Source organism: Galendromus occidentalis, unplaced genomic scaffold (genome assembly GCF_000255335.2).
Source record: "Galendromus occidentalis unplaced genomic scaffold, Mocc_1.1 scf7180000075583, whole genome shotgun sequence".
Classification (NCBI taxonomy): domain Eukaryota; kingdom Metazoa; phylum Arthropoda; class Arachnida; order Mesostigmata; family Phytoseiidae; genus Galendromus; species Galendromus occidentalis.
Window position 1 is genome coordinate 1 of NW_003803573.1, and position 71,323 is coordinate 71,323.

The 71,323-nt window shown below is 53.2% G+C and overlaps 1 protein-coding gene across 1 annotated transcript; it reads left to right on the forward strand.

The window, feature by feature from the left end:
• The first annotated feature begins 1,296 nt into the window (after positions 1-1,296).
• LOC100901803 (Down syndrome cell adhesion molecule-like protein Dscam2) lies at positions 1,297-32,224 on the forward strand. Its single transcript, XM_029111567.1, has 27 exons — positions 1,297-1,339; positions 5,814-6,081; positions 8,607-8,773; positions 9,589-9,879; positions 10,191-10,601; positions 10,776-10,937; positions 12,987-13,268; positions 14,033-14,152; positions 15,942-16,109; positions 16,222-16,530; positions 16,639-16,770; positions 17,189-17,365; positions 20,716-20,786; positions 22,292-22,523; positions 22,834-22,983; positions 23,157-23,324; positions 23,551-23,696; positions 24,377-24,530; positions 25,080-25,352; positions 27,156-27,257; positions 28,552-28,737; positions 28,919-29,115; positions 29,335-29,857; positions 30,046-30,286; positions 30,911-30,963; positions 31,098-31,401; positions 32,077-32,224. The coding sequence occupies exons 1-27, from the start codon at positions 1,297-1,299 to the stop codon at positions 32,222-32,224; spliced, it is 5,478 nt and encodes a 1,825-aa protein (XP_028967400.1).
• The last annotated feature ends 39,099 nt before the right edge of the window (positions 32,225-71,323 follow it).

A 71,323-nucleotide genomic window follows, 5' to 3' on the forward strand; every position in this document is an offset into this window, starting at 1 on the left:
CAGGATATGAGCATGTGGGCTCCCTCGATGCTGGAACTCTATGCGCAAAAGTAATCGACAACACGGTGCTTCCCGAAAGGATTGTGTGACTGTTTGGTGGAGAGTATACCCATCACGACGCGAACCAATTTGTGAAAATAAATGCAGCAAGTGACGGGATCCTCCGAAACCAGGAAAGCACGCTTGTATCCATCAAGTGTTTCAAAAATCTCGGTGAGCTCAATGTTGTCGCCGAGAGATTTGAACTCATCAGACAATCGGAACAAAATTTGAAGCAAATGTGGCCATCGGATCTCATTCGCACTGAGAGTCAAGAATGCTGTAGGTTTTCCGAGCTGACGAATCATCGCGAACAGATCCTTTTTCCTCGATGACCAATACTGCATCGAGTTGGGAATAGTTTTCATGAAGGCTTGATTTGTCTCCACCAAATGTTCCACGAATTGTCGATCTTCTATCATGGATCTAGTCAGCTGTGCTGTAGTCCGTAGGCAACGATACATATTCTGAATGCCATCACGAATCCGGAAACGGAGGATTTTCATTGCCATGAACAGCACATGCTGGGGGGTAACACCTCGTCGATCAGATCTTCTTATTTCTGACGTACACATAGTGTAAGATGTTGCTCGAACCCCGTCCTTGATTTTCCGTCCAACACCGAAGTATATCGCAGGGAACGAAAGCTCCTCTGCGAATGTGTCAAAAAGAATGCACTCGGGTGTTTTGTGCTGGCCTGGAGCGATATCTAAACAGAGATCCTCATTCCACAACATTGTTTGCTGTCGTAAATTGATCAGCTCTGATTCCGGAGCATCATCGGTGCGGATAGACTCAACATGATCGGATCCGTCATCCCGTGTTCCGCAATTCGGCAACGACTCATCAACAACTTCAGACCAATTTACCCTGATACCATAGTATTTGTACAAAGGCTGCTCAACTAGATATTCCAGCCAGGCCTTCACGGTGGACTTTTTGACGAAGCCACTCAGATAAGAGGATTTATGGATGATGCTTTTTTTAAATTGACGTTGAAAGAGTGATCGTCTTCCAATGATCGCGGTAAACTCTGTACCATCGTGTTGACATCAACTGGGACATTGATGACTTGACCGACAATACCGTAACAACCGTCACGACGCAAACGGCGTATTTGCATGTAAGGAATTCTCGGGGAGACAAGTCGCTCGCTTATGGGGTCTAGCTGAGGCAAGCCTGATGGTTTTGGTGGATACCTATAGCCATTCGTCACGCTCATCGGCGGAACTTTGTCGCGCCGAGATGTGCTGTAACATGAGGAACAGAGCCGAAATCGCGTGGTATCGTCCTCCGGGAAGTGAGTCGATAGGAAGGTCGCCATCGAAGAGGTGACCGTTTTCAGATCACGGAGGAACCAGAGGCGATCACAGACGTCGCATTTATGGCCGAATTCATTCTCCATAAAGATTTGCTTAAAACGGCCAGTCGCTCGAGACCACCCGATTTCGTACTCTGCACCTCGTGTAAAATCAGTAGCCTCGACGAGGTCCGTCTCACATACCTCTGGATCGAATGACATTGCGTCACTTTCTGTGATCGCCTCTGACTCGACATGATCCGTCCCCGTATGACTCGATCCTGGTGCGTGACGTTGTCGCGCCCGACATGACGCCGATCTCTCTGAGGAGGTTCGGGGTCTCTTACGGGAAGATTCTCCTCTTTCTGCGCGACGCTTCCGTTGCTGTAAACTACGAGTCTTCGGCCTCATGATGAGCATCCGATCGACATCGTTATTCGTAATCGCTCGAAATCGCACTCCGTTAGGTGTGGAAATCCTGCCCCGATCCCCATAGCCTCACCCCTTGAAACGCTTCTGCAGCCCTCATATTTTGGTACAAGCCTGATGCTCAAAGCGGTGCATTTGCGAGTTGCGATTGTGAGGAGAGAAGCGATAGGAACAGAGAGCCCGTCAGTGATCGCGATAGTCAATTCTTCTCTGACTACGCTTGTGTCGATCGGTCAGTACTCAGTACTTGAGTCGAAATCATCGATGCAACTGATGCGATTCATGCTTATCTACCGACGTTCATCGTACCAGCGTACTGCATCCACTGAATTTTATGGAAAACGGAAATTCATGCTCTCTTCCACACAGTTTCAAGGGGTGTTTTGATCGTGACGGGAATATATTAAGGAGCATTCTGATTTCCATGATTTCTAGCCACGATCGTCTCCCGTAAATTTGCGATCATTAGACATCAATTCCGTGGAAATCCGTCGAGTACTTGATGAGTTTTAGCCCCGTGAAATGTTACAAAAAACGCTGCATGATGACGAAGTTTTTCTCGAAATACCCCCAGCCTTTTGAAAGACGTTTTCACGTCAAAAGAGAAAAAAGCCCATCCTCACGTTGCTCCCGACCGCCGTCCGGGAAATCGGAACTCCGATCGCTCTGATTCGTAGGCTTTGCGGTATGATGACAGAGGTGCCCGGTTGTTGGCGGGCGCGACGGTGCATTCCTCGCTCGTTCGGAGAAGTCGCATTCCCCGATGACAACAAGCGGGCGAGGCTCTGTTGCGGAACGGCTCCTACCGCCAAACTATGAATCCGGCTCCGTCGCTCCGAGCCGTCAGGGTCCCGTCGTATCATTTCGACTCATTGGTCTTGACGTTAAAATTTTCTGCGTCACTTGTCCCTTGTGCGGGAGGAGAACGGAGCCGACAGTGGGGTGCTACGACGAAACGGAGGGAGGTAGGTAGGAAGGGAGCGGAGCCAGTCAAGTCAGCCGGCAGGAAACAGGAAGACGGCCTCGTCGCCGGAGGGGGGGGGGGGGCGAGCAGGAGGCGATCCGATTGAAGGTATTCTGCGGAGTTTGGAAAACTATCCTGGATCTCGCTTAGAATATGCAAATCGATCGTCGTCCCAGGAAAATCCTACGGTCTCGCATTCTCAAAAGGCTTCGATGATTCAAAGCACGACGTTTATGTTCGAGGTCCCATGATCAGTAGTCATCATCACGCTCATTATTATCAAGATCTTCTGTGGAGGCTTCCGGAGACTTTCACACGCGAAATGTCAAGATTTCCTTATGCCTTGACTGCCCCGATTGCTTTCTACGAAGGGTTTTCGTCGATTTTCTGCTCCTTTCTCCATGGTTGGCATCGGTCGATGGAGAGAGTCATCGGACTCGATCGGAATTGGGCGAATCGAAAATATATTGATCGTGCGATACCAATGCGGGAAAAACACCGTCGCTCGCGCAGCGGCGCGGCGGAGGTAGTTTTGAGAAATCTCTTAATTCGGTTAAATGAAATGGAACATCCCGAATGAGTGAGTCCCTCGCCCTAGGGACGTCCCTCCCCCCACCGCGTTTCGCTCCGGCTCGAACACACGTCTTTGCTATGGAGACGGGAAAGGAAAAGAGAAACGAGCGCAGCTAGGAACCAACTCGAATGGTGGGAACTCCTCTCTCGCTGACTCCGCGCACTGTGCCGCCGAAGAAAAAAGGGATTAATCACCCGAAACACATGGATGTTTGATTTTTATTAACAGCGGCGCCACCCACAAAAACCTGCACCGCCAAAGCCCAGGGCGCTAGCTCCCATTCTCCGGCGAATACATACATCTGGACGATTGCGAACGAATCTCAGTCAGTCAGCCAGCGAGTCGGTCGAAAGACAGCGGATGCCGCCGGATCGATTCGAGACGTACGATTCATTTGTCGAGTATTTCTCTTCCATTCACCATTGATCTCGACTATCATTTTGCTCGATATGCTGCCTTTCAGAACTGCTGCAGTTCTCCGAGAGAGCTGGAGCCACTCGTGGGAAGTTTCTACTGAGGGAGAAAGAATGGTCTGACGTTTCCGTCGGTGCGTCTGCGAATGCCATTCGCAGGACCGAGTTGGTTTCCTGTGGATTTTCTCGTCATTTCACCGAATATTAATGGCGTGCCACGGCGACTGGAATTTGTCACGGCGCAGAGAACAGCGACGGAAACATATTCTCGGGTCTTTAAAAGTTGCCTTGTAGTGAAATATATGTACGTATCCTTTCCTTTCGCTTCGACGCCGAGGCTCGTAGTTCTCGTCTTTCTTCACGCCAGTGTAGACTTCCCGGGGTCCGAGCGCAATTTCTCACGTGGCTCGTTCGACGCTTTATCTTATAATACTGTGCTTCCTATGGAGCGATCATTCCACGGGAGAGTGTGAGGTACAACTTCCAGCAAGAGTTTGATACGCTCTCATTTTCCCAGTAAGGCATGGCCGGATGAAAACGATGGCTATTTGAAGCGCAAGACCGATTCCTTTGCTCGACAGTCGATTGACGCAATCAATATCTCGATTCCTTTGCGTAACTGTTCGCACTGTAGGAACCCGGTGCGTGTGCATGGCCGTCTCGGGTGTTCGGTTTGTGTATTCGAAAGCGGGTCGTTGCAGGATACGTGTTCGACCCGAGGCGACGTGAGCACGGTTCACTGAGTGATAAGGTGTGCGTATGAAGATTGGCTTTCATCCTCCGGGGACCACTGTCCATCGACAGATGGATACGAACGCCAGAGTGGGATACGCCGCCGCCAGCACAAGCATCGTGTTTGTCAGTGGCCCATGTTACATATGAGCTAGCTGCTTAATCCGCAACTTTCTTGTTCCTCTCATGCACCGAAAAGCAACACAAGGAATTCCTGTCCCGCGACCAAAAAGTCGTCTCGCTTCCAAGCGGACGTAAATGTAATTAGAGCGTTTCCCGGATTCTGCGTCGCACGGACTGCTTGCGCCTGGTTAGTTTCTTCCTGAATGAGAGCCGCGGAAGCAACACAGTGTTCCGAAAGGTCATCCGACGGAACGGAGCACGACATATCCTCCTTCAAAATGACATGAGCCGGCGTCCTTTCTGAGGATCGGGTTTCGCCGCCGTGACGGTTACTGAGTTCAAAGTTTGTCGCCGGCACTCCACCCATGATGTGTGAGGGAAGGTTTTGCGAGAGTCTAGCAGAAGAGCGCCGCGCCGTCGAACGCTGTGGTGCGGGCAACCAGCCCGGGGGAGTCAGGGCTAGGGGCGAGCTCCGTCGACGGCGGCGCTCTGGGGGCAGGAGGGGGCGGGGATATGACTTCATTCAGGGACATTCATTGATTCGCATGTTTTATGGCTTTCCATTGAAAGATGTTGGCGGCCGCAAAAGTTATAAAATGAAAAGAAGGACTTTTGCATCACGCACGGAGCGGAGGACAAGCCTCGCCCCGTTTTGTGTAGCAGGCTTACTCTGTCGTCGTCGACACCCCACTTTCTCCACCGTACGCTTGCGCGCCCGCTTCCCTAGGCAAGGTTTTTTTTCCCGCGCGCCCTTGTATCCCACCCGTTCCTTCCCCGGAAGGAAGGGCGTTTACGCTCGTGCTAAAACATCCATATGACGCACGCCGGCAGGAGCCATGGGGACGACCCCGCCTCGCGCAGTTATTGCTTCGGCAGAGCAGCGAAAGCGAGCGGCCGCGTACGCAGGAAGACGCGAGCGAACGTCTTCTTTTCGGCGAGAAAGAAAAGAGCTTCCTCAGGCTTTTCCCGCCATTCAATCGCCGTTGACAACGCCGATCCGACTCGACTACGCCCCATCATCTAAGAGCGAGAGCCTTGGGCGAGCGCTATTCCATCATTGATTCATGGTAGCTCTGATGCGAGACTATAACCCCAGCGATTGTTCGGAGCTCCGACACAAAAGTTTCAGAGCGCCTCTTCCCCTATCCCGTCTGGAGCTTTCGGAGTCGAGGGGTACTGTCGACATTCTTCCGGATGCCTGCCATGACGGAAATCCTAACCCTCCCGGTCTCTTTCCAGGTGGTCGATACAGCGTCCTGCCCCACGGGGAACTGCATATCCGGCAGGCGACGATAGCCGACGGTTTCAAGAGTTATCGTTGTCGAACTCGCCATGCGTTAAGCGGAGAGACTCAATTGAGTGCCACCGCGGGCCGTCTCATAATCACTGACGCCCAGGGAGCTCATCCTCCTCGACTCTCCGACACCCTCACGTCGGTCCGAGCGGATGAGGGCTCAGCCGCAGAACTCACATGCGTCGCTCAGGCGTTTCCTACACCGGTATATCGGTAAGTCGAATAATTTGTAACTCCGGACCGAATTAACTTCGAACGTGTCAGGCTGCGTCGAGACGATTTCATGGGGCATGATGCTCATTGTCAGACCTCGGATCGGACGGTCTTCCCCGAGCCGTCGATTCAAACGTCTCTGATTTACGTTCTATCGACTTTCCCCTCAATTATTCAGCGGCCACGGGAGCCGTGGCGTCGAGCACGGTAGATTCCGAAGATATATGCTGCGAACGAGGCGTTCGCAGGCCCCGTAGGAGTGACTGTCTTTCAGATTAGAAAAGATGATGTCGTTAGCGACACGGAGCGTGACACAGCATGCGGGGTGACCAGGTGTTGGCGTTCTTTCATTGTAATAGACGCGAACAAGTCGAACGTTGTCACGCGATTCGGTCGCTCCCTCAGTCGACCTTACCCGCTGCTGAGCCGGCTGCTCTCCGAGCACCTCCGCATGAACGGGGGAGAGAGCTGTCCCGACTACACGAGGCCACGGCCGCAGCCGGAGCATTCTTTCTGGAATGAGGGATCTGTATCGGGAGGCAGGTCGCGAGCTCATGGGCCCGACGGATGCGAGGACGGCTGTCGGTCTTAGGGGCTCTCGGTCGAGTTCAGATGCACTGTTAGCGATGATCTATGGTGCGTCGTCATCAATGGCCTCTGAGCTGACTGAGTTCATAAAAAACCTTTTCGGTCCCATCAGCGGCTCGTTGTTAGCGCGCCAGCAACGTTGTCCCGGTTGCGTCGTGCTATGCCACCCACCGTTTCCGACGCCCTCGGCGATCTTCCTGTCTTGCCTTCATGTCTTGCCGTCCTCGGTGTTGCCACTGCCATCCTCGTTTGGATAACCCCTCGTACTTAACGTACGCGATGAGTATCTTAAGCTTGCTCGCCCAACGACCGACCAACCGAGCGAACGACCGGCGGGTCGGTCAGCCCGTCGGCAGAGCGGACAAGCCGAGTCGCTCGGGTCGGGCTCGCTGGCAGGCCAACCATTTTAAAATTCTGTATCCCTGAAACAAACTCACCCGACGACGTTCGACGAAGGAACATCCCTTCCGAGACCATTAGTCTGCCCTCTGTGGCACCCGGACAGCAGCATCGCCGCAACGACGCACGAGAACGAGAGGAGAGACGATTTCTCGCTTGGTTCTTTAACAACGACAGCTCTCTGAAATATTTTACGTTACGTCAGCTCACTTAGCTCCGATTGTTATCGATCCACGTCTTTCGGAGCCGAATGTGGAGTGAAGAGGAGATCGCTGCAGGATGTGAGAGCCGAGTCATTTGGTGAATGGGAGGGAATTCGATGAATAGTCGAAGTGCGCACCCAGAACGATGTTTTCGCGGGGCTACGGTCGCTGACGAGTGTCGAGAATCGGATTGGAACGAGACCCGGACGGGAAAACTACGACGTTTTTGGAAGTTACGTAGCGGCTGAGGGTGATTTCGCCATCTGAAACTCATGCATGTCGCTTCGAGGTCTTCCAATTGCGTTCGTTGTTGCTCTGCGGATCTCAACGCGAACAGGGACCTCAGAAGAAATATCAGAGATCCACACACGCAGGAGGAAGCCGGAAAGAACAAGACTAGAATCACGTAATTTGCGTAATTGCCGTAGCAAGAGGGAAGACGCGTCAAACCGAGTGTATATGCGCGTGTCTGCGAGTGTGTCTGTGCGAGTGAACGAACGAGCAAGCGACTGAGGATGTGTACGCGAGTAAGCTGGGCATCAATCCTGACAAGGCGGCGGCAGCGCTGGTGGTGGTCGCAAGGACGGCGCAAGAGGAAGCAGCACCACCAGCGTCGGCGATATTCGTGCTCCTTTCTTCTCCAGTGATCCGTCACCCCTTGAACGAATTACACCAAACGAACGCCCATTGCAATCATAGCCAGACCGAAGCGATGTTTCTCCTATTCTCCCTTATTCTCTCTCTTTTTTTTCGTAGCGCTGCCATCTTACTTTGTTTCTTACCCGCGACAATCAACGGTACGACTACTGTCCTCGTCTTCGGGTCTTACTACTATTAGGTCAGACACAAAACCCTCTCCGGGCGGTGGGATGCTCCCGCTACGGAGTTTTATTACTTCGTGTCACTCTGCTACCGAGCGTCATTCATTAGGAGTTCCTCAGTGCTCAGAATATCGTCCGACTCCGTCTGATTCCCTACAAGCGACCAATAGATGAGCACTGAATCGGCGAATTCAAGTCCCCGTGGCTTCTAGTTCCAAGTTCTGATTTTCACGGGAATCGATCTCTTGCACGCGGGGGGGGGGGGTAAGTGCCCGCTGCCAGCAAGCGGCTCGCCGCGGGGACTGTTCCGTATACGTAGCTCCGAGTGAAACCTTTCCCTCCCGGGAGGTGTTTTTCATTTCCGGTTTCTGAATCGCTGGCGACCAGTCCAGACCTTTCAGCCGGGGCCGCGAGTTCGCAGGCCGCCGCTCGTATCGTGACGGCCGTCTCGATGTCCCTCTACATGTGCTGCTTATCGTTGTAGCCCCTCTACTACTTCCTATTCGCATTTCAGTTGGTTTCGCAAAGACAACTTCCACCCGCTGACTGAGCAGCGAGTTCTCCAGGCTGACGGTTCGCTGTACTTTGTCAAGACCAAGATCCAGGACAGCGGGGTGTACGTGTGCGTCGTCAACAACACAGCGGGCGAACAGATTCTCGAGAGTACTCTCACCGTAACAGGTAGGTTGGATGGTTGCTCGCTTTCGTTCGTTTCCTCGCTCCGCTCATTCTGCGTGCTCGCCCTTGCGATCCTTCATTTGTCAACGGAAGCTGTCGACATTCTTCACAGCTTCGCCATGCTAGTATTTGCCGAAGCCTCTCTGATTTCTTCTCGCGAGCGACGCGGGAGGTGTCACCACGCGACACTTCAATCGAGGCAGCCAGGAAACGACTCACAACGAAAAGAAGAGGAAACATCCAGACGAAAGACCGAGAGAGAAGGGGGTGGGGGCTTCCCGAATCAATGAGAAAATCTCTGCGGAAAGCGAGTCGCACATTTAGTGAATGGGGTGGAAGGTAGAGCCGAGCGACTGAGCTGCTGTTTTTGGATCCCTTCACAATGACGGTCCAAGAAGCCCCTCAATGGGTCGCCGCGCCGGGGAAAGGGCAAGGCGGCAACGCTCCTATACCGAAAGTGTTCTGAGAATAAGTGGGAATAGGGCAGCTCCAAGAGAAGGGGATTTTTGTCGGAGTAGAAAAACGTAGCGGAACGCGCGAATGGGCGAGCAGGCGATTGGGGAACTGGATCAATAGATTTCGGAGGGGAAGTCACATACTCTGCACGCGCTAGTCTTTTCTCGTCGCGAGGGCCGTTCGCTTGCTTGCTTGCTCCCTCGCTCACCGCGACGTCATTCCGCCACGGCAGAGAACGTGACGAAACGCAGGCCCGATCGCTAGATCCGGTCGATAGGTGTTCACGAACTCGGAGCCTTGTTCGAGCGCAGGAAATTATCATAAATTTCATATCTGAGCGCTAAAGCAATTCCGTTCCACAGCGCCTCTACAAGCCCACATGACCCCGGAGCGAGTGCAGGTGGAGGCCGGTCGGAGCGCTACGCTCACTTGCAACGTTTCGGGATGGCCTGTTGATTCCATCGTTTGGCTGAGGGACCAGAGGCCGCTGCATCCACTGCAGGGCATGGAATCATCATCGTCCAAGTACCAACTGATATCTCCTCACGTTCTCCATATCCCATCGCTGAGTCGGAACGAGCGAGGCGTCTACCAATGCTACGCCAAGAATCAAAGAGATTCAGCTCAGGCCACCAGCGAAATCGTCCTCGGAGGTGAGCAACGAGCTCCAAACCACGAGAGCTCCACAATTATTCTCCGAAACGGAGGCCCGAGAACTCTACTCGGGATCGTTCATTATCGTCGAGAGAAGATCTCGATCGCCACCGAGTCGTCGATACCCTGAGCGTCGCGTTAATTTTTTCGACTGCGATCCAGATCTCGGGAGGATGAATCCTCAATGAATTCCTCCCTCGGTCCGTGGGCCCCAGGGAGCTCCATCCTGCCTCTGTTCCCGAAACGCGGACCGGGCCGCTGTCTGACCGAAAGTTCGCTGAACGCATGCCCGACTGGGTTTTCATTACAGAGATCCCACCGATGATCACGGACGCTTTCAAGGAACGCATCATAGATCCCGGTTCAAGTAGCCTCAGTCTGCACTGCATTGCGTCAGGGACTCCGCTTCCTCAGGTTACTTGGACCCTCGATGGCCTGCCCGTCCACGACAATGAACGTGTGCGGACAGGAGATTACGTTCGGCGGGGCGGCGACGTAGTTTCTCATGTAAACATCACAGATGTTCGCGTCTCTGATGGAGGCTACTATGCATGCATAGCACGCAGCGACGTCGGTGAAAAGGTGCACGAAGCTCGTATCAACATCAGAGGTCCTCCCACCGTGCGCAGGATGGAGGACAGGTACATCATAGCCGGAGAAACGGTGCGCATCCAGTGTCCGTATTCGGGATATCCCATCTCGGATATCTTCTGGGAGAAGGGTAAGCAGACGAAGTAAACAAGAGTTCCGTACCCTCTCACGATCGGCATCGAATCGGGCTCGATACAATAATTATTATTGCCGAGGGAGAGACGGTTATGTATGTGGGAGAACGCGCAGGAGGACCACGCTCCATTGAATTGACCGGAGCGGAACTCCTCTCTGTATCTTGCAGACGGGCGCAGACTTCCCACGAATCGCCGACAACACGTCTTCCCCAACGGAACGTTGGTGTTGACGACTTCTGTCAAAAACGAAGATGAAGGACTGTACCGGTGCACGGCTCGCAACAAAGACGGCACTGCAGACTCGGGAACTCTTCGAGTCAAAGTTCAAGGTGAGAACGTTCTCGACGAGCCTGCTCGGCGACCTCGATGATGTGAACGCGTCATCGAGGGAATCAGAAGTTCTGGAGGTTGAGAAAAAATAGATCGTCGCCGAGAGAGGCGGATAAGGATAAAGGAGTCCAGGACAAGCGAATCGGTATTGATAAAGCACGTGGAGAGGGTGTGGCTCATTCGTTTCTCGGCGAGGACGACGGCCCGCCGACGCCGGAACGACGTAAAATAGAGAGGAATCGGCAGAGAGATAAGGCCAAAAGGTTCTCGGTGCAGTGTCGCCGCACCGGCGCATAGTAGACGGTGGAACATGAGATGTGAAAGTTGTCGAACGAGAAAGAATAACGCCTGACAGGGAAATTGCACTCGGGCCGCCTCGGTCGTCGTCTGCTCTTCTCGACCGTGCGTGATTTACGGCAGTTCATTTCTTTTTCTACTAGACATTCCCTTCTAGCGCTCAACGGGTTCGTGTTTCAATTTTCCTACTTCTCCCCCGTCTGAAAACGCAGCGAGCGGAGTATCGTGCTGTTCTCGTCATGCTTGTTTTTGCCGGTCAGAGAAGTTTCGCTGTTTTTCCCAATGCATTGTTCTCTCACACGCAGCTAGCACGGGCTCGATTATTGCCCGGCTCGCCGGGACTCATTCGAGATTCGAGTCGGGGTTACTTTTTCTTCTGGGAGGAAAATAAGGTTTCTCCTTGAATAATCTATCATCTCTCAGCTCATAGTATTTGCCTTCATCAAAACCCGACAAATGTTTGATGCGAGTATTGAAAAGAGTAACAAGACAAGATGGGGAAGAACTTGTACTGGAGAGATGGAGGAAACTCGGAAGCACTACTTTGGAAAATTATTAGGCTTGCTCGCTCGCCGGTCCCCGCTCGGATGACTGCCCCAGGCGTCTCGTAATAAGGGAAGGAAGGAGAGCAAAGCAAACTTTGAAGCCGCTAGCACGACCGACAAGCAGCCGGATAGATCGACAGACAGACGGACGGACCGTCTCGGCGAGCGAGCGGGCGGAGGACGAACGCTCGAGCCTCGCCCTTGAGTCGCAATCGCCAAGGAGCGCGTGATGAGAACGGCTCCCAATCCCGAACGTCGCGAGGAGAAAACCAAGATGGATAGGAAGCATGGTGGCGACTTGGAAGTTTTTTCCACGCCTGCTCAGGGAAGAAATGCGGAATTAGTCTTGCTCTTATCTTATGGGGAGCTACTCGCCATCACCGGCTGAAGGGTCTGGAGTCCCGGATAACCGGAAGGAACGAGAAACCTTCGAACCCCAGGCGTAGGAATAGAGAGAAAACCCAGGGCAGGGATTTCTTACTTAGACGGGAGGACGACGCCTCGCCGAGAGAATTTTAGCCTGACTTACTCGGCGAAATTCGATCCGATGATTCGTCCAGTCGAGGAGGAAATTCGAATCGAGGATAAGATTTCAGTCAATCATTCAGACAAGCAGTCAAGTCAGTCGGTCGGTCGGTCCGTCTCCTTCGCAGTCGAACAGACTGAAATACCATTTTGCTTCCGATGTACTCGCTCGTCCGAGGATCAGGGGAACGCTGCTATCAGCTTCCCAAATGTTCCGTTTGCTTCATCTGTTTCAAATCTGCTGTTTCCAAATCCCCTCGCGGTTTATCTCGTTCCTCCCGGGCTCCTCGGTCGCGGCAGCAGCCGCCGTCGCGGCTGTGTGCCTCCGGCGCCCGTGTCTCCTCTCACCCTAGACAAGCGCCCACCCACTCACTGCTTCACCCACCTCAGTCAACACGATTCCATCGGTCGGCCCCGAAATACCGGGTTCCATCGTTTCGGGTTTTTTGCCTCATTCTCCACCCATTTTCCCTTGTTCTCCTCCGTGAAATAGATTCGCCGTTTTGTTCTACTCCGGTGAACACCAGTCAGGGTGCGGAGATACGCCGGGAATCTATGCACAGATTCGATTCCTCTCTTGTGTCGTCGATTCTCGCAACGACGAAAAATTATACGTCCGGTCCGAGTGGCTCTGACCTCGCTCGCTGCGACCTCAATTTTTTTTCCGTGTCCTCTTTTCAGTGAAACCGGTTCTACAGCCGTTTGCCTTCCCCAAGGTCATTCAGGAAGGTATGAAAGTGGTTGTTACGTGTTCGGTGGCGGACGGAGATGCCCCATTCGAAGTTACATGGCTTAGGAACGGAAGGGCCCTACCAGAAGACTCGGTGCGAGTGCAGAAGTACACTGATGACTTTGCCACGCTGACCATCGAGAAAGCTTCGCCAAGGCACAATGGCGATTACACGTGCACTGCACGTAACGCCTTCGCTCAGGTCAACTACACATCCACGTTAACGGTCCACGGTGAGTATATCCGTACGCTCCATGTATACAGACTCTTTCAGAAGGGCATGCGACCGTGCGACAACGGCTGGCTACGGTTGGTCGAGTAATCGCATGGATTCGTTTGATTAAATTCGAGGCTCGACCACGATTAGGTGGTACTGCGCCGAGATGAGAGGCTGCAGCCATTGGCGATTCCAAAGGAACTCTTGATCGTGAGCGTATAAATTCGTTGGCTGAGAATCAGACGTGGCCAGCGGTGCATCCCTTTCTGAGTGAGCGAGCGAGGACCGCCGCGCGGTCATAGAGGACGCGGTCTTTGAAAAGCGGAGATGAAAAAGAATTATATGGGTCAAGTCCTTCGAAGGAGTCGAAGGGAGACGGTCTCCCGAAAAGTCACGTTTGGATTCGGCAAACGGGAAAGAGACGCTCTCCCGACAGAGTTTTCCACCAAGGCCGGATAGGGAAGGCGACCGATCATTCGGCTCTCTGCCTATTTCTTTTCCGGAGCCACGAACGAGGGTCGCGGGGCCCGCGACGTTCCAGGGCGGTCTCGGTCCATACCTCGCAGCGCAGAGAATCATCCGATGCGGGAGCCGGCGAATCGCCTCGCCGATCTGGAATATATGTACTACATCGACTTTATTTGCTCTATTCCGAGGCTTGCGAGAACCCCGAATGAACGGATAATAACCCAGTCGACCCCGATTGCGGGAATCCTCGTATGTCAGGAGAGTTTTTGACACCTCTGGCAAAAAACTGATATCTCTCCATTTTCCCGCTAGTTCCACCGCGCTGGTCAATCGAGCCCAAGGATACAGATGTTGTCGTGGGTCGTTCAGCGACGCTCGACTGCCAAGCTGAAGGATATCCCCACCCGCAGCTGCGATGGGAAAAAGGCTCAGGTGAGTGTCTGTGATTCTGACGCATTCAACAATATTCCCATTGATGGTCATCTCTCGGAGGAGCGATTCCGAATCGTCCAGTCCCGATGTATTCCGAACGATACAAGTTCGTCTTTCTGGACCAATCCGAGCTGAGGATGAAATTATCATACCCACTATCCAGGCGCGTGCCCAGGATTTTTTTGCGGGGGGCAGGGCCATCGTCTCGGTAGGGGCAAACCACCGATGATGATGAGCCTCAACATGGAACTCTTTTGGCCAGAAAGAGATCTTGAGGGGGGCCATGACCCCTTCCCCCTCCCCTCTGGGCACACCACTGCCACTATCCCGAACGATCGATGGCGAACGTCTTTGGGCGTCGATCGATTCTAGGGGTTCCCCCACTCCGCAACAAGGCTCGAAATTCATGCGATGACACGGTGATACGCTCGGCGGAGGAACAAATGGATGGAATAATGAAGTGGAGGAGCAACGACGCAAGTTAGCCTGATAAGAGACCATTACTCACCAGCATAGTCTTTTCTTTTTCCTTTCTGAAGACCGCCAACGGTCGCACGTCAACTGGTGGTCGATTGGGTCGACTGTTTTGAGATTGATCGGTATTATGACTTTTATAGCGTCCGGAGGTTCGTTTGTCCCGTCGGGAACCTGTTTCTCTCGTCGCCGAAACATCTTTCGGATGCGCATGGTCTCGCGTTTCGACTGCCCGGTTCCCGTTTTGGCGCGGAATGTTCCAACTGTCATGCTAGTGACGATCGGATATCGAGCACGAGACTCGTTCAAAACCTCCGTTCCAAACTCTCGACCCGATCTCCGGGGGCCTGTAGGACGGCCCTGACTCGAGCGCTCGTTAGGGAAAACTAGACTCTCCAACAGGACTCCATTCCGAACTGCATGCTCACGTCCGCACAATTATTGTAGCTCAGTCGGAGAAGCTAAACGGCGATTTAATCGATCTGACAAAGCGAACGGTGTCCGCGTGAACAGGTCGGCCGTGCCGCACGCGTCCGTGCTTCAGTTTCCGAAGCAGACCGCTTATCTCGAATATTCCGCGATTATCGCTGCTAACAGTCCAACAGAAGGGAGGCAGCTCTCGGACCATCGAAGTCCCCGATAAGCTCGGACGGGATTTTCGACCTATAAACGTCGCTCCGTGAGATTCGAAGCCCAGATCCGATCATCACATTCCACGATTAAGTGTGCGTGACGCCCGAAAAGTTCATATCGTCCATGAGTTCTGTGTCATTGATCCACACGAATACTGAATCCCGCATCGCACGCGGTTCTTAGCTTCTCCGATACAAGGTTGACGTCTGAAAGCTGCAGAATGCCGAAAGAGTTGCAAAATTCGTATATGAAAAGTCGACCGACAGACTCAATATTCTCAGACGAGGATCCTCGGAGGCGTCGGGCAGGCAGGCGAACGAGCTGCGAAGGAATGAGAAGCGAAGGCGGACGGGCTCAGGCGTGCGAGCCTAGCGGCCGAGCCACTCTCTGGAATTCGTGGCGTCAGCATGTTCGATCGTAAGGGGAGATCGATCTGGCCGGCTCTGTGTTCACCTTATATTTATCCGAGTTGGGCGAGAAGCCTTTTCGGTCGCTCTCCTCCACCTGCCCTCCGCCGTGCTTGACTGCGTCAGGCTAACGGATCGCTAGGCTAGCAATGCAGCGGGCGGGCGTTCGGGCGAGCGAACAGATGGAACGGAAGAAAAGATGCCAATACCGACTTGAGTACGGCATCCATCCATGGCCACAAGTATACATACATTAAAGGCGCTTCTTATTGCAGGCCAAGGCAACTACGATCCCGTGACCACAAGTTACCACTATCAAATTTATGAGAACGGCTCGCTCACCATCCAAGACGTCACTAAATCGGATGCCGGTTTCTACCTGTGCCAGGCGACGAACGACGTCGGGCCGGGACTCAGTTCCGTCATCTCGCTCAATGTCCATGGTAATGGGCCGTGCCTCACTTGACTCCGCTCCCTTTCTATGTACCTAAATGAACTCTGAATCCTGAGCCGTGCCGACGACGGACGCGTAATTCCGAATGACCAACTTTTCAGTTGCGCCTGAATTCAAAACGAAGTTCCACACGAACATGGTCAGGAAAGATGAAGACGTCAAATTGACCTGTGAGGTCAAAGGAGACCAACCTATCCAGATTCAATGGCACAAGGACAAATTACCGTTGTTAGGCTTGGCTTCCAGTGAAACTGGCATGTCCACCAAAGTACGCGATGTCCCTATAGCAGAGGGCACCAAATCGGAGTTGACGTTGAGTCGTGTCGGCAGGAAGGATTCCGCGTTATACTCCTGCGTCGCAACAAATAAATATGGCACCGACGATACGAACATACAGCTCATTGTGCAGGGTAAGTAATTCGCGAACGGATCTCAGGTCCGTAACGGCTCCCAGGAGCTTGGCACCGAGTATTCGTCGGTCAGAGTATCGCTGGAATAATAATGAAATTCATTTCAAGAACCACCCGATCCGCCGCGAGCTGTTAGGATAAGCGAGGCTGCGTCGAGACACGTCAGGTTGACGTGGGAACCTCCGTTCAGCGGCAATAGTCTCATCACTCAATACCGTATCCAAATACTTGAGACTGCTCGTAAGTTCAACATCAAGTTATACATCCCTCGAAAGCGTTCCCTTGAATCCGATTTTGAATGGCTCTGTCCGGAGATGTCTCCGATTTCCTGACAAAATCGTAAGGACCGCGGATCGTTTGGTCGAGGGATTAGCATCCTCGCCGAAACCTTCTCCAGTCTCTGCTCTGGCGGGAGTGGAAAAGGATCGTTGAGTTCGATCGGGAGCTGCCCAGTCCGAGGATGGAGCCTGAGCGGGCTCAAAGTCGCCTCTCGGAAGTAGAATATACAGGATGCCGGAACGATTTCCGGCGAACGCGAGCTCACTTGCGGTCGCCTTTCCCGCGCTGCGGGTAGCGTGGGCCGATGGAAGGAGAGCTCCCTTCTGAACAACGATCCGAGGGTACTTGCGCAAGTGTTCTCAAATCGTCATCCTTCCAGGAGGGGCAGGAACTCGTGGGAGCTCCCCGCACAACGTCACAGTGACGTCTTCGGAGACGGCGATTCAAATAAAAAATCTCAGGCCTTCTTCCTCTTACGACCTAGTTGTGATCGCCGAAAACGGTGTAGGAGAATCTCAACCGAGCGTCAAAGTTCCCTTCCAAACCGAGGGTGAAGGTGAGTACCGTAGGCGTGCAATATTTATTTACCTAAGCATTAGAAAGCTGCTCGTCTCGACGTCAAGATGTAGCATCCGCCGACTCAGTCACCTGTCTGAGTGAGCAGACGGCTCCTAATGAGCATCCGAGATCATTTTGTCCCGAACTCAATCCTGTCATCGATTCTTTTTTGCTTGAACGAGTTTCGCGACGCGTTCTATTGGATGCCGCATCCATTCGGTCGGTCGGCTCGGCTTCCCGAGCGACCGACCGACCGCCCGTCCGGTCGGGCAAGCGAGTCGGCTGGTGTTTGGCAAGTGTCCAGTAATGCAGTCGCTGGTGCGCTTTTTCCTTTGGTTGCGCGCCCATTCCTATTGAGATGGCCACAACACCGAGATTTGACCGTGGTCGTCGCCACCGCGACTCTCTCCGCTCCGTCTTCTCTGCGTCCGCTACTCGATCCAACTCACGACCATATAATAAATTCCTCGCTTTCGTTCTGGTGCGGGAACGAAACAGGGAAAGTTAGAATCGCGGAACTGCCGCCGTCGGTGGTAGAATCCTTTATGGTAAAGGTCCACCGATGGACCTACCGGTCCGTGACCGAAAATGATCTGACTCAACGCTGGAACTTTCGGAAGGAAATCCCCCGTCCGGATCGTCGATGACCTTCCGACGAGAGCGCCGAATCCCTTAAATAGTCGGACGTTCAATCCTCCAACAACGGAGCCATTGTTCATTGAACGCCGAGCTTCACATCATCGACGGCGAGCAGCGATGGATGGACCTCCTCTGGCTGCTCAAACCCGTCGGCCGGAACTCTCTGATCGAAGTTCAAAATGAACCGGGAGAATGTTTGCTCGAAAGCTCGTCCGGCATTCCCCCTCGTCCCGATCAGAGCTGGCTGCGTTTTCCATGACGGGATCCACGGGACTAATTTAGAAACGCAGGTGCAACAATGAATCGCCCCGCCAATCAATCATGGGAATAACATTAGCGCCGAAACCGAATGCAGCTCCGCTCGCCACCGGTTACAGTGCTTTCGATCCCTCGTTCGGTCTTCATAGCATCAATAGGTAGCAACGAACGAGAAATAGTATATACATACGTTATTCTGCTCATGGATTGATTCTGTTGATCCAGCCGACCGAGTTGCTCGAGAGTCGATCGTAGCCGGAAACGAAGATCCTCGGATCCAGCTGGAAACAAGCGCTGCTATGAGAGTCTTCCCACTCGTTGAATGAGAGTTTTCAAAGGTTGTGTAGAGTCCGAGGCGGAGCGAGCGGTCCATGACAAAGAAAGCGGAAGACAGAGTAGAGGGACGGCGATAAGGATCATGGTGGCATGAGCATAGCAGCGGGACGAGCGGCCGAGCACACAAAGTGTTGACCCTCGTCCATCATGTGCGGTAGAATTATTATTACTCGACCGTAGTCGAGTCGTCGAGCGGCAGAGCCCGGTGTCGTCGATGAAAATTAATAGATTGATTGATCGTTGTTGAGTCATCACCAAGTCATTGAGATTCACGATGTGCGCGCCGATCATGTCGACGCCGATCGATGCAAGTCGGCCTTACGGGGGGTCCCCATCGGATCGAAGGGCAGGCTCGAAGGTCGCGCGAAAAAGATCACGAGAGCGAGGGGAGGGGGCCGGAGGAATGGGGGCGCGAGCGAGAAGAAAGGGAGCTCGAACGACCTAGATTCATATCTGGTTGGCGTTTGTCGCAGTCGTCAGGTCGACCTCGGTCCTCGCTGCGACCCCCTCCCTCCCTCTGATCGGACGAACGAGGTATCCGGATTTTTCCACTGTCTCTCGCATGCGTCCACCGTACCTCCGTCCGGATGATTCATCTCTCGTTCTGAATGCGTGGCGTACTGCTCGAAGTGAAGATGACGGCTCCGTCGTCGACGGGAAGTAATCAAAATCTACTTAACGTTATGCGGTGTCGAGATCATCACTTAGCCTGTCTCATCATAGATCCATTAGTTTCAATGGCCAATCTGCACAGGCAGACGCAGAGCGAGCTGGTCGTTCCTTCGGTGGGCAAAGCGACCGAGCGACCAGTTAGCCAAGCAGGCTGCAGGCACCGAAGAGACCATGAATCATGACCTTGTCAACGTGCTTGTCGTCAAGGTCGAACACCCTCGTACGTCTTGGCTCTGCTTGGTGGACGATCATTTTCCTATATCAGGGGCCGTCCGACATATATAACAGCGCGGATGGACGTTATGTTTGGACGTCACACGCTGCTCGCTCAATCATCACCGGAGGCAAGAGGCCAGTGTCGGAGCCACTTTTCGACAGGGCAGATGCGGAGGGAAATTTCCCTTTCGGGAGCAGCAATCCCGAAAGCCGGGATTGAGATGCGAGCAATTGGACTACGACGAGATCCTCCGAGGTCTGCACTCAAACTCCGGACTCGAGGCAAAAAGTTCTTCGACGGCCGCCGAGACTTCCTTAGAGCAAGAGCAAGTTTCTTGTCCTGAATTCCTGGCATTCCGCAGCTTAAACTCTTAAATAAGGCTCAGCTTTCAACACTCAACTCCACTCCGATGGCCTTCGCTCTTCCGCGACGCGGCTTGCGTCGTTCCGCTACGCTCCTGGCGTGCGAGCGAGGAAACGCTGAGAGGAGGAGGAAGAGGTGTCATGTTTCTGGAGCGAAGACATCGTTGCGTCTTCTGCGCTGGCCATAGCGTCCAAGTCAATGATTCACTCGTGTCTTCGAACGCTGTTCGATGCTAATTCCCATCGACCTTTGGAAGCTTTCTGCTCCGAGCCCCGGAACCGTAGGACCGACCCCATCGGCCGCATTGATATTCGGTCCACCAGGTCGGCACGCCAGTGAGGCAGCCGGTATCCTGCCAAGCTGCCTGCTCGCTAGCTTGCCAGGATAGCGGCGATATATGCTGGAATACGGTGGGGCGACTGGCTTTTCATTAGCATTGATATGAACGCGTAGCCGTGTCACGAGGGCGGCTGGAGAGGGGCGCAAGTAATTGTATGTATGTAGTTTATGTATCGCACACTGTTCCGGATCTATATATCAGATACCGATAGAATAAATTTCGGGCATTTTGCACCTAGAATCTAGATCCATTCTACCAACCACATTCGCATGATCGCTCCCAGGATAGTGGAAATCAGAATTCCTCGGAACGTCTGAGTAGGAGATATTCTCCCGCAGCTCTCGGGTCGAATCCCTCTTGAGGGAGCTTCCCTCGGGTACGAGCGAGTCGTGAAATGGGAACGATTAGGGAATTATCGGCATCGCTTGTCTTGTCCATAAGTTTCGGCGTTCGAAAATTAGAATGCATGGGGTCGCTCCCCGCAGAAGACAATGGAGCTAAAAGACCTATCTCTATTTTCCAGTCCCCGAGGGTCCACCGGAACAGATCAACGTGGAAGCTACCTCATCGACGTCCTTACGGGTTTCTTGGATGGTGAGTACTTCTATCGCTACGGCTACCGTCGGAGCACTTCCTTCTCTTATTGAGGACGTTCTTCCTGCGTGGAAGCGTGAGCCGCTGGAAGCAGACTCGTTGTTCGGCTGTGGAGATTGTCGAAGCACATCCACGGAAAGAAAAACGGCTGACAGACCGAACCGAGGAACGCGCCGACGGATGGACGGACGACGAACAGGTCTGCATGGAGAAAGCGAGAGCAGCGGAGTCCCCTGTGACTCGGACCCGTCAGCGGCTTCTCAGTCAGCCAGCCAGCCAGCCAGCCAGCCAGCCAGCCAGCCAGCTAGCGAGTCAGTCGGTTAGTCTGTCCGTCGGTCGTCCGTCTGTCCGTGCGTCGTCCGTCCGTCCGTCGCTTCGTTCTTACATTCGTTGGTTCGGTCGTCGTCGTTGTCGTCGTCGTTTTCAGGAGTAGCCTCAAAAGCCGGGATAGTTATAGCTGAGAAACATCTGGATTCGCTTTTGTGCGGGAACTCTCAGCCGTGGCGGCGAAATTTGATTGTGTATGTGAAGCTTGCGAAAAGCGGCGAAACTGCGCCATGTCATTAGACACGGAAAGCTTCTGCTCGCTGCTCTCGAGGACTTTTCCGAGAGACTTTCGCTACATGGCTGTTTCAGTGAGCGTTCGCTCCAATGCCATGTTCTGTTTGTCTGACCGCCTGCCTGCCTGCCTGAGAAGTTAGTTGGATGATATCACCCTTGCGCAGTCGACAAAGAGATTGGCAAGCAGGCAACGCTTATTATATAGTGGACATGTTCTTGTTGTTTTCTGTGGATGATTGACGAACGGAGCGACTGACAAGCAAACGGTCAGCGACGATACAGTGGGCCGTCATCGGAAAAAACAACAAGCCCCAAGCCATGTCCAGTCGTTTGTCATCCAATGAGAACAACAAATGCCGACTCGCAACTCATGATCATGATGATGATAGGGAGGCGATCTCGATGACGCTGAAGATATGGCGGAAACTTATTTCGCCCTCTTTATCTTCCTCTCTTCGGCTCAATCGAACACAAGTCGGCCCGCACTCGTGCGATTCCGCCTCACGATTGTTGGAGATTGACACAGGCCGTATCGATCAGCGTCGGCTGCGGCGGGACCCGTTGATAATCATCTTCAGACGACGGCTTAGTTGCGAGCCGCCCGCTTTCTCGCGAGCCGTTCGCTAGCGGACTTCCATCTTCGCTTGAGGCGGACTCGTTCCCCCCATCTTTTCCATGTCACGCGATCCGCCTTCCTCGCCTCTCGCCCACTTCACCCATGAGTTCAGTTATGAGAGATTAATTCGAAGAAGTGCTCATGATGGAAACTGCTAGGTACTTTACAATTGTTCGGAGTTCCCTCTCCGTCCTCGGAGCACGTCAAACGGACTTTCTCAAATACGGATTACGACGCGTCCGCTGCCGTAGCGGAGCGTTTCATACCTCCGTCGTTCACTCGATTTTTTTGCATCGGGACGTCTAACCGATGATCTTTCGCATTCCAGCCCCCTCCACCGCATATGCAGAACGGGGAAATCCTCGGTTATTATGTCGGTTATAATGCCTCGGGCGAGAAGATTCAATATAAAACTGTCGGCTCGTCAAACCAGCCGCGGGTCGAGACTGAACTGAAAGCTCTGCGAAAATGGACGAGGTATTCCGTCAGCGTTCAAGCCTACAATAAGAAGGGTCCCGGTCCCCGCTCGGACCCGATTACGAAGGCAACCATGGAGGACGGTAAGTGGCAAGTGACCAACTGGTCGACCGACGAGCGAGCAGCAAACCTGCCAGCCCGTCAGCTATGTAGCTGGGCGGCTACCTGGCCGAGCAAACCGAGGTAGTAGGATACGTCCGGACGTTGGCCCGACGTCCCGCTAACTGAGTTTATGACGCCGGCGCCGCTTTTAGACAAGCGAGCCAGCCAGCAAGCCAGCGGGAAAGCGGTCCGGCAGGGTGCCGGACAAAATTGCTTCCACTCCTTGTTGCTAATAACGACGTCGTCTCTCTCTCCCTCTCTCCACTCCTGCTCGTCCACTCCCGAAAACAGTACCGAGTCGGCCCCCGAGGAAAGTTGTCTGTGAAGCAAAATCTTCCTCCAAGATCAAGGTCACCTGGACGCCGCCCACGCATAATTCACTACACGGGCATTTGGAGGGATTCAAGGTCCGTTACAGGAAGACAGAATCTTTCGAAGACGGTGAGTACCGCCGACAAAGGCTCGAAGTACACCGTTTGCCTCTCTCTCTCTCCGAGGGAAGCTCCGTCCTATTCTCATCACTCGCTTGATTATTTTTGGAGAGGTGGACTTTCCTCGGAAATATCGGTGCTCAATAGACGCTTCGGTTCTTCCCGGTTCGACCTATCGTGCAGAGGACGACGAGCCCGTACTGGAAGCTATCATCAAATCCGCCGACCAGCAAGAGTACGTTCTCGACAGTTTGGGCAAGTTCGCCAACTATTCAATACAAGTGCTCGCGCGAACACGTAAAGGCGACGGGATCGAAAGCGATCCCGTCTTCTGCAGGACGCTGGAAGACGGTGAGTATCCCACACAACCCAAAATAATCCGGCGTAGAAGTCGCCCGTTGTCTGTTGGCTACGTATCTGCCTCGTTTGCCGCCTGTCGTATCGATAGATCCGCTATCGAGGGCGGCCAGGGGTAGAGGGGAAAGAGTGAAGCAAGTATCGCTGCTCGTCCGGGGGCGAGTGCGAATTTCGGCAGCTCCATGGGCTTTGCATCAATTCACTTATTTTCTCTCTTCAGTTCCCGGTCCTCCCGGAGACATCAAGGCATTGCCTTACCGGAAGCAAGCAATCCTGGTGAGCTGGAAACTCCCAGAGGAGTGCAACGGAGTCATCACCACCTACACACTCTACCAGCGAACCGTAGGCGATAAACCGAACAGTCACGTGAGTGTTTCGCCCGAACGGCGTTGCTTTGACAAATCGGAAGAATATCAATCAGGCATAGCTCGGCGAGGTGACCCGAGTCCAGGGAGTCTTTCTGTTCACTCAGTCAGCCACCATCAGATGGGAAAACATGCGTGCGGAGACGGCGACGTTGTGTCCGATGCTTTGCTACAAATGCACGGGTTAGATTGAATTCTCACTGATGTTTACGAGGCAGCGGAAGGAGCAAACAGAGCGGTTTTTGCGTCAAGAGAGCGGCGGATAATTATTTCTTCTGGACCGAGCGGCTCGTCGTCTTCTCGCTGTGTTTTACCTAGCTCCTTGCCGGAGTCGACCGGTACGACAGGCTTAAGAGAGTCGATTCCGGGGCTGAGGGAAGGGGTGAACGGCTCAGGATAACGACGTGGAGGGGAAAACGAACTGGAGAGGAGCGGGAACACGGGATCAAACGGAAGAGCGAGCGAGCGAACGAACGAACGGAGCGCCCGGCAGGGGGACTGTGGAAAGGCACCTAATTTACACCGGGTCAGGGCGATGCAGCGGGGAGCAGCGACGTGAAGAGAGTTAGTTAATTAGGACTGTTTTCATCGTAGTGCTTACGAAGCCTTGTATACATAGGTATACAGCGATGCGCCTCTAGCCACGAGCTATTTAAGAATTCGCGTTCTTTCTCTCTTCAGAACATGAGCAAACACCAGATTGCGGCTTCGCAGCATCAGTTCGAAGCGACCGGTCTCGAACTCAATCGGAGGTACGAGTTTTGGGTTAGCGCGTCAACCCGGATCGGTGAAGGAGAGTCCACGCGAGTCATGTCGCAATCTACGAGCGATACAAGTAGGTTCCCATGAAAAGCTCGAGAAACGTCCCACATTCGCCCCTCCCAATAAACACCCGAGCGCGGTCCGCTGGATGATCCGATGTCATTAGACGGCGTCACGAATCTGTTTGATTATCGCGACGAGTCGCTCCCGACGCGTCGAGAATGCACTCTTCCATTGAACCAGTGTATCTATTAGGAATGGACAGGACGATAGTTAGAGGGAATGCTGGAGTTCGAGCTTTGGAAAACATGTCAGTGCATGTGTAGTGCATTGCTGGAATTCCTGAGTGCCAAGTGGAAACGCAGAGAAACGAGACCGTGCCAGTAAATGAACAAACGAGTGAGCGAACGAGTCGCATAGAACGCTCGCTCCGAGCGTCGGAGACAGAAGCTAATCAGCATACCGCAATTGTATGGAAGTGTTGTTCCGCCGACGCTGCTGGCGATGGCTGGCGGAAGCCGCTGGCCTGTTGCGACCGCTGCCGCCTAAGGTGTTCCTGCTGCTGCTGCTGCTGCTGACGATGAGGATGTTGATTTGATTGTTGTTGTTGTGTTGATTCCAGTTCCCGCTCGGATCGCGTCGTTCTCCGACAGAGTCTTCCTGGCCAAAGGCAGCTCGATGACATTGAATTGTGTCAGCATCGGAGTGCCCCCGGGCTCTAACAAGTGGCTCTTCCGAGGAGAGAAGCTTGACAAGAACAAAAACAAATTCGCAGTACTCGGCAACGGCTCGGTCGTGCTCAGCGACGTCGGCGACGAGCACACGGGAAATTACACCTGCCGGGTCGAGAACAGGCACGGAACCGATGAGATCAATTACCAGGTTCAGATCAAAGGTGAGCTAGCCCTCGAGCTTTACAGTAATAGTATTTCCCTCTGGATATTTCGACAATATTGGGAAGCCGGGAATATTCCCCCGGTCTAGGATTAACTCTTGTGGGATTCGAATCACTTCCCGCTCCTTGTTCTCCATCATGGGGGAATCATTTGTTGCTCTTTCCTGCCACGGGGTGAAGCGGCTAAACTTCGCGGATCTGTTGCTACCTCGAAAGCGTTTGATCCGCCAGCCCGTGGCTGATGTTATCGAATGTCGTTTGCGAAAATCATGAAGCTCAAGTTTGAAGGCTGCGTTTCCCGACAGCCGATACAGCCGGCTGGGGAGATAAGCGGAGCGGAGGAGAATGGAGTAAATAATGAAGGGTTAAAGTACGCTTTGCATGCAAAGCCCACCAGCGGACCTATGAGTGATTCTCGTGAGCAAGCCGGCGGACGAGCTTAGCCGAGTTCTCGAGAGAAGCAAACGCCTCAGACATGCGTCCGAGGGCCGGACCGAGTCTTTCAGAAGGAAGCGGGCAACCGCAGCAAGAGGGAATCTCCCGCCTCCGGAGCAGACAGAAACGATGCACGCCATCCTTACGACTGAAAAGCAGCGAGCCGCTTTCCGATTCACTCGGCGCCGCTGCTGCCCGTCGTGCCGCCGCTGCTGCTGCTGCTATCAAAACGGAGCACGTTAACTCGAGTAGCGGCTTCTATTAATCGTAGCATTAAGAGTTTGTTTCTCCGTCTCTTTCATTAACGAAGAGCCGGCTGACTGGCGTACGGACCGACGGAAATGAGCAAGCGGCCAGGCCACACCGAAGAGGGCGATGGCTGGGCGGATAGATGGATGAATAAATGATGAAAAGAATGCGTGTGCATGGATGAAGGAATCAACGAATGAATGATCAGACAAACATATGAGTGGACTGCCGAATGCGCGAGAGCTCCACATTGTTCTCCCGTTCCTTTCCGCGGAACGATCTCTCTCTTCACAATGACGGGAACGTCGAATCTTGGCCGTGATAGCTCCGTGGCGAGGTTCTGCGGAATACGAGCGAATTTCCGCGATTTTTTGACATGGGGAATTTTTCCCGCGTCGAGCCCTAAAGTTTACATCGAGCATTCGATTCAAGCCAGGGAGGATGACAGGTGTGAGTCGGAAGTCTTAAGATCACATTCTTCCCGTGGAAACTTTCTTCGCCTCTCGAGCTTAAACGTCGAGATAAGTGATGGAGTTTCATACGCTTTTTAGCGATTGCTCCGCAGGATATGAGCGAAGGATTGTTTTTTGTGTAGCGACGAAAGCATATGTAAGCCTCGTGGCTTAGTGTCACCGGGATGCTGCACCCACACCCATCGTTCGAGCAGTCACGCCAGCGACGGCGGCGGCAGGATCTGTTGGCAGCAGCAGCAGCAGTTCCTCATCCCTCACACGGCAGCGGCGGCGGCAGCAGCGGGAGAGAATAAGTGTCTTCAGACAGAGTGCTTAGCTACGGACGAGCTTAAGGTTGAGCTTAGAACAGTCGAACGGAACGCCTCCCAACATCTTGGCGCTGGCAGTTAGACAGCGGGAGAGCAGAAAAAGGCGAAAACCGGGGCAGATGTCTGCCTCCTTCACGTGTTTGGCAAAGCCGGGCGGGAGAGAGTCACCAGTGGAGCGAGCGACTACGCTCCGAGCGACGCACCACGACGGGCGCCGCCGAGGATTTTAGGGGATCCGTCGAGGGCATGAGTGGCCGACTTCCCTTTTCCATCCGTCATCCTCAGACGAGCGAGGCGAAGACTTCTTTCACTTAGGGTACTTTTCCTTTTGGTTCCAGGCCTGCTTCCGGCACCCTCTGCCGTTTCCGTGGTGTCAGCATCCAACTCTGAGCTGCGGATTAGATGGGATCTACCACGAAAGTATATGAACGCCATGCACAGTGAGTGTACATATATCCCCTGTTTCCTCACCCGTTTCCCCGCCCGGCCCTCTGACAAGATCCCCTCCATATATCTTTCTCTATCCGTGTTCGAGTCGGGACAGCTCCTTCGCGGCCAGTTTTCCGTGGACATCTGCCGCGCGAAAAGCGTCGACGACACCTCGACCGGGTTTTTGGGGAACATCAACGGATCAGATTCTGATGCGTTCGTCACATGACTTGAGAAAGATCCTCGAACCTGGGAGACTTCCACGGGTTGTTGCGAACTCGGGGGATCTCCCCCCATCATATCGGTCGATCTCCGTTCCTTTGGCGGGTTTTCGCCGATATGTAGCGGAATGGTCAGCAATGAGTGCTTATGCGACACGATGAATCGGAAGTCATCATGGGCCGCCACAACGTCGAATGCTCACAACGCTGACTACAGCGCGACCGAGCCGCAGGCATGGGGGACGAACTCATGAGAGGCTTATTCCTCTCTCGCCCTCTGCTTCGAGCCATCCAGATAGTCGGGGCTTTGGTGTGCGTAGATGGCTGAGGTCGGCATTCTGGCTCCTTTTCAAGCAAAGCCGCATTGTAGTCGAAGTAGAATGATGTTGATGACGTCGACAACAACGACTGCAGCGACGAGAGCCAGATCGCTGAAGACGATGATGATGATGATGATATCGAAGACAACGATAAGAGACAAAGGGCTAGGCCGCTCACAAAGAGAGGACCAGATAAGGTTAAGCCGGTTGCAGCGACAATTGTGTTCTTTTCTCCTTCGTCTTGAACAGCGTCGGTGGCGGCGGCGGCGGCAGCAGGCTCTATTCGTCGTCATTTTCCTCTTTCCCCGAGCGACCGTTTGAGACCTCTCATCGTCGAGATACGATTAGCGCGGTCGTTCGTTGTTCTTTGTTTTTTTCTCTCGCGGCGGCGGCGGCTGAGAGCTGCTGGAGAAACGGGTTCGGAACCACGAGCGCAGACGCCACGACAGAGGTTGGATATCTCGAGGCAAGTTGCGTCGACGAGGAAAAGCCGAGAGGACCTTGGATATCTCGGAGTTTCACACGCAAAGACGCTCGAGCGGACCGATCAATTCCAAGATATCGGCATTTACTTATCGCGAAACAAGACGACAAACGATTCATCTGGGTCGTCGAGAGAATGGCACCAGCCGGGTCGCTGGTGGACGAGCGACCCGGTTCGAGAGAGCGAGACAAAGAAAACCAAAGCGCTAACCGAAAGGGAGGCACTCCACGAGATAAGTTGGTCCCAGTTTTCTAAGACGTACGCCTTTTGTGTGTTGCAGAGCTGATACTCCACTATCGACGGAAGTTCGGCGGCCAATGGGAAGAGGTTGAGGTTTCTCCTAAACAGGACTGGTACCTCCTTGAGGGTCTGCAATGTGGTACCAAATATCAGGTCTACCTCGTTGGGGTTCGAAGATCTGGCGCTCTAGGAGAGGCGAGCGATATCATTTCAGGACAAACGGAAGGTGAGTTCGCCTTCAGATTTCAGTTCGATTCCTTCTCCCAGAGAACAGCTCCCGGGGTGAAAGGGAATCGACCCAATACCGCAAGTTCTCGTCCTCAACCCGGGGATTTCCCGGGAAGGGGGTTCGTGCTTCCGAAATTCCCACACGGCAGTGACATAGAAGCGTGGGTTTCAATCCACAGGTGGGGTCCCATCCGCTCCTCTGCAAGAAGATTTCGCCACTCCGAACGTCAGCGCCATATCTCTTGACCTCGGTGCGTGGAGTGATGGCAACTGTCCCATGAGAGCCTATGTAATTAACTATCGACGACAGCAGGCGTCCAGCGAGAGAGGCGAATGGATACAAGTTCCCCACAGCCACGCTCAGGATCGCGTTGTGGTGAGTTGATCCCGCGTCGCTTGACTCGAGAAACGAAAAAATAAGGGGGAATCGAGACCCTCATCTTGTCGATGCGGAGTATCGCATGGGCAGGGTCGGACAGTGGGAGCGGTTTGAGCAGAGGGTCCGAGCCCGAATGAGTGTCGATCCGGCCGGCGCACGGAGAAATTCGATGCAGAGACGGATCACTCATCGAGAATACTTCCCAAATTTTCGCAGATTACGGGTTTGAATCCAGCCACTTGGTACGAGATCAAGGTCACAGCTTCCAACGATGCGGGCTCCCAAGTTCACATCTATGCCGTGGCTACTCGGACGATTCTTGGCGGAACGATCGCTCCGGCCTTGGCCAACAGTTATGATGACAACTACGCGACAAACTCAATTTTGGAAGAAGTTCAAATAGTGGTTCCAGTCATTGTTGCCGTGTTCGCTCTCACTGTCATTCTGACCATCAGTGGCTACGTGTGCATTCGTCGACGACAGTTGATGTTCCTCCAGCAAGGCCAACAGAGCCCACTGGGCAATGGTAGCGCTCTGTACGAGAGGACTCGAGCCCCGTCTTCGGGAGATACTCAAAAGAAATTCATCGAGTCGTGCGATACTCTGCTGAGCGGGAGCAGTCCTCGCCACATAAACAACTTCACGTCGACTTATCAGGTGCCAGCCAAACTGGCAACCCCTGTCCCAATGCAGTCTCAGCATTGCACACTTGTGAGGAATTCAGACACGAGAATACAGTGTAAGCTCCGCAAAAATACTTCGCTTGTAGACCCACGTCAAGTGACGACGACATGTGTACGCTCGGCTCCGCCGAGTGATCGTAGGCGGGATGAATCGCTCTCAAGCATAGCTCCCAGACTAGACATAGACCTAGAGGTTCGACCTCGTTCGAGTCCGTCATGTCAGTACCGAATTCGATGATTGCAGATTATGAAGATGACATTGTCGCGCCGTACGCGACCTTCCGTGTTGCCGGGAGTCAGGAGTCGGAGGTGTGCGCACGACGTGACAGCGCCATCGCGCAGACTATTGGAAACCACCAAAGTATGCAAATGAATCCGATCAACGTCCACAGTGGTCACCACACGCTGGGACACAACCATCGGAACGGACCGGCGTCAATCGGCGCTGGTGGATCCGAGAATCGGGAACGCCACGATTCAGCGCAGTACGAGCTCCTCGTTACTCACGTAATTAGTCGTTGAATAATTTCTTTTATCAGGATCACCTCTCGCTTGTAGATTCCCAGCTAGGCCGTTCGACGCCAACTCATTGAGATTTGTTTCTGAGTGCAGTCGAAGCGAGCGCGGGATTTTTCGAATTGTGCTCGATAATTTTCGTCGCATGGAATACTCACGTACAACGCGCTGCTTTATCCTGGAGCATGCTCCCTCATCATTAAAATCTCGGTTCCTCTCCTCCCGGCCGACTCCCGAACGCTGCTCTCCTGACGATTCAGTATGCGTCTCCGATCGAAGAATGCTTCGATTCCGTTATTTTTTCCCTTCAACTCCTTTCCCGAAGTGGGATGGAATGCCCAATGCTTGTCCGTCTCGTCTCGTGAGCACGTTATTCCTGGTGATGATAATGAATGCGAAATTCGAATATTTCTCGACGAGACAACGGACGAGCACGATATCCTTTGAACGAATGCTTTCTCCGGTGATTCCTGACTCTCGGCTCGATCTGAGCGCACCGATTCGTTTTCACCATGCTCATCATCGAGACTTTGTGACTGAGAATTATTAGTCGATCCCTCCACGGTCACTTATCGCCGCTTTTCTATTCGCAGACTATTCGACGAACTCCAAAATCAATACCAAGAGCTCTCTCCACGAAACAAGAGTGAGTAGGATGTCCTCACTTCTACGGCGGGCCGTGGAAAGTTCTATCGAAGGTCGAAAAGCAGCGAGAACAGAGATTTAGTAGGTGATTTGTATTCCGATGGAGCCCAGTTCTAATTTGCCGAAACGAAACAGTTTTAGTGTGTCAAACTTATGACCCAACGAACTGGATGAATTCGACCCCCTTCCGGACAACGAGGGCACAGAATCCACAGAGTTCTGAAGCAAGCGACGACACGTCGAGCGAGTGGTCGTCATCGGCAGCGAGCTCAGCTTACCGTCCGGGCGCGGGAGGAGCGGCGGGCGGGCCCGGCGCCGCGGGCGTATCGTCTCTCGAGCGCAAGAAGACACAAGCCAGGAGTCTCCCGTTGACGGCGAGTGCTTACGCCACTGTTGCGCGTCGAAGAGCCTCTCAGGAGCGTTGCAACCACCATCCGCGGTAAGTCAATTGCTCGTAGTGGCAATCTACTCGTTGTTCTTTGTTCTACTCTTACCTCCCGTCCTCCAGCTAAATAGTCCCCCAAGAGGCCAGCGGACTGTGTTTGTGCATCGACAGCAGCCACTTTGTGATTGGCCTATTACGTCTCTCTTGCCACCGTTCGCTTGCCGTCCGCCGCTTTCGCTCGTCGGTCAGAGCGCTTGTGGCTGGAGTGCGCGAAAAACTACAGCGTGCTCGGGGACGCTTACAAATGGCTCACGGTCCCTTCCGGCTCCGAGGAATAATGGGGTGAGGGAGGCATCTGCAGAATGGATACCCGCCTGAGATGGATACGATCTGGGTCGCTGTGGGAGAAAAAGGGACAGGGGGAGCGAACGGGTGGAAGGTGAACTGGGAGACGACCCGGAGCTCGGGCAAACGGGGAAACAACCGGCGTAGATGAGGACGTGCTCGGAATAGAGACCGAACTCTCCTAGGAGGTCCTACGCGGTTCACCGACGCTCGGGCTGGAGGCCAGCAGCAGCAGCAATGACCCCCCGGGTGCAGGTGGACGTGGAACGACTAAAGGTGCATTGCCGGGTCCAGCGGGCCTGCTTGCCTGCCGGCTGGCCGGCGCCAGTCTATCTGCCTACTAGGGTACGTCCGCGCATTCAATAACTAATCGAAACGTTCCAGGTGTGACGAGGGATCGCCTACGAGGCAGGCGACGTCCCCACGAGAAGAGCTCACCGTAATGCTCAACCAGAATACGTTGACCGGGAGTGCTTTCCGCACGCCGCAGCCTGCCGCGCGTACAAGTAAACAACAATTAATGGAATGGTAGATCAGTTGTTCTCACGACTTCGATCTGCGCAATAAGCTTGGAATTCGAGACTGTGGAAGCTCTGGGAGCTGCTCATTCATCTCCGGTCGATGTCGACCGCCAGTGCCTTCAGAGGGGGTCGAGTTTATCCGGCAAATGTGAATAAACTGTGCAAAGGAGGAGGAGAAGTTATTAGGTAATTATCGCAGCTTCGAGACTCCCGGGAAGGATGAAGCTCAGGTTTTAGGACGGAAACCACATATGCGATCAGCGGAAGAGAACCCGAGGAGTCCGGAGGGTGAAACAGGGAAAATTTCAGAACCTGACGTTTCCAAAGAAAATGACTGAAGGGGACGAAACAGACGACTGGGTCGTGGTGCGCAGCGTGAGAGACGACGATGTCGACGGCATGCTTTTGGTCGGTTACCCGAACTATATTCTGTCTTTCAATGCCGTCCCCAGGAAGCGCTCCTCTGAAAATCATTCAAATCAATAATCGAACTTGATAATATGAGAAAATTATTTTGGTTTTCACTCCCTTGAAGCTTCAGAGCCCCCCGTAGCTGGAAGCGAAGTTGCGACCCACCGTCTGGAAGCCTTGTGAATGTCTATGCGAATATCATATGGTAATTTGGGCATCCGTCATCGCTTCTCGATTGTAAAAACAAGCTCGAGTTTTATTGATATCGACGTCATTGGGCAGACAGGATGCGAATCACAACGGTAACGATGATGACGGATGGAAGGGCGAACCGCAGAACGATGAGCGGGCTCTATAAGCTACTTGAATAAATCAATTTCGATGGGGGTTCACTCGGTCTAACTGTTCACACGATAGTTTTCTGAGTGAGTGAGTGAACGTATGTTGCAATCTGTCAACACGGAGAGAAATCCTCGCAGAAACGGTCGGAGAAGGGAAAGAGAGGACTGTAAGCAGTCTCTTGTATCCCGATGACTGCCCTAGTCATAGCGCACTGCCAAGGCACGACCGGCCTGACCCAGATTCTGGAAGAATTCGTTACGTTGTCTGAGCGACCGAGAAGACGGCCGTCATTTTGTAATCGATTCGAAACCGAAGAGTCAGTGAGCGAAAAACTTCACATGGACCTGTAGATATCATGAACTCATTACAAGCGTCTAGTTCCATTTGGTGACTACGACTGAATGTTGAGCGTGTGAGAATATGGAAAATAAAGTTAAATATTTTTAAGGTCAAGAGAAACAATGCATTCTTTCAATGCGCAAGATTCCCGATACTCTGAGAGAGTTGCTCGAGACGAAGAAACAGCAAAGACAGGAGCATCCGATTTCAGCGGAAAAGGTTTCTCCATCCAGAAGCGTCAGGAATAATCGAACCCGACGACAAGGAGGTCGCTGAGACCTCACCAGAGCTGTGCGCCATGGGATAGGTGACACGCACATTCGAAAGTCCTCTAATCGCGGCTCCTAGCTTGTCGGGGAAGAAGTACCACGTGCGATCGTCGGATGAATTCAAGTTTAATTGATCAGTCAGGGCTCTCAACGACCTCGAACTACTCGATGGAGCTTCGGTCCGGAACGTCCCGTCTCCTTCGAATGCTATGTCCCCGCATTCTCGTGCGAGCTCAGTACCTCGAACCGAGTCTCCAATTTTTTCTCCGCGGCTTTCTGTTACTTCCCATGAGGATTGGGCACGGCGCGCCGGCGTTCTGTCACGCCGTCGGACGCCGTGCTCGGGTTCCGGCGGCGGACTCCAGAGGTCGGCGGCGGCGATCGCCGGCGGATTCGAGACGCGGCGCACAGCTCTGGACCTCCACCAATGTTTCTTCCCGATTCCATTCCGAGTAGAGAGTGTCGCTGACCAGAACACTGCGTCATCACGACTCAACTTCCTAAGAGGAGTTGGGGTCAGTGCAGAGTCGTGTTTAGAATTTGGTCAGGCGTTTCTATACTCGAAGCTTTACACTCGGCTGCTTAGCAACTTACCAACGTGAAACCAAAGTTGGGTCAACCGAGTGCACCTTCCTGCGGCGAGCTCTCAGTGCCACAGAGCAGCCTCGACCACAGCCCTCAACAACTCGCGAGCCAAAGTTTGGAGCTTCGCCTTCAAACGCTCGACTCGGTCGAGAGGATGACTCGGCTCGGTCTTCGTTGAGAGAAGTTCACTACGCTCTCACTGCGTGACTCAAATATCAAATGGAGACTATCGGATGCGGGTTGAGATCGTTTCCGCATCGCTCGTTGATAATCCCACTTCTCATTGAGTCACGGGTCTCATTGAATCGCAGTTCTCATGTCGGAATTTCGAAAGTAAGCGACGGAAGAAGCTACGGATGACGTTATGGGGAGTGAGGTATTCCGTGAGAGGCCACCCACATGAAATATAAGTCCTCGAGGTTCCATTCGATCGGGGGAGGAACCACCATGGGGAGCGAGGAGTTCGAAACGGGATCATATTGGAAGAGAACTCTTTGGTGGCCCTCGGACTCGCTCCTGCTCATTTTACGGGGATAATATGCACTCAAGAATCGAAAGCTGATCCGTGTTTACTTCTATCAGGCTAGTGGAGACCGCTTGAGAGGAACATGCCCACCTCGCAGCAAAAAATCCTTCCCTCCTAATTGTTAGCTCTGGTGCCGAGGGAGAGGCAGAATAATATGATTAGAAAGCCGAAAAGAGAGGAAAGAGACTGACTGAGTGAGTAGAGAAGAGGGTCCCGCCGCTGGAAAATCTGTTGTGCCGTAGAACGACTTTTTCCCGTCGAGCTCAAGTCGGACGTCGAGAAGAGCCATTCCGCTTCTCCCTTTTCAGATCCCGCCTCTCTGAAGAACTACTGTAGAATACCGCCCAGCGGAAGGGGAACTGAAGTGAGGAAGGTGGACCTCGGTGCTGGTGGCCTTCGTTAATTAACTCGACTCGAAGAGTAAGAGCTAAGAGAGCGAGTTATAAATGAGCGAGTTAAAGCCGCGCTGCCTCTGCTGCTGCCATAGGGGTCCTGCTGGCGTCACCATCGCGGGCGCGCGCCGCTACCGCGACTGACCGGTGTAGCCGGTCTTCGAGGCGGGAAAGCGAAGAATCGTAAAACGAAATTAAAATGCAAGAGGGTCTCAGAAGTAGGTGCCGCCAGACGGCAGAGAAGGCGGCCGTTCAGAGCCGACGGGAGCTCGGTCAAAGAAAGCGAGAACTTAAGGCCGACAACGACTCGATAAAAGGAAAACCATGGCGGGACACTTGAGAGGCAAGAAGTCCTCTCAATACGATGACTGTGTACTGGTCGGTTGGTTGGCAACGCCGCAGGAATGGACTTACCGCGAGGCATGTTAATACGGATTTTATTCCGTTTGAAGCCAAGAGTCAACCAAAAGAGACGACGCGACGCTTTTACGAGCGCTGGTTCCGCCAGCGTAGCAACCAGTCAGTCTCCTAGCAGCGTGCCGATGCGGGGACCGGCTTCCCGCTCCCCCACACCTAGTCTTCGCTTGCGCCAGACTTTTATAGGGGGAGTTGCTCGGCCAGAACCACAAAATTTTTCCACAGCTTCCACTAGCGTGACTGGAAAGCCTCGGGCGGTGTCGAGAAGAAAGAGGAGTCCCTAATGATGGAATTCAGCTCGAGAGAATACGAAAGCAGCGATTCTGATTCGTGCGGAGGACTCTGGAACGCCTGCGGATGTTTTCCAGGGCGGGATGAGGCACGTTTCCTTGATACCTGATGGCGTTCGGGACTCATTCCATCGGAAAAATTACCATGGGAACCCTAAGTGAAAAACTATTCCTTTTCGGGTGTTGGGACAAGCGGAACCGCAAGCCCTCTGTTCCGGCGATTGCAAGACGATCAAGCCCGCTCATAGATTTCCGCTTAGACACGCTCGAAACCGAGAGGATCAGAGCCTTATTGAGTAGATCTCGTGGGTGAGGGAAACCGTAGGAGGGGTCTGTGGCTACTGCGGGGATTGTGGCGGCGGTTGTTGTTATTCTACATCAATATGCAGTCGATACCGAGCTGGAGAATTCCTTATAGATTTGGAGTCTGATCTCTTTCGGATAGGGAGTTCCCGGGGACGAGATTCCACATGTCTCCTCTCATCCGCTTTGGGAAGCTTTGTTCCTCTCGGGACTCCGAGTTGCCTCTTCAGCGAAAGGACGAGGCGCCTTCCCCGACACTATCGTAGCTCTACGGGAGCATATCATCGTCGCCGAGGATTCGTAGAGATAAGTTCTCTCGTTCGCGGCCTTGATGATTGCACCCTTCCGCCAAGGAAGGGGGAGTGAAGAGTGAATACAAGGAAAACGCGCGACGTCCGCTCAGCTGTTCCTTAATAAGTTCCTCTCGCCGCTGCACTCGCCGCCGTTGATGCTTAGATTACATTCGTAACGAATATAAATAGTGCTTATTAGGGATATATTGTGTTATCACCGCGGAGTAATCTTCATTTGTCTTGCCCTTAATAATGGTAATAGATATCTCTTCGCAGGGTCTCGTCGCGCGCTTCTATAGTTGTAGCTGCCATGGCAGGGCTTGTGTCGGCGGTGGCGGCGCGGCGGCCGCAACGACGACGACCGGAGCACACAGCGAGCTCCGCAGGAGACGACACGGAGAGAGAAGAGTGCCGCGATACACAAAGTAGCCAGGAGACGGCGACGGTCGTATCGGAAAAGAGATACAAGAGTTCAAATCCCACAAACGCGAGAGAACACCGGAGTCTGCTCACTGAAAATCCAATAAATGCTCCAGAGCCATCACGACACCAGTTGTGACACCAGCAGCAGCAGCAAGAAAGGGAAGACCGCTATCGGAATTCAGATCGAGACTTATGCTTACGAATTCCGAAATAAATGTAGGCGTTGAGTGTGGCGCCGCAGAGCCCCGTCGTCTCTTTCGGACCGTTCCGAGAACAGCCAACTTGGCCTGCTCAGAGTGGAAGGCATGACCCTGTTGGGGCCGATTGCTCCAGGTCAATCAACATCCAATGGCCATCGACCTGAGATTTCCCAATCAGCCTACGCATTCTGGGGAACACGATTGAAAATCCTCGATGAGATTGAAATCACTCCCTGAGCGCTCGCTTGAATCTCGAACAGATAGGAAAGGCTCTCTAACGGAATCTCGCGGTGTATCGCTGCGTAGGCTCGGACAAGATCGGGGATGGGCTCTTGCAGCCAGCGACGACGCCGTCGTTGACCGTAGTAGACCCTGAGACTGCACGGCTCCACTTGCGCTCACCGACTTTCCTAGCACCGAATATCACGACTTCGCGCGACTGGGTGTTTGCTGCTCGAAAATGCGTCTAGAATACATCATTCCGTATCGGCAAATCCACCGGACTTTGACAAGAAGGTCCGCGAACCCTGCTGAGTAGCGATGCTTCATCGGAAAAATCCTCGGACATCAGCCATCCTTCAGAGGAGCGCCGGACTCCTCTTGGGGTACGATAGTTTCAGAACCTGTGTGATACGGAGCGAGAATCTCGGTAGGGAGTCCAGCAGTAGACTCCAGAGGAACGGATCGTCGGAGGCAGAAAACCAGAATGAGATTCAAGGTTTGATTGCTCAAAATATACCAGACCGGTATATTCATTCGAGGGTTACGGATGTGGCTCATGGAGCAACTTGCGCGCGGAATTCGCGGTAAGAGCTCGAACACCATGGGAAAAAGGAGAATACCCTGTTTTGCGTGGATGGTCACCGCCGAGCAGACACTGCGTGAGCTCCTCGTTCGGCCCGTCGCGCCATTCTTGGAAGGGAGGGCTTCTTCCGGACGGAAAAGAGAACACGACAGCGCATAATAATCTTCCATGCGGTTTACGTGATGCGACGACGTATTACGTTGCTAGGTAGCTGCTCCGCTGCTCTCGGATGATACATGTCGTAGATGATGATGGAAAAGGGGATGAAGAAGACGACGACATGTGAACATCTACGTGACAGAGTAAGAAGTTCCTGACATACATGCGGCACCTTCCGCGGAGTTCTGGGGACCGTTCCCGGGTGTAGGTATGTTCTCGCTGGAACGAAAGGAATAATCCATAAATGCACACTTCCCTTGGATCCATTTCATGATTGGTGCGCGCGGGAGGAATTCCTTTGATACGCCGGAGCCAGCTCCGATCAGAATGAATAGTTAGGAAAATGCTGCCCTCCCGAGGCCCACTCTATCCACAAACGTTCGTAGGTCAGGGCAGTCACGCACTTCGGTGGACGAGGGAAAATTTCCGGATTGGCCCATATTGGCCTTGAAACATGTACCTATGTACATATGTAGTTTTTCGTCGACTCCAGCGCGTCACGATTGAAAGCATGGTCTCTCTTGCCAATTATCATCGAATTTCAATTTCCTCTTCTTTGTTCAATGATGATCCTCCAACTTGCGTCGGATGACCTGCATTAACAAGCCATCATCGTCCTGCTGCATGGAAACACTGACTGAGAACGAATCCTCATGAGCTAATCATCGATGGGGGAAGTCAACTCGACAAAGAAGAAGAGCGACCGACTTGGATATTGGACAAGTGTCGACGTCGCGGCGGTCGCCATCGTTCTGTCACTTCCCTCGTCCAATAGCGACAAGGGCGAAATGGTCACTCGGCCGACCGGCCCGGGGACGCTGGGCGTCAGCATTCGACTGGGAAAGAAAGTAGGTGGGAGAACGCTCAGCTGAGATCTCCCAATATCCTCAAGAAGCCTGGATGTCAGAGATGGTTTGTCTGCTTCCATGGTCGGCGACTGTTGCTGAAGTTGCGGCGGACGATAGTGGTGACGGCGGAGTTTTCTACTGGAGCTCAGCTCACGTGGGGCTGCTTTTTCGATGAGATTCCCGGCCATCCCATTGAGTATCATCATCAGCCGCTAGCTCTCGTCTTTTTCTCTCTCGTCTTTCCAAAAACTTCTCGGAGGGCGAGCTAGTTGAGATGCCGATGTCGCAAAAGCTGGGACGGAGCCAGTAACCGATGGCGTGGCTGGAAAGAGCTGAAAGATGCGCCCGAAAAAACGATACATCAGACGAGCCTCTTCGACGATGGAGGGGCGCGCTCGACATCCACTCGGGCCTTGATTCGTTCGTGCTCCCATTCAATCGCCCACTCGGTGTCTTAAACTTCTATAGGCCTCTACAGGAGGAGCCGTAACATCAGGCTAGTGGTCGCTTCTGAATAAACTTCAGCATTGTACCCGTTATTATTTATGAAGAGTAACGTCGAGTTATGAGGCTACGCATCAAAAGGAGAAATCCATAATATCGGGCTGACGCGCCCAAGAAACGGGGCAGGAGGGCATGGGTCTGCCTCTACGCTGGGTCGTTAGAAGTGATGAGTCGGGAACATGCCGCCCAGTGCATTGATTCGATCGCTCATTCATTCACTCACGGACTCATTCATGATTATCTGCCAAAGGAAGTGCTCCAGAGAAGAACATGGTAAAAGAAGCCTCCAGCTTTCGAATCCTCGTCTCCTTTTTTTTGTTCATAGAAAGGCTGGAAGGCGTCGTTGTTGTTGCCGTCGTGCGAGCGAGGGAGGAATCGGACGATTGATCGTGTGATCGATGTCTAATTGACGTCCCCGATGCCGGCGGCTCTGAGACTCGCGGGTGGGGGAGCGGAGGGAGTCGTCCGGCGAGCTGTCGGCCGAGGGCAACACGGCAGAGAGGCACGAGAAAGGAGGAATCTTATTTTTGACACAGTCGTTTGCTGAGCTTAATTAGTGTGTGAGAATCCGGGTCCTCAATTCAATGCCCAAGCGCTCGGACACATGATCAGCTAAGTGATCCCGAGCCCACGACTGCCACAAAGGACAAGCGAGAGATCTCATATACTTCCGAAACAAATCTCGCCTTGGGGAACGACCTGAGAGACGCACTCGGCTCCTTTGACGGAAACTCTGTGGCGGTTTCCATCAGGGATGTCTCTCTATTGATGATTCGGTCCGAGCCGTTCCTTAGATGTTCGAACCCTTGGGCTTCTAATACCCTTCCAATTCGAGATCATCCCACAATGAATCCGGAGAACATTGTGCGGTCTAGCCTTGGTATCAGCGCGATTAATGACGATGGGTATCTTATCTTCAGAGCAGGAGGGGCTTTCCCGACTCGGTGATTTTGTAGATACGCTCCATGACGACTGGATAAAATCTATCGAACTCCCTATGAATCCCCCCATATAATAATATCGCGATGTCTGTCTGTCAGTGACAGACAGACATTGCGTTTCGCGCTTTGCTACTCCGGACAGACTTCAGAATTATTCCAGTTGGTGTTCCATCACCTCGGTGACGCCTAGATATACATTTCAGACCGCTCAAATGCATGCTTCCCGAAAGATTTCGCTCATCTCCTCATTTTCTTGTTTCTCCTCCGCGTAGCGACGAGTTCAACATGATATCCTGCAAACAAATGCCGTGCAGGCGGAGCGGGGCTTCCGACAGAAAACTCCGATCGCTGTCAAAGTGACTGAGTCAGCCTGAGCCGGCAGCTGTGAGTGTTGAACTGAAATTACAAACCTCAGAAGCAACAAACGCAACTACGCCACCCGGGAGTGTAACGGTCTGCGTTCCTGCAAGCCAGTCGACCGGTCGGACTGCTCGCCTTCCTCTGTTGAGGGTATCGATTTGCGATTGAAGTCTTGTTTCTCTCTGTTACTTTGAAAACCGGCATCGACTTCGGGCTTTCGCTTCCAATCGTGCCGGCAAACGTCTAAATGAGTGAGCCGGGAGGGAAGGAGCCGAGTCATCGGGGGCAATCTTACTCGAACGGCGAAAGCGTTAAAGCGAGCTAACGAAACAACTCGAGACATCGGGGTACCTAGAAGCTCCTCTTTTATCCTCCTAGAACCAGAACCTCAAGTTCAATATTGACTTTAGAAAGCAAATGGAATGTGTACCCATCCAATCAGAGCCATCTGAGTAAACGTCGATACTTCATGGACCCACTGAAGTTAGACGACGTAGTCGCCGACGACCCAGCCGTGCTTACTCCGTAGACTTTCGGCGCAAGTCGGTGTGCAATCAAGTCGACGGGATTCGAGGAATCGGAGGTTTGCTCGAAACAAAAGAGCTCGCAGACGATGAGAGAGTCGAAGCAGCGAGGAAAAGTTGGTGAGAGTAAGCCACGTCAAAAGTCACCTTGAGGCCTCGTTTGCGGATTGTTCCATCCGTTCTCCTTGGATGCGCTGAAGAGAGCCTTATTAAAAGTTCCCTCCTCGGGTGGTGGGACGGATATTGGGCCGTAAGGAAAGTTGCATCCAAGCCTGGACTGGATACGCCGCCGTATTGTTATCCAATAACCATCTTCGGAGAAGGACGAGGCGACCGCAGGTGCACGAGACGACCCAGTGTGCCGAGCTCGTGAGGTGAACCGAGGTCCAAGTTTGAAGAAGAACTACCACAACCGCGCTCCACACCATATTGTACGTGAGTACGCGAGAGACGAGGCGAGAGGCACGCCTTCGCGAGAGCTTCAGCATTTCTCGGTGATTCGTTCCAAACGTCTTAATTGTTCGCAATCCACCGCGATCACGTAATTGGTTTACAGTCGTTCCCTCATCCGAGATTACGCGTTCCAGCTCCCTCGGATTGGAGCTCGTGTTCGGGGCTCTATCCGGAGAGTCGACGAACATTCATCCGTTTCCTCGCCCTTCATCATTCGATAAATGTCGACCGCTACTAATTTCTGTTCTCCACTTCCCCCGATTGCTAACCGGGGTCGCAGGACGAGCGAGTTGGCTTGTTGGGAGGATCCTGGAAATTCTAAGACCTTCGCAGGACGTTCGATCGAGTTTGGCCGGATCGCCTCCGCTTCCATGGAGCAAATAGGAGGCGTCGTCTAATGGAGCTCACCCTTCATCAGCAGCTAGAAGCGTCAGGCTTCGTTCGTTTATATTATATAGCGCTGCCGGCTCGCAACTGCGCCACCGACTGAGGCAGTCAAGCGCCACTGAGGCAAGCAGTAGAAAGCAAGGCAACACAGGCGAAAGATTGTTTCTTCACGGCCCGGAGAGTGCAAGAGGTTAATAATCGAAGACTAACGCACTTTTTGATTCCGCCTCAGTCTGCCTAATGGAGAGTTTAGCGTCTTGGCAAACTCAACGAATCTTCACGTCTACCACAAACCACCACCGAGGCTGCCGGCCGTGCGAAGGCCCTTGTCGAGTACCTAATGCCTGCCAGGGTGGGCACCATCGAGGGTTCACCTCACCAACTAACGCGCGATACACGAATCCTCAGGACTTCATTCACGGAATACTACGCCCCACTGGAAAGCGATTCCTCTTCGATCCGAAAGTGGGAAAAATGGGAGAAATGGGAGGTGGATTTCTCCAGGTGAGACTGCAGGCCAGTGGAAGGTGCCACAAGGTATGATTCGATACTTCCGACCCGGATGTCCGAAACTCCGAGCCCGAGCAAGCGACCGCGGGGCGGACTTTCGGGCTGCGAATGAGGCAGGAGGTCGCAATGTTCCGTGTAGGGTTTTGGCGCTCTGGAATAAATGGCTCTCATCCCAAACATTGGAAAACCTCGCTGGAAAACCATCGAAAACCACGGAAATTATTCGGAAAAGTGAGCGAAATGTACCCAACTCACTTGGATATTACTCGAAGCGAATGTCTCGTCGAAAGGAGAAAAACTCACGGGAGCTTCGTTGATATGCTCACAACCGGTGGTATCCAGTCTCTGATGTTCTTCGAGAAGCCTATCCGGGTGTCGTGTACGCAGATCCTCGAAGTCGTCTGGATGAAATGTCATCGGACGATCCGCAATCCCTGGAGCGGAACAACAAGTTCCAAGCAACTTTTTATAGCTGTCGAAATGAGCATTTCGAGCACAAACGGAAACTCCGATGTTGGACATCGACAGCCGAGTGAGTGAGCGCGTCAGAAATCAAGGGGAATCCTGGAGAAGGGGCTTGTGCAGGTTTGTGTAGAAAGGAAGGAACTCTGCAGAGAATTGATGACGCGCCCATCTCGCGCTGGTCTCAGAGTTGCGAACAGGAGGCGGCGCTCTACGGAAAGAAGGCGCCGCACCAACTGTACGAAGAAGTTTTATTAAGAAAAATGGCCTCCACACCGAAGCCTAAAGTGGAGATGTGGCCAGGCCATAGTTGCTTCTCGTTCGCTCGCTCCCTCGCCCTTCTGTCGACCAGCTCGCCCGGTGGTCTTGGGCCCCCTTTTCGACCGCTCGCTCGCCCGCCCGCTCACTCGCTCGTAAAGGTGCTGGCCACTACAACCACCGCCGCCGCTGTTGTCGTCGACTTTGTCCTGATCGTTGAGGTCTGCGGTTTCCATCACAGTCAGCTTTACCAGAGTTGACTACCGACGCAAAGTCGGCTGACGGAAGCGGTCTTATTCCCTCTGAGCAGCTTTCTGCAGAAAGATACCCTCGGAAGCTGGCGGTGGAAGCAAGCTCTTTCTTCCCCTATTCTCGCCCACCGCTATCAAAGCGAAGGCAAGATAAAATGAGAGAGCGGGGGTCTCAGGTCACCTGATTGGTCGACAGGATGAGCTTGGCTCGCCGACGCGAGGGAACAAGAAGCCGAACAGAGCCTATGACAAGTGAGAAATCACCGCGGTGTGCTTAAGTGTGTGTGCTCGATTCCTCGCTCGTGCGATGGTGGCCACCGTGAGGGAAGGTCCTCGCCGTCGGGATGGCCAATTTGGTCAAGAGACAAATGTGTACGATGGCAATCAACGAACAGCGGCCGGAGGAGAGAGGCCAGCCGACAAGCCTGCGACTGAGCAGCCAGTGTCCTCGCTAGTCAGCAACATGATGATCGCATCAATCGCCACACGCAGAAGACGACGCGGCGTTGCTCCAACCACTGCGGCGAGGTCCCAGCGGGGGAAGCGAACAGCTCGATATCATTTATCTATTTTGGAGTCCATTGTTGTTATCATTCCGTCTCGCATGACAGAAGAGCCGGAATCCTCCCCGATGAGTCTACGTTTCCGCGAGCGACTTCTGCATTCTGGAGAATTTCTCACAGGTTCGGAATCCACCCTCGATCATTCACGCTGACGCCCTCCAGAGGCCTAAGGCTTGCGATCCCTCTCAGGGAGAGGGAATACCTGAGAATAGCAACTCGCGATGTGATCCGCGAGTAGGAGTCAGAGCTCTCCCATTGCTCAGTCAGATGTCTCGCGGGGTCCCCTAAATCGATTACCTACTCCTGAGCACCAGGAGTGCAGCATCCAGAGGTCAAACTACGATGCTAGAGATTCGCTCACGAGAGGGTTGCTCGTCCTTTGATCTCAGAGCCGTCTAATTGCCGTCAGCGTAACAAGTCGTCGTTTACTCTCGTGAGGCGTCACCTCCGTGTACGAGTTATCGCTTTGCGTCGCTGCCGACGCGTTCGCTCATGTCAACTGCTGTCGCCTGTATGGGTCTTCAGTTCACTCGTATGTGTATGTCGTAAGGGCGGGTGGGCTGACTGGCTGGCTCGTAATCCTCTCGTTAGTGTTTGCTTGTCTCTGTTCATCCGGAACGGCAAAATGCTCGACTGCTAAGCCTTCGTCTAGCTTCTGAAAAACTCATTGCGACGGCGTCAACAAAGGTGCAACGAGACCACTAGTACGGCTACGATGTTAGCGATGGATGCGATCTTTACTTCTGGCGGGTCTGTTTTCCGTCGAAAGTTCTCTGACTCCACAAGTCGGCCTCGTTTCTCCACGAACAGACCCGTAGCGCGGACGAGAGCATCAATACGAATGCTAACGAGGATTCAGGACCATGCACATACCGTCCGGGCCCGGCGAACGCTCGGCGGGATCGCGTTCGGGGTAAGAGTCCGATAGGGAAGTTAAATTTCAGAGCCCAGCTTCTGCCTGGGACCCCGTCTGACTCGGAGCGATGCGTCCGGGTCTCTCACTCTATGAGAGTTTTTTTTCGTCCCAGAACTCCATCCAACGACCGCTCTTGGTAGCTTCTGTGACACAGACCTCTCAAGTTACTGGAGGACCCGAGTGTTGAAGCGAGCGATTGGATTCCCGGGTCGGGAGGTGACAATCTGCTTGCAGAACCAGATGAAATATTCGGTCCTCTTCGAAACAATGTCAAAAGAAACGTCTGGAAACGCCGCGCCGAAAATAAATTAAGTTCCAAGTCGTCCGGCGGCTCTCATGGGAAGAGAGAATAATTATGACACGACTTATCCTTCCACATGTCACCCCGCGGCATTCGGCGGACATGTCTCGTCAACGAATCGATCCCCTTGCTGCATGCATTGCATAAAAGTATTCGTCGCTGATCTTTTCGTCGTTTCGTGACGAAAATCCTGTTACGCTTCTCGAGGCCTGTCCATCGACTTGTCCTCGGACAGATGGCTCCCCACAAGCTCGTTACACGTTCTGTTCCGTTTTCTCGCGGCGATGGAGATTGTAGACTGAACTATTAGGACGCAGCTCGTTCCAAGAGGGAACATGGCCCCACGCTGGAGCGAAACCGAAACTCAGGAGTTCTAGGCTCGCGCCGCGAGTAACTTCATTCTCGATCACGAACATCGCAGCTCCTCGAGACGTTCCACAATCACGTGTTAGCGTGAAGGACCTGATGTTCGGAAGTTCGTCGCGTGTCGATTTCTCGACCTTGACCGCATTTCGAGCATGCCCTGGGAAAACCTCAGCTCCGCAGTATTTGGGCATAAGGGGGAACGCAGAGGCGGCCGTTGGCGGGCTGGAGAGCGAACGAGCTTGCGGAGGAACATATCTGACGCTTCATACACTTTTACCACCTACCGAGAATTCCCGAGCGGCGCTACACAACATAAATCTTCTTGTCAAGATCTTTTTCGCCGGATGCACCTTTCTGTTTAGGCCTTAAATCGGGAGAACAGTCAGGCTTAGAGGAATGTTGTTGCCTCTGCTGATTGTCGCGGTGATTGCAGAAATATTCGTGCACACTTATCCCGGATGGTTCTTTCTCCGGCCCCGGGATGGATTGCTCCGGTGTCCCGGGTCCACCTCGGGAAAACACGGAGAAAAACGAAACTTCCACATCATTGCTCTTTCCTTCATTGCGCTCTCTAGTCTGGATCCTGATCGTGTAACGATAGAGAAAAGGGCGAGTGAGTAAACCTATATGGGATCGACATAGGTGAATACATTCATGTTCAAGACGATGAGCCTGTTTTCGATATCAGCCAGAGGAGTTCCGAATCGGGTTCGCTCCGAATCCATTTGTCGATCGCTTCCAACTGCTTTTGCGTGAACATTATTTCTTGCAGCCTGATGGACCAATGGGCTGATATTCACGCGACCAATCAACGGATACAGTGATCGATCGACGATCACCGTAACCATACGGCTCCTCGTACGCAACATCCGTCGGGATCGATCGCATCTTCGAGAGCGCCCGGTCCATGAATGCCTTAGCAACGGCTTGCTGACGGATTTAGGAGTTTTCCTCCTTCCCCACGCGGCACAGCTCAAGTCCTGAGGGTGGCATCGGGTACCTGTCGACGGATAGCATCTTCGAGTTTCGCAGGTTACGAGGGACCATACCGGTGGAAGGCAGGCATGGAGGACGCAGGGAAACCCCTCAAATCTGCCCTATACGTTGTGGGTTGGATCAGAAGACGGAGTCGGCTGCGGTGCACCGAATGTTTCAGAGAGCGCGCAAGAGCGTAACGTCTACTCAGAACTCTTGCTCGCAACCTTGACTTGACCTGGCCCGTGTCGACTTCGAGCTCACCGGCTGCTGCAACGGCGGTCGCGACACGAGCACGTAGCGTCGGCGAGAGAAGCCATCATCTCCTGAGCCGTCACGGAACCGGAATATGGCTGCACAATCCTCCAATCCCGAGCTCCGATGTTTACCCGAGATTCTCCAAGCTCGTAGACTTACTCTACCAGGCTGGAATTCGACGCGTCCGGCCTTTCTGGCCTCAACGATAAATTCCGCGGAATTTCGCGAAATGTCTGATTGCGTGGGGAAGGCTCCAACTCTTTATTCATAGATATAATTCGAGTTTTGCGGATTAAAGGGAGTCGCTCTCCATCTGACTAGGGGAAACCCCGAGAAAGATGATGCCGTTGCGAGGGTTGAGTAGGCATGGATCTTTCCGGATCCATCCACGTCATGCGATTTACCCGAGAAAATCTTGTCACAAGCATGCAGCTCCGAAATCCGTCATCGAGGACCCAGGCAGGGAGCATCCTTTCCGCTTGAAGTTGTGCACGTTCGAGGCCTGGTTCTGACCCTCTTTTCCTCACCGAGTCATTCTGTCTAATGCACTCTGCCTGAATATTTCGCCGAGTGAGCGGGGACTCGAATGTTCCTATGTATTCGGATATCGAGTTCCGAGTTGATACGAAAGCTGCTCCCGAATGAATATATATACTCATGAATATATTCGCCTCCTGTTTGTTTTTTCTTCCCGAGAGAATACCGCGATCGCGCCTTATGAGTCGCTCGTTCCCGAAATTAACGTGAGTGTCACGGAAAGGGACCTTAGGGCGAGCCTAAGTCAAATCCGCGACCACCAGAAGCTGGCAGCGTTCGAATTCGTAAACGAACGCTCCCTCGGTGCCGGGCAGAGATTGCTGGCATTCCAAGTTGAATCTAATCGAGCGCATTCGGAATTTTATATCTCCAACACTTTTAGTCGTCCCTCAAAAGAGCCAACCCCCCCGGGCTCGCGCGCAGCCGCTGCCCCCCTCTAGCCCTCCTACCTTCCCTATCAGTCTGCGTCGCGGGCCCTGTTTTCTCCTTACTTCCTCTACAGGCAAAGTTCGCTCTGTCCCACCTCTTCTGCGCCTACTTTCGGCCGTCGTCGTCGTCGCCGCTTACTATGAAATCGGATGTAGAGAGGGGATATCGTGGAGGCTCGATCTAGCTGAGGTGCAATTTGGCTTTCTGTGCGCGGGAGTGTTGGAGCGCTTACGGAGAACGAGACGAGCTCGTCCAAGCGAGAGGCTGATATGAAAGAAACGCGGGGGCGATACCGCACCATACCACGTTGATATGAACGGATTACGCTTCCCTCATCCAACGGCTGCGAGCAAGCAAACCTACCTGACGACCAGGTCGGCTCGCTCGCTCGCCTCAAACTCGGCGAGGACCCTTGTTCCGGTTTCGCTGCCAAAATTCGAATTTTGTACGGCTTACGTTGCAGCAGAGCACGGTCTGATTCACTCTGCAAGACGGAAAAACTTCCCCACGGAGATGTACAGATGTGTGGGTGAAGGGATATGAGATCCAGGAGGAGCGTTATTCTCAATCGGCTGCCTGTCATCCGGTTCGACTTCTCGACGCCAGACGGCAGCCCACGCTGTCAGTCAGGCCGGCCACTCCTGCTCGCTCGCTCGGTGACTGCGAAGGTCATCCGGTCGATAGACATGCTCGCTGACGGCCGCTTGATGGAATTTAATTTGTATTTTGCTTGTTTTTAGTGAAACCCTTTCTTCGTCAGTCCCGCCCGTCGCTTTCGCTCGTCGGATGTTAAAGCTGCTGATTACGACGTGAACACAATGCGCTTCCGCCGACGCCACGCGAAAGCGAGCGACAACGGAAGGGAACAACTGGGTGGCCGACCAGTCGTCGAGTCCAACGACGACGACGACGGCCGACCGAGCGACCGAGCGACCGTCCGTCCGTCCGTCCGGCATCCAAGTCTCGCGCTCGAAGGCGGGGAAACAGAAAATCTTGCGACGGAGAGCATGGCAGCAAAGCGGGCCGCATGCGGGAAGAAAGGCGGCCGACTGCAAGGGTGGCGAGTGAGCGGGAGGCGGGCGGGTGGCACGAGTCGAATCCACAACCGCTACCACTTGCTTCAACGCCCAAGCCGAGTAAAAACGGGGCCGCGCTCTGGGAACAGGAAAGCCGGAACAGGGATGCCTTTGGGACGAACGGATGAGCGGGCTGTGGGCATGGAGGGGGCGGGGAGAGACGAGGACGACGACGACGAGAAAGGAGAACTCGGCTTGATTGCCGAACATGCAAATGAGCTTCCCTTATTTTTGCAACAACTCTCTTCGCCCGCCTCCCTCGCCGCGCATCTTTTGACTGCGGCGGCGACCGCGCGCTGTTGGTGCTTGACTGCCGACGCTGCGGCACTCCGCTTTGGATAGAGTTCTTTCAGCTCGAGGAGAGGAACTACCGGAATTCGGTCCTGAACTTACTTCGACGGTGCTTAAACTCGCTCTCTGACGGCTCTCCGTATCCGCTTCAGCAAAGGGGAATTGGGGGGGGGCAGAGTGAGGGTGAGGGGAGCGGTTGTGTGTCTTGAGAAAGCACACCGATAAATTATGCACTTAAGCTCGACCCCGGTCACATCCAAGCAGAGCATCCGCTAAAAACCACTTGATTTGACACACGCCACTGTCCCCGCTCGGATCCAACCGTGGACCGCTATCTTTCTGTGCTTCCGGAGCTTGAAACTCGAGCTTCATTTCGAGTTTCGATACCTGACGCCTGACGACTCTCATGACGATACTCCTACCTTCCTATGTGCAAAGACATCGCTTTCGGTGGCGAGAAAACGCAGACAATTAAATCGGGAAGAAAGAGGGCTCCGCAATGTTCCGGTCGAGGTCAGCTTACTCGCAGAAGTGCAAGCGGGAATGAATTGCGCCGGATGCATCCGAAGAGACTATCCAATGAACCTCAGCTCACCACCTTTCCCGTCATCGGAGTTGCTTCATAATTAACGAGCCGCGAATCAGAACGAGGAACTCTCGCCTCGCTTGTTGGTCTTCTATCGGGAAGTGATCCCCGATAAATTTCGGAAGATTCTACTCGCCAATGATGCTCGAGGTCGAGCAGAATTTTCGAAATGAGATATCTAGCGCATTCCACGATCGACGGTGGAATGTTTCCCTGAGAACGATATGAAATCGAGAACGAGTTCTCGGAAACACTATTCGCCCTGTTGCATTCCTATCAGTGTTTTCTGAATATAGTGGTAAACTATTCGCTCGAAATAGACGCTCAGATAAGGGAGGGAAGCGCTTTACAGCGCCTCAGGGAGTGAGTGTGTCTGTGTCGGAATAGAATTTTAACAGGGTTCTCCCTAGCACGGCAAAACCGCAGTTTTCTCGGCGCGCGGTCGTGTTCCAACTTGAAGTGGAATTGTAGAGATGAGATTGCGGCCAGTCGGCTAGCCTGCCGGTACGCCGAGCCTCCCTCCTCCTCTTCACGAAAGAGGCTGAACTCGTTCATAATGCAACAGGCAAGTGCTTTGGCGGGCTGCTGGAGAGCTAGCGAGCAGACGGCGCGGCATGCGAGAACGACAAGGAAGACTAGACGGATAGGAACGTGAGAGGAGGGAGGAAACGAAACAAATAAAGCAAGAAGACGTTTGGCGCTTGCGGGGTTTGTTGCGTTCTGAGGGTAGGTCAATCAAAAGCGACTGTTGCGAAGGAAGCGGCAGAGGAGAAAGTGAAAAAAAAACGAGCGAACGAAGGAACAAAAAGAAGAGCCCCCACCAGAACAACAAGTGAAAAATGATTGTTCCTGTCTCAGTCTCTGCGACGAGATGGAGGCGATAGAAACCGCGACTACGACGACACACTCCATCGCCCCGGTGGGACGATTCGCGTAATTTCTGACGAAAACTTGAGATCGAGTCCATGCATCATATCGTCACGAGGAGCTCGAGAATCGGATCCGCGATGACCATTAAGGATGATAAACCTCCCCCATCATGTCGCGAATCGTGCTATACTATCAATTCCGCAAGACTGTTTGAAAGGCAGAAGCCGCGGAGTGGTCGGCAAGCGGTCAAAACTCGGAATGAGGAATTTACTCCGAGGAAATGTCGAAGCATCTGCAAGTTTCCTGTATCTGGCTATCTTGAGGAGTCGTTGAGGTTCATAGCGATTCGAAGAAACATTTTTATACTGCCCAAGTGGGACCAGCCTGCGGCTGCGGAATCCGCCTCCGAGCCCCGGATGATTGAGGATATAGACAAGCGGGTGAACGATATACTACAGGCGATCAGCGGCATGGACGGACGTGGAGAGAACCCAGAGAGATGGACACATACATCCACGGAGACAGACGGATTGAGCTCGACTTGCCGACTGACATGAGGGAGGCCACCATGGGTATAGAAGGGACGCCGTATCGGTCAAATCAATCCATCTGCACATCGCATCAAACTGAACAGTTCTTGTTCAAATAAAATAGTGCCGTGTTTCGGGTCGGAACTGAGTCGGCGAAACGAGCAGAGAAGGTCGTCCGCAGCCTTGTGTTCTTGTTTCTTTCGGCCCCTTTCTGTTTTTATCCGATGGATCTTGAGAGATGGTGTTGGTCGATGGAACCCCTTTCCCACGGACTCCCTCGTTTCCAAATCTCCTCCAAGCGCTCCAATCGGTCCGTTTCTTCTCCGCTACCCGCTCAGTTCGGCGTTAGTCTGTTCCGAATCTAAATTTCAAATTAGTTCGTAGCTTGTCGTTCCCTCGAGGCTTTTGGCGGTTTTTAAGCCAGCTAAGGGAACATTGAGGGAGGGACAAAAAATACAGACACACCAGATCACTGGGAGTGAACGACGAGCTCTTCGATCATCTCGACGATGATGATTATCATCGACATGTCCGAGCGTCCGACTCGACCGATGGCGCAGCTCACGAGAGCTGACTGACGAGAGTTCTCCTTGTTGCGACAATTCCTCGGAGGCTGGATATGTATCTGAGAAACAATTCGGCGTCGAAAGTCCGGGAACTGAATCGATAACAGAAGTCCTGATCCCTTCGAAGCTTCAGAGAGGACATGCTTTCAGAATATGCCGGATCTCCGATGTTGACCAGGATATTCTAAGGAAGCCCTTGTAAGTGATATGATTCCTAAGTCCCGGAACTCTCCATCTAGTCGATGACCTTCTCGAGAGTTGTAGATTCTTTACGAGAAAAGTACTGTCGAATGCGAGTAGCTTTACGGAGCTCGGTAAGGGCCGAAAACCCAGCCCAGTCGGAACCGAATGGAATACATGAAGGTGCCTGGGTCGAAAGCCAGACAATTTTTCGAGCCGCGGCTCACGGTGTATGACTCTCTTGATTCCGGCGAATCCGGAATCCCGATCTAATGACGCGGGAACCTTATTGAGGGGGCTCCATCAAGATCCGAGCTGAATTTTCGCTCCGCATAGGGACGGGTCATGAAGAAAACACAGACGGCGTTCTCTGAAAGACGAAAGTCGTGCCGGCCGCTTCCTCAACGATGGGCCGCTACCTCATTTTTTTGTAGCTGGAATATACGTACATGGGGAAATTCATCGTTCAACATCTTAAGGAATCAATCGTGCCGGATCCGGGAGGTTCTACCGAAACCTGAGATACTTTGATGACTCCCGTTCCGTTCAAGGTGTGGGCTCCTTCGGCTTAGGTCTAGGATGGGCCTGCGATCGCTCCAGTCGCCGAACAGGGTAGCTCGTGCCTGATACTTTAACGGTTCTTTGTAGACAGTAGACGGAAAGGAAGAACAACGACTTACAAGGCGGAAAGCATTTTAATCGTCACTAATAAAAGACGCTTGATCTCGGCCAAAGTGCATTTCCTTGTAGCACGTCGATTGGATCGTCCCACTCGCACCTATTAGACCTGGCTCGATTCTCTTTGAGGTCCTCCGAGAAGTCCCGAGCTTGAGTCGCGATGCTCCGCTTCTATTCGTCCTGGATAAAAGCTGGCTACGACGGGGCGCGGGTCGCGAGAGAGAATCCAGCAAATAAATTATTGATATTCTCAAAGACGTAAGATCTTCGTGGGTGGCGTCGTTGGAGTCGATGCTGGATGCTGAAGCCAGCATTCATGGGCTCTCTCGCAATATAGAGAATCGATTCTCAGCGTAAGCCGATTCGTGTCTCACTCAGGTATGACGCAAGTGTCAGGGCGACAACGACCCCAGTGTCCACCGACTTTCTCCTGATGACTCTCAAGGACACTCCCGTTGACACCTCCATCGGGAGATATCGATTCATAGGAGGGGAAACAATCGCCTGCGTTTGGGAGTGAGACGTCGCACTTCCGCTCCGGTTCGAACCTCGCCTGAACGAGAGTCGGATATCGACAGGATTCCTATTCTTTGTATTGAGATGTGGAATTCCGTACAGAATGTTCTAAGCTCCTGCTGCATCCGCACACCGGTCGGAACTCTTCATAAAGGCCTATCCGGTGAAAATGAGCGCTACCGATACCATAGTCTGTGGATAATCATTCACGCATTTAATTCACGAATCGTGAGCCGTGTCTCCTACGTCGAGGAGCGGAAACTTTTTCCGCGTCGACGACGTACCACAGTGAGGAACGAGTAGCGAGTGAACTTAAATGCCAGACAGGCGAGCACGGGAAGTCCTGTAGCCGAGGGCATAAATCTTGCATATAAATCTAGTGTTCTACGGAAGACGCCCGATACGGCATTAACATATAAATACCCTTCTATCCTGTCTGGCGAGGCAAGCAAGAGTTACCCGGAACATGTCAGATTTTGAGCCAGTTTCGATGGCACTTCCTCGGACACGTCACATTTTCTCCGTCGATGGCGTCCCTTTTCCTCATTTTCCGGCTCCCGTATTATAATCACGCCTTGGAAGAGGGGTCACGGCACTCAGGGATCGGCGGACATTCGAGGTTTCAGTCTCAGGTCGGCGCTCATTCGATTTCGAAGAGAAGCATATCCCCGAATCGATTGAATCTTAATCTTGCTCGGAGAGAGCCCTCGGCATGGGGTGCCGCGATCGTGCGATGGAAGGAGAGTTATCACATTCGCAAGTAATGAGCATCTTGAAGATTATGATTCGTGCCGAAAGTTCCAGCGTGCACGATGTGCTGCACATCGGCATAATCTCTCAGCGGGGCCATCGCCAAGGTCCGAGTGTGTGGGAAAGCGGACGCGGAATTAATTATGATTAACTCTCTATCATTACTATGAGGAAGGGTTATATATTCAACAGTGACACCGCCCAACGTCCCATGATCTAAGGCCCGCGCCGGATTAAGAGCCGAGTGTGGCCGCGGCCTCGCCAGGAGCGAAAACGATGACGACGACGATCCGAGAACCGCTAGCCGTCGGCAGCGACGATCCGACCGAGGCGCACAGCATCGAGTCTCTGTCCGTGAAAAAGGAGAAAAAATCTTTTCGAAGTTTTTAAGCCAATATTTAGCGGAATCCCTACGCCCGCATCTCGTTCCGACTCGCTTGCAGATAGCCACGAACGGAATTTCTACTTGTCCATAGAAGTGTAACGTCGGGCCTAGCCCATCTGATCCTCGGCGGACGGCCCATCCCTCACTCAGACGATGTCTGAGCAGTCCCGGACTACAGGACGACAGAAAAGCTGAAACTTGGAGCGAGAAGTCGATTGCATCCGCCTCCGTCTAAAAAGCTCTCCGGAGTCAATCTTCGCAGTAAGAGAGATTCCTGCCAAGCGTCCTCTGCGGATCCCGCTTGGTGGGCCAGGGGCTTGACACGGAACGAGTTGAATGAGGAGGAACGAGCAAAAGCTTCGGAAGAAGAATGCACATCGCTGTCACGCATTGTTTTCGATTAGGGCGTGCCGATACACCGCCCTGCGTGCGGCGAGCAGCGAATGTTGCCGCGGATCTCTTGTGTCATTCTTCCGTCAGCTGTCCCCTTGCCGGCGATCGGCTGGACTATCACGGGCTTGATCCCCGCTGAGCTCCAGCGCGAGCTCCGCGGTGCGCCTAAGCTGTACTCGTTGAGGGCCTCCACTCACGCTGCCTAGCGTGGTTCCATCCGAGTGGAGTCAGTCCACAAGTCGCGTTTCTTCTTCCCGATATGATTCATGAAATTATCCGTTTACTGTTTCATCCGGCGAGGACTTGTGTCGGCAGCGAGGTGAGCTCCCCAGTGAGATAGGGAGGCGGGAAGCTCCAATCGTAAACCGAGTCAAAAAACTCGCTTTTGTGTATTTGTGCTGAAGCGTCAAAGACGATGAAAATATAATAAGCGCATCCTGAAAGCTTGGTCTTCATTTAGCGAGGATCCGCGAGCGCTCCACTTTCGGCTTAAACGAAAGAATGGCTTGAGCGTTTTGTTGCCTCTCATTTTTTGCAACTTTTCGCAAAAATGTTGGGGGATTAGTCGCACGACGGTCTCTTCTCCTTCCATAACTAGCACTCGGAAGGGCCGACTTCGGGAGACCGTGCCGACGAGCTAGCGGCCGACTGTTGACAAAACGGCGAGGATTATTTCGGGCGAGTTTAAGCCAGAAATGACCTCAGAGAGTTAGGAGGGCGAGGAAAAATGAGCTTTGAAGTCAACTGCTGGAAAAACAACGTCTACGCGACGTGAGCAGATTTTTCCCTGCGACAAGAACACGAAAATCGACAGAAGGCGGACGCACTTGATGCTCAGAGCGTCCGTCCCTTTTAAATCCTCTTTTCCGAATGTCGACGTGGTCTAAAAATCGCCAGCCGCGCGGAAAAAAAACGCTGCGAGGAGGGTATCAACATTCTTTCCTGCCGACCCTCAAAGTGTGCTCCAAGCCACGGCATCGTTGTAAATACTTGTGGCGTTCATTTCCAGATGCCGACTTCACATCCATCTCGAGAATCCGAGTCCCATTCCCAGGAACTCCCGAGGAACGATGCAAATACGTCGCAGAACGAGTCGAGCGTTTCATCGCGCAACTCTGATCAGATAGAATCCGAGCCCCTCGAGATGCCCCTCATGCCTAGAGTCTGCGGAGCTGCAGAGCTCAAACATCGTTCATCATTATGGAAAAATTGTCTCAATATATGTATGCACATATGTTCATCGAAACACTACCGATTGCATGGATTTAAATAGATGGATAACTATTATTGATCAACAGCTAGGGTTCCTGAAATCGGGCGCGCATTCTCCATTTGTTCCCGAACTCGGAGCACTGATAGAAGCTGAAGGATGAATAATGCGTGAACTCCGTAGCTCTACTTTTGTAGGTCTTGTCAAATTGAAAGCGAGAACCATGGCGGGATACCTCATCCTACTCCCAAACGTTTGAGATCCTCCAATCGGTCTCCGGACTCCGGCTTAGCCAACGAGTAGACAGCAAGGGTGTGGGGATCGGAGCAGGAGTCGCAAGGGCACTCGGACTTCGCTTCTGCGACGCCTCTCCAAACGCTCGAGAAAAAGCGAACAGAAGACAGGATCAAGACAGGCGGCTGGAGAGGACTGGAGTCCGTCCAGAGACAAACTGCTCTATCAATCCAGCTGAAAGCAGTCGGTGAACGGAGAAGTAGAGCTCGGAGAACGATTTCAACCGATTAAGCCCTCAAAAAAGAGGATTATACGGAGGAACGGACTGGGGAAACCGGCTGGCTCAGGCCGGCGACCTCCCAATCGAAGGGTCTCCGCTATTCAGAGAGAGCCGGCGGATCCCATTTTCTACATAGCGCCTTGTCTTGTTCGACGGTCACGACGTTCCTCATCGCTTCTGTCGGCCATGTGGGTTCCGGATCGAGAATAAGGAAATCCAGACCACTTGGAAAGCAAATACATAATTCCGTAACATTTTTCCACTGCGCTCTACATGAATGTTCATGTACATACGTATGTCACCAGACAAGAAATCATAGAAGAGGGCTCGAGAAATCCTGCCTGACGCTCGGCGAGCTTTGCCGTCGAATGGACGGGAAAGATCCGTGCGCCGTAGATCTCCGAAGAGGAGCAGGCTCCGTAAAATACAGAACAGCATGTGAGGCACTGGGCAACTGATCGTTACAGTGTGATGATGCGATCCTTGCTTTTACTTCTTCTCCATCTTGCTTTCAGGGTGGCGTGGAACGGTGGTCACGCCATCGCCGCATCTACAGCCGAGCATCCCTCATGTCGTCTCTTATGTATATCCGCGGACCATCGTAACGAAGCTCTGTATTCTTTCGGTGGTGCTTCTAGTCGTTCCTCTCGGCTGTACCGCGATGCCCCAAAGAACAAATCTCCCAATCATTAAAATAAATTGCACGCATTCGTCGAACTCTGCGAGCAGATGAAGCTGCTGCCCGGTTCTGATGATGAGCTTGTCGGTCTCAGCCCTCGGTATCGGGCATCGAATGGGGTCCGAGCGTGTCCGGCACATTTTCATCGAATCGAGATACACGGATTTTCCACGCGAAGGACCCGGATCAACATCAATGGCTCCGACTCGCATGGAGTCCGATGTGACCATTGTTCTCCTCCTCGAGGGAGGTGTTCGGGAAAGGTCTTCACGACGAGCTAACCGCCCCCCGGGACCGAGCCACTGCGATCTGCATTTTTTTTGCCGATGTCCCGGCCCGATGCATGAAGTCTGCTGTGAGCTCCCTTTCGGTGGGCGTCATTGCAACTCTCAACGAGCCTGGTGTCGGATTTTTCTGAATGCAAAGGTTACGACGGAGATTTCACTCTTATTTCTCGGTCAATTCGGTAGCGTCCGCAGGTTATCGGCTCATGGTGATTCTCGAAGCGTCTGGTATACGAGGCACCGGATATGGGAAAACACGAATGAGCATTATGTGCGCTGATTTCTGTTGATTTTGAAATGGACGGCGCCTCCCTCTGGCCAGAGAGTCTGCCGATAGAGGAGCCGGGGCTGCACGCGAGTCGGGCAGGGGCGGTTGAAACTTAATTTTGAAGGACGCTCAGCTGGCAGCAGAGGGAATTCGAGAGTTGGAGAATTGCTTTAGAGACGACTTTCGACAGGGCCGGGAATATGAACAAGCTGGGGCAGGGGGCTCCGCGGCAGAACGGGATTCCTGTATTCCGTCTTCCCGTTTCTGCATGGTCCAACTTTGCCTTCGCTCCTCCACAGCCTCCTGCTCGAGTATGACTGTGAAGGGGGATGAGAGTGCTTAATTCTTAATTATTCTTTTTCCACTGAGTCTTTGTTTCCCGAAACGGTCAGAACCGAGGCTGAAATGCTGCTCGTTGGTACGAAGCCCTATCAGCCCTGTCTCCCCTCGTCCCCCTTCAAACGTAAGCGAGAAATCATCGGAGTCGAGGAGCCGCTTTAGTAGGAGTTTCCGCCACTGGAATCCCGAGGGCGTATTTCCTCTTGGGAACAGAATTCCACAAAGAACCTCGCCTCCCCAATCGACGCATTCCTAATAGGTCCGGGAGCTGATCCAGTCATCGATGAGGAACAAATTCAACATCGCTGTCGATCGCCATCAATCGACCGCCTCATCCACGGCAAATTATTCGGGCTAACCGGATTACCTTGTCGGATCATGTATGTGTTACGGTGAGCCAGTCGACCATCCAGTCATCTTGGGACGCGCATCATTCCTGAGCAGAATTCGTTTCAAGCGACAAAGGCCTTACATTTGAATTACGAATGGCAGGGCAGTCTCGGAGGAGGAGAATCGGAGAGACACAAAGTCTTTGGCTGAGTTTCATTTTGATTTGGGCGCCTCTTGATGAATAATAGATAGCCCTCTGCCAGCCGCGGCACCAGCGGGGCCGGGAGACTGTTCTTCTTCTCCTTCTCCGTCCGTCTGTTCGCCTTCCAAGCGCTTGAGACGGTCGCCGCCGCCGCCGCTGTCTTAGGTTTCTTTTGCAAATTCAAGTTTCCTCCTCGCTCCCGCCGTGCCTGCTGCTCATCGACTTTTCCGAGCGGATCCGACAGAGACTGAACTCGTATGCGAAGTTTTATCTGATTCCACGAGGACCTGTACCTCATCTTCGATCGAGAAAACTCTGTGAGCTTTTTCACGAAGTATTCACCTCTTCGTAGACTTACAGTGATACGGCGACCTAAGCATGATCAGCCTGGTATCCATAAGTGTGCCGTGACTCTCCTGCATCCTCCAGCTGGGGAGCGGACCCGGAGCGGGCAAACTGTGCGACCCTCACGGCTGCGGCGCTCCGGCAGATTAGGGAGTTCACTCATCGCTCGTTAACTCCCATCGTCGCCGATTCCGAAAGCAAACAAACAGCAGTCGAACAAACCCTGCCGCCGCGCCGTCGTCAGCAACAGTTCCCTATGAGGCGCGGAGCTGGGAGCGCCCCCCTATGGTGGCATTGTCAGGGTCACTATTGGCGGCCCCTATCGAGCCATTGGACCCGTTTTTTGCGAGAGGATTCTCTATCTCCTGGACTGTGTCGCGCGGAGCTCGCCAATGATGGATTATGCTTAGCAGATGGATAAAATCACAAGTGACGGCGGTGACCTCACTGAGAGATAATAATGAAAGATTGACAGCGATTGACAGCTTTCATGATCTAAACTGAGAGATGAATAATAGATGACTTCCGACGCGACGGCTGACCCGGTAGCATTCCCGCTTGTTGCGGCCCTTGCCACCGCAAAAGCTACCGCAAATGCTACCGCAAACGCTACCGCAAACGCTACCGCGCTCGTCGGCGTTTCCAATTGCCGCGCATGTGTCACTGAGCACTGGTCGCGCTAGCCGAACGGGTCCCATTGCTGCTGCTCCTCCTGCGGCTGCGGAGCTTCGCCATCACGTTTGCGTCGACCGCAGCAACGACGATAGTGTTGATGCCGCGGGATAATTGCCGGATAGGCGACAGCAGACCAAGCACTTCGGCGCGGCCTGATGACTGCGTAATTGGACAAGCGCATTAGAACGTTGGTCACGGATTAGAGGGGAAGGCGCGCGGTGGTGAAACCGAATCTGCCGTATACTCCTCCGCGAGTTCGAACCGAATACTCCCGACCCCCATCTCATGGCTCAACTCAAGTCGACCGTAAGTGCTCGCTGCGACTATGGTAGGGCCCTCGCTGAAGTTGCTCGGATGGACGTGGGGATCGGAGTCGAAATTCGGAAAACAAGGCCGACGACAGCGATATCGAAGCTGCGCCGCGCTTGCTGGGACACTAGAAAGGGAGTGAACGAACCGACCGAGGACGGGAGGAAGAAGGGCCGTCTTTCAATTGGTAGTTTATCATGAGTGGTGGTACGTGCCGGCACGTATGATATTGGAGCGATTTCATGGACACGCAAACTGAATCGTGGAAGATGGCATCGTCTTATTCGGCGGCCGCATCGATACTCGGTGGATACGGCTCGACCGTACAGCAGTGCGTGGGTGTGATGGACAGTTGAGCGGAGACATCCCCGTCCTCCGTGCGCCTCTCTTCATCCGATCTTTCCTCGAAGCTGCTTCGACGTAATTTTCACTGTATCGCGTTTTTCTGTCAGGCGAGTGCTGCTGGTCGAGTTCTCGGCTAACAAACATTTGTCATGGATCAACAGCGCGCGCCGGCAGCGGGGAAGAAGGGAAAAAAGAGTGCGGACGCCCGTCTTCCAATTGATTCCTGAGCTGTCCGAAGCAGAGATGGCTCGGGGCACGCACGCGAACGGGCACGCTCACTCGCCAAGCACGCCATGGATTTCGAGCATTCCTGCAGAGCCGGAAAAAATAAACTTTTACCCACCGCTCCTCCGGATGCCCCAGTGTACCCCGTTTGTTTCAGCGGGATGGCCCAGGGGCATGTCATGAATGACTCGAATGAGTACGAGTGTCTCCGACGATCATTTCACCGACAAGTTCGAAAACTGAACCCTCGGTACGGGGGAAAGATTTTGACTGCGACGAGTTGGAGCTCTTGAGCTTCAATTGTGGGTGGTGCCAATGTTTTCCCCGCAATATGTCGAGAGAGATAGCTGAACCTATCAATTAATAGCTTTTTCCTCGAGGTCGCTCGAGCTCTCCTTCAGTCATATATCGGGAGTAATCGCGCGAAAGGTCATCCACTTAGCGGAGGCAAGATCTAATAAACGGGTAAGTCTTGCTTGGCTGCGTGACCACGAGAGTGGCTCGTCGTATAACGCTCGAACAACACTACGCTCTACTCGGAACCTGCGGAGGTACACCCAGCATGCGAAGAAATAACAATTTGCTGTCCGTGTTCGGAAGAGCCCTTCAATGGAAGAAGTAGGAAACGGCACCGACCGGGATAATTATTGCTCCGAAAACAAGCGGAAAGAGCTCAGAAGTCCGCATTATTCCCCTCAGGATCCGAATGGACTCCGACTCAGTTTGTGCTTGAATTTCCGCGAGCGCATCGTAGTCGAAGCGTCCGAGGAGCTCCCAGCTATCATCCGTCGTTTATAGAGCGTACTCTCGTCTTCGAGGCCTTCGGACGGGGGGATCCCGGGAGCTTGGACCTCACCTGGGCAAGGGAATTTTCAGTGGTCGCCATTAGTATTCCCCGGTTTTATAACTTGAGGGAAGAAAACACCTCCCACCCCGGGAGCCGGGACTGCTCCCCTTGCACTCCTGGGGAATGCAATGAGTTCCTTTTTAAGAGCCATTTGCTCTTGTGGTAGTAGCTGTACGCGGTGAATATTTCAACGTTTTCTTTGCTCTTCCGGGTCAGGAGTGAAACGGCATCCTGTGAGTACCCAGCCGGCGACTAGAGCGCTGCACACACGATTTTCACGGGGCCAAACTTGTTGCTGCCGCACCGAACCTCGCGGCGACATCGGGGAGTCTCGGTATGGCTTCTGGATTCCCGAATCGTCTCGACTTCTGGGAGTTCCATCCGAGGTCTTCGGCTGACGAGAGATCCGTGCGGTCTCTCGACGCGACTCGAGAAAAGTTGGGATCTCTCGGTGATTCGAGTCCGATTGATCTGGATATGATGGTCCGCCCCAAGTTCAGGCGCCCCATTTCTCGAGAATATTTTTCTTTTCTTTGTCACTGAACCGATTTCTCTTCTGTGGAAGCGAGCCTAAGACATTAATACGAGACACGGCAATCAATGCATTCGAAATGCCATTGTCCCACAACGAGAGAGTTTATTCCGAATGGAGTGTGTGAATTATTGGCCACGTCATTCCTCCTCCGCAATGAGAATCAGAGGAATGTTCAATCGAAGATCAGTCGGGCTCCTCCCTCATTCGGAAATCACGGCAGCAATTTCAGTCGAGGCAGCACCGGCCGTCGCTGCCATCCCGAAGCCCCAGCAGCACAGCAGTGTTGTGCGAAATGTAAATTGTTCGTTTCGTCCAATCTGCATACATTGACTTCCGTGAGAAGCTCGCTTGCAGCCGGAGCGAATGAAACCGCGATTGCGAAACAAACATTCATGTCCATTCATGATAAAACATGAGAAACACAACGCGATGGGGAATCGATGGATCCCGACCACAAGCTCTGGTCGGTGTGAAGCAGGAGACCAGCCTTAGGATCTAATCCGCCTCGCACGCACATGTGCTCATGATGAGCTGATATGCTCATGTGGACTCGACGAGTGAGCTCCGAAGATGAGTTAATATAGAGTGCACCGCCTGAATCCGGTTCAGTATGGACGAGAAGTTCATGGCATTTGCCCTGAGGACAAACTAGACGGAGTGAGGCTGTCCCAGCGCGAGCCCTTTCGAGACGGCCGTCCGGTGCTTTCGGGAGCGGTGGACAATTGAGTAGTCGGCGCATCAGTCGATGCATCTGACTATTCATCCCGGCACTGGTCAGCATCCTTTGAACTACATTTGCTCTTCCCTCGATCTGTCGTCGGATGCGTAACATCTGTGATAGACGGGACCTCGAGATTCGGCGCCGCCCAACTTGAGCCGCCAGCAACCCCGAAGGGAACGCTGGCGCCGCTGGAACGATTTTTCCTGGAAGCCCATCACGAAACGGCATGGAATTCACGCTTCCGCAGCCGATATTCTGCGACAAAGTGATTCCGGGCTGGGTCGGAGGCTCCGACCTTAACGAGGGCACCTTTTCCCAAGACTAATCTCTCGGCGGCATCTCGAAGTATGAATGTGTCCACAATGGAATATTCGAAAGCCGCTGTAGTCTCCAAGGGGATCATGGCGTTCAACGTCGAGGGACGAACCTCCGACCTTCGGCGCCGGGACCAATTTTTTTCGCTGATAAAATCGACCCACCGTTGTGAAGAGAGATCCTCCGGCTCTGAGCTGACGAGGAGCCGGCCGCCTCACTCTGAGAATAGCCCGTATTGGTCCAATGCCATCGGTCCGACCGATGGATCCTTCGGAGCTACAACGGTGGAGAAAGAAGCCAAATATACAGTTCGGATTGCAGGGCCGCCTAGACCCTGCTCCAGTCGAGAGTGAGAAAAATTAATTTGCCTACACGGCCTCTAACCCCAAAGCAAATAGCAGAAATTTTCTGAGCTGCTCGTCGCTGATAAACGCTATCCGCTCCTCGAGCTTCCTCCGGCTCCTCTCCGGACCCTGGTCTACCGAGCTGCTTGACGTCAGTCGAGTTCCCCATGTTCGCGAAGAGTTTATTTTGATTCCAGAAGCGGGAAGCTCCGTAGATAGAGCTGGCTCGCTCGACGAATCGTCGATCCCAGGAGGAGCGATATACATACATACCTATGTATGTGTGTCCCGAGTTTCTGCTCCAGAATCTATTCGGCAAAATAAATACGACTTTCGAGACTCAGTCGACCTCACGCCAAATCTCCAACCATCTCTCGGGTTCCGTTCTCCGCTTCGAGGTCTCGAATGACCTCAGAAAATTGAACACCTTCCCGCTGTAAAGCTCTCTGGGAGACGATTGTTGTTCCCCAGTCGTTTCCTCTGACCTTCATGATTCGTCCTGTGAAATCTGCGGATCGAAAGTGTTCCGAATTCTGGAGCCTCTCCTTCCCTCTGAATCTGATTACCGAGAGGGAACATTACTCGCAAGGTACCTCTCAGTATCGGATGTCCTCCACGAAATGGAGCAGGACACCATCAGCGCAAATCCAAGGCCGATTATGAGATTTGGAATCGAGACGATTCTGCCATGGAAAGTCAATCGGAAGAGAGGAGTCGGGGGAATACTTTTCGCATGAGTGAGACTCTCCGAGAATCTGCGACGGATAAGGAAGGAGAACGCCGGCTTTTTGGAGGGATAAGTCAAGGGTCCGTACCCAGTCAACGTCCATGCGATCGTCATCTTCTGCGGCAGCGTCGTCCCGGCTTCATGGCAAATTCAGGACGCGTGCGGTCTCTCCATGACCGCCATCGAGTGGCTGGCATTGATATTATTTTTATGACGAGAAGCTTCCCACTCTGCGGCTAGCGGCTCCTCGGCTGTCTGAGTGTATGATGTTGCTTGATCCCGGATTAAATCATCATCGTCGACCAGGCGGACCAGAGAACGACTAGGGAGGCGGATGAGCGTTTTTCCTACTTCCGTCTTTTCCCTCGGAAGAGAGATTGGTAGAGAGCGGGAGGGAGAGAGGGGTAGCAGGAAGGCAGTCGGAGGAGAAGAAAGGAGACAGAAAACGAGAGATTTCCGATCTTTTTGGGAATAAGCGCTTCCCGGCGGCAGCGTATCCCCTTCCCTCGAACCACACAGCGATCCAGCGAAACCCCCGCAATCTCCACCGCCTAGGCCCGCCACGCACGCACGCACGTTCAACCGCGGGATCCCTCGAAGTTCGCAGGCGAACTCCTCCGACCGTCAATGCCGTGGAGATTTTTTTTGTTCTTCAGCTCGAGTTGACCCCAGATCGAGAATGCATCACTCGGGGGGCGTTTTGGGAAGCGTTTCAGAGCCCCAATTTCGAAATAAGAGCTCCCTCCACTGAAAGACACGGAATACCGGGCCAGACCAAACGAAGGCTCGAAATATCATTGTAATTGTTTTTGCCAAGTCCTGTAGCGATACTGCTTTTCAATGTTTGATCGCGGCAGCTCTCAGCTATGCCCGAGAAAAGACACAAGCGATTCTTCCTAATCGAATTCGTCGGCCTCAAAGAGGAATCACCGCGCTCTTCGACTTCTTTTGAACACCTCGGAGCTACAATGCGGTCAAGAATCGCGGCAAGGCCCCAGGGGATTCCAGTCGCCCTCGAGGCAATGAATGCGCTTGCTCAGCTTGTTGAGCCTGTTTGCGTGTAGACTTCTTCTCCTTATAGAGGTTCCAGCTCCGAGCATTCGTTCGGGGCATTTTTCGCCATCCGACACAGACTCTGAGCCCCCACGGTCTTTTGTGCTCAATCGAACCGAACGAAGCCCCCCCGATTGCTTCGGAGGTTCGGAATCCGCTCTTCAAGAATTAAGAATCAGTAGCTGTTGAGACCCGAGCCAGAAACCCTGGCGGAAGAAGGAGAATACCCCGGAAATGAAGTGAATCGATGCATGAGCGACTACTGCCGCTCTGTCGAGTACGATGTTATCAAGCAGCGTATTCATTTGTCTAGTTTCCATTTGAGCTCTCCTCTCTCCATTCAGAGAGCTGAGCTCGGGATGAGATAAACAATGTTCGAACAAAAGAAAAAGTCACAACTTTAGAGGGGTTGGTCCCACATCGCGGAGCTCTTCGGCGTTGTTGCCTTCGTTCTTCTACCCGCATTCGGAAGGCAAATGAATGTTGGCACGTGCTCCTTCTCGTTCGATCGGAACAGATTCGTCTCAGAGTTCTTCGTCGAACAAGGAGACGAGAACAAGAAGTGTCATCACCCACCTCGATGATGCCCCGATTTCTGCTGCATTGAGCGTCAGACTTTCGAGTCGAAATCGGGCGTTCGCTTCCGCTTCACTTTTTCTGTGGTGAAAAAGTTTTTCGACTCGATGGCGATCGGCGGGGGCGTTCGAACGCTGGCTGGCCGGTCAGCCCGCCTGCCCGTCCGCCAGCAAGTAAGTAAGTGATGACCATCGTGAGTGCGACAGAGAACAAAACCTAAACAGTGGCTGCGAGCGAACAAGAATGGGAGCGATGGAAGAAGCTCAGAGGAGCTCACAAGTTGGAACTTGAGTCAATAACTTGGATGAGTGCTCGAGGGCGAACGACTAGTGGACAGCCAGCATCCCTCGCTCACTCAAAAGCGTGCTCTTCCGTCGAGACCCGCGCGGGCGGGTTCGCTCTCCCACGGCACCATGAAGAAGTCCGAAGGAGGGGATGAGATAAAGGGATTCTGTTGAGCACAGGCCGCCTGGAGCAAGTTTAGTTATCCTCTTCGGCAAACTCTCTGCTTCTTAATAAAATACTAACAATGGAAGCGAGGGAAGTTGTCGGAGAGAAAAAGCTCGGCGGGATTTTTTCTCAAAGCGCTTTCTCTGGCGCTCAGCCTGGAAAATAAAAGACGCATCGGGGACGACCTGCGCGGAGCTATCGGGGACGAAGAATCATTCCTGTATTTCGTGTGAAAGTCTTCAGTCTCCATACTGTCAGGGATTCTGGCTTCTGTCTGGGAGGGAGAGGGAAAGGACCGAAACGCGACAGCGAGCGGAAGGAATGATCGAGAGCTGAGATTCGGAAGTCACAGCAGTGAGCGATGTCGGATGAGCTATGCAGCGACTCAACAGCTCTCTTGTCGGCGCCTCACGTGAAAGGAGCTGCGGCGACCGGACCCGTCCGCTGCCCACGAGCGTTCCATGAGAGAATCAGTCTGACTGCGTGCGAGCGTGTCGACACGGGATTTCTCTTCGGCTTCTAATTTCCTTTTTTAATCATTATCGTTAATCGATTATATCGGCAGACGCAAAGTTCCCGCAAGTGGCTCCGATGCATCCGGGCCGCAGCTTGTAAGGCAAAACCGGAATTCAGGCAATGCTTCCCTTGAGAAAACCTCTTTGGCTTCGAGCGACCCTTTGACGGACACGAATGCAGCCAATTTCCGAGTATGCGGCGAAAATCTCTCGCTTTACTCCTCTGAGAATTTGAGTACCTAATCCAGATTTTCGATTCATCCGAGAGAAAGGCTCGAACTCAAAGCCAGCAGAAGAGAGCCGGCTCCGGAGGCCGGTGTGTTCTGTCAACGCCCACAAGAGAGAAGAATTTCGTCTCTTCGTCAGAGATAAACCTCCAGGAAGGCTTGTTGACGTCTGGATTAAATTCGACCTCAATCCGCATCCATCCGGGGAGGCTCGTTCTCAACCAAAAGTCGCTCTTCGTGACGAGACTATTTTACTAGGTTGTAAAGGCGGAACATCGACCAATGAAGACAGCTTCCGTGTTGAAGAACTGCTGCCCTCCTCACTTGGAGAGGAAGGACAAAATCTCGGTCCCGTTGCGTCTTACACGACCTCCGGGTGGAAGACTCCTACCGTGCATCTCTCTCTCCGTACGGAATTCATGCCCCGCAGACTTCCGAAGGTGGATCATCTGAGGCATACAGGCGGTTCGGAATCTATCAATGTTGATACTCGTCTGAAGAGCCAAGGCGGGGAGCAAGGAAAAGAGATCGGAGAGATGATCTGATGGACCTTTCGGTTCTGAGTTGGTTTCTTGGACTTCAGCTGAAGGAAACATCGTATTCCCCCGGACGAGCTCGCCAGTCAGGATGGATCTTGATTCCGCTGCCGATTCAAACGCCTTAATCGACCGGTCACTACCCGTGTCATCCATTCGACGGCCATCTGTGATCCTGTTTTTCGCCGCCCGAACTCCCCACGCTTCGGGAATTTCGCAGGCGACGTACTCCAAATACTGGAAATCACGATTTGAGGGGAGATCCGTGGTTGCCTTTCCCACCGTGAGTTCCAAGCGGAGCGGATTTTCGGTGGTTCAGGTTCGAGATACTCGGAGAGCGATGAATATTCAGTACGGGCTCCCCAGAAAGGAATCTCTGGTCAACGTGAGACTCCCTGGGAATACAGTGCAGGCTCTAAGGTGAAACGGAGTGTAGCGAGCGAGAAACCGAAGAACACTCTTCCAGAAGGCTCGGGAGTGACCCCTTTCGCCCGGGAAAGTAGATTATAGGATGAAGATTCCTGATTCCCCTTTCAAGGTCGAAAAGAGTGTGAGGAGCGCCTCCGATTCTCAGCTCACGCGGGACTTGTTCCCGGCTCCCCTAAGTTTACCTCTCTCCTTCAGGCTTTCCACTCCTCCTTCGAACGAGCCCCTGAGCTTCCATTCCTCGTCCTCTTCCCTCGACGTAATAAGTAGTTGCAGTATCCGCATCGAGAAGCAGGGGAGGTCGTTTAGAACATCGCCGATCTCGATGATGAGCATGATTTTATTATCGTTTAGTTATAGAAGACATGGAAGGCTCCCATCAGCTGGATCCAATGACGCAAGCCTCGTCTCTAAGGCGAACTACTTAGGTGGAAATCCACCGCGAGGTCGGGCTCCTGTCGCGCGAATCCGGTGCTCTCGGAAACCCCGGCTGGGCTCAGATTCGGGTCGAGAGTGAGACCGACAAGTGTACAACGTTCCTCCGGCTGCCTCGATGGAGCGAAGACGATGGAGCGATTCTATGATCTTGTCCGACATCGGCGATAAACACGGAGTCCAGCCTAGGCGGCAAGGTCGAAACAGCTTGTTCCCGGCCTTGACAATACGAAACACAGATCATCGCGCAGGTGTGGTGAACACACAAGCAGGCCAGACGCACAGAGTCCTATTTAAATATGAAGGAGCCCCTGCGTCTGACCCGGGCGGCCATGGTCGGCCGTTCACCGAGCGCTACGCCGAAAACATGCCCACGGACTTCGATCTCTGATGCCTCCGCAAGGATGATGATAGCTTCGATAAAGCTAGCCAGCCAACCAAGCAGGCTCCCGCCCGCAGCGGAACGCTATTGTGTGAGTGTTGGTTGTTTCGACAAGGGACACCATGGATTCAGGGAGATCGGGGACCTCGCTTGGAAGACAACCGCTCGGGCCCTAGATAGGAATCCGGCCGGAGAGCGGTCGAGCGAGCGCGCAGGGAGCAGCGAGAGGGCACGGAGGTTCTGTCCGCTTCTTCTCGTGAAGCAAGCTGCTCCCGACAGATACAAAGAGCGGCCGCCAGCAAGCCCCAAGGCCTTTGTTTAGATCATAGACGCTTGTGGTATTGGGTCTATTTAGAACACCTGGCGGCCTGCCTGACTGGAACGCCGTGTTGGGAACTCAGCTGGGGGGAAGGTACGCTGTGCCGCAATCGGGAGTCTCGGTCAGACGCTGGGTGGTTAGCGAGCAGACGTACCGGTCGGCCGGCTGGTCGGTCGGTCAGCTAGCGAGCGAGTTAGTGTCTATGCGTATAATCGAGACTTTTGCCGGACAATTTCGGACGAAGCTTCTGGACCGTAGGCGGCTGAGTCATTCGATACGGCACCCGATATTCGTAAGAAAAAAACTTGTTGCTCGCCCTCTCCCAAGTCGCAACGAAAAGCGTTGAAGTACCAGCCGTGATTTCCCGGAGGTTCTGCGCTGGGACAAAAAACCTAAAGAGCCCGCCAGCGCGGTCTCGCCTTGGGACATCACCGAGACGCGGAATGTTCCATTTTTCACTCCTGTTCCAAGAGGGCAGTAGGGGATTTGATTGTTTATTCTCCCGCGAGGGGCTGCACGCGTTGCCGTCGCGGGGTTCGGACAGATGAACGCGTCGGATGGATGCTTTCTTCGGCGGTAGACAATTCTGCCTTTGATAAATCAGTGCCTCTGAACTCTCGGAGGAGGAAGGCAGTCCCTCCCATGGGAGGTTGGAAACCGATAGCCGAAATCTGACCTTTTCGGGGATACTGGTCAGAGTGGGGTCCTCTGAGCGAACAGCAGTGTTTGTTTCAATTGCTGGGCAGGAAAACAAACCGAAGGCCGAATCAGGATGAGGCAAATCAGAGTGAGTTTTGGATTCTGACCACGAGAAAGCGGCACCGATCGAGTACATGATGATGCTCAACTAGCGAGGAGCACCGAGCGGTGCCCAACCAGGAAACTGAACGGACTATCGAGAAAACGATCCAGCAAACGAGGAAGTGAACGCACGATTCGAGGAGGGGCGTGGGGAGGGGGCGGACCATGCAAAAGGCACAAATGAGAGACGAATCTACATAACGACCAATCGAGGGAGTGCGTTTGCGTCTTTTTCCAACACGAGCAGAACAGACAGCAGAAGCAGCTGCGCCACCAGGAGTACCAGCATTCAACAGTTAGGAGAAGATGCTTTCCCTCCGCTCACGTCCAACTTGTTGGTCGCTATCCGCCTCTCATTCCTCGACCCCGCCCCCTTATCCGCCGTTGAGCAATGAATGTTAATCGCGAGCCAGGGCAAATTGCAAATGAGCGGCTGAGTTTTTGCCTTCCTCACTTCAAAATGAGCGTCTGAGCAACGTCCGCAGATTAGTGCAGTACCTGGCCGGGGCAGCAAGCCGACGGCGGCGGCACGAGCTACTATCCCGTCCGATACCAACACGCGCTCGTGATGTCCGAAGATATTTCACTCGAGCTGACGAGCTCTTCCGGAAATTGGCAGTGCGGCGATCGGCGACATCGGTAGTCCAGCATGCGCGCGGGGCAACTCGATTCGGCTGCAATACAAGTTGCAGAAACATTTTGCCGGAGTCAATATCATGTCCTTACGTGGCCGATCCCTCAAGCGCAGATCCCCGAGGGACTCATCTCGTTTGGCAAGAAGCTAGATTCTCGAAATTAGATCATCGGTGTCTTCAATTCATGGCCGTGTGGCTGACCGCTTCGAATGAATGATCGGGCAAGCGGACGCGCGAGAGCACGATCGAATGGACCGAAGGACCGATACCTTTTACCGGAAAGCCTTCAACACTCGTTGCTGAGTGGTCAGAGGAGCCGCATTCTTCCTTAAAATTCACGGTCTCTCAAAAATAGTGTCTCGAGCTTCGGTCCTCCTCGAAACCGTATAACCGTATTTACGTCTAGTTCAACTAGAGAAACCAAGACCAGCGTCCGCAACAGGAAGGCGAGGGGTCCGCCGCGTCGCCGCGCCGACGGGCCGGGAGACGGCGGATGTCATTTTGCGTGAATCGTCTCGAGGAAACTCGGTATCGACCTTCAGGAAAATTGTCGAATCTGCGGTATGTATCCGCATCGAATAGGATCGATTGTCTCGGATTCGTTCAACAAACGCTCCCTTACCGTTGGAGGAATCTCCGCTGCGCAGGAGAATTCAAATCATGCGATTCTACTCTTGAAGAGAGACGGCGAACCTCTTGTGTCAAGAACATCAGCATGATTTTAGTGTTGCTCCGTTTCGGCTTCACCTGTCACTCACAGACAGTGGGTCGCCAAGCCAGACATGTGTCCCCAATCCCCACGGGTAGTCAAGACGATTTGTTTAAATAATTTCTCTCGTTTCGGAACTGGCGCGCGGAGCGACTTTATGCGGCTTTCTGCCGATTCCCATCGTTCGGCTTCGGGATTAGCAGTAATGGCAAAAACAAGGGAACTGCCTGATACCAGGCGTGATTCCCGCACTGTCTAAACGTTGAGGGAAGGGGGGGGGGGGTTGAACAATGCGACCTCGAGCTTATGAGCAGATGAAAGCTTCGATTGGAATTCGGAATCTCGCTAGAACTCTCGTTCTGGTGCGATCCGTTCTCTCGGAGGCCCTGGAATCAGAGTGATACTCGGATTCGT

Coding starts and splice junctions, on each gene's coding strand:
- LOC100901803 (XM_029111567.1), top strand. CDS start 1,297: ATGAGGAACAGAGCCGAAATCGCGTGGTATCGTCCTCCGGGAA. Junction 10,602..10,775: donor GGATATCTTCTGGGAGAAGG/GTAAGCAGACGA, acceptor TGTATCTTGCAG/ACGGGCGCAGACTTCCCACG. Junction 20,787..22,291: donor CCTTACGGGTTTCTTGGATG/GTGAGTACTTCT, acceptor TTCGCATTCCAG/CCCCCTCCACCGCATATGCA.